Source organism: Chelonia mydas, chromosome 3 (assembly GCF_015237465.2).
Source record: "Chelonia mydas isolate rCheMyd1 chromosome 3, rCheMyd1.pri.v2, whole genome shotgun sequence".
Lineage (NCBI taxonomy): Eukaryota > Metazoa > Chordata > Testudines > Cheloniidae > Chelonia > Chelonia mydas.
In genome coordinates this window covers 76,063,807-76,135,895 of record NC_057851.1, presented here as the reverse complement: position 1 = coordinate 76,135,895, position 72,089 = coordinate 76,063,807, and positions in this window count along the sequence as shown.

The following is a 72,089-nucleotide window of genomic DNA, read 5'->3' as shown; positions in this document are numbered from 1 at the left end:
TAAATTGCAGAAAGGGAGGTTTAGGCTGGACATTAGGAAAAACTTCCTAGCTGTCAAAGTGGTTAAGAAGATTGGGAGAAATTTCCTAGGGAGGTTGTGGAATCTCCATCATTGGATATTTTTAAGGGCGGGTTAGACAAACACCTGTCAGGGATGGTCTAGATAATACTTAGTCCTGCCATGAGTGCAGGAGACTGGACTAGATGACCTCTCAAAGTCTCTTCCAGTCCTGTGATTCTATGATGGGGGGCTGCTGGCATTTTTTTTTTCTGTGGGTGTTCCAGGTATGAGACACATGCAGAAAAAAATGAGAGATAAAATGAGAAGATTTTTTTTAAAGAACTTCATATTCATGAAGGTTTATCAAGGCTTAACTGAAACTAGGCTATCTTAAATAATATACTCCATTTTCGTTGTACATGTTTTTCAGAATTATTTTTATGAAAAATCAAGTCACTGTGTTTGCCTCATCTGTATTCGTGCCCATTATTGTATATTTTTAGCAAATATTTTCATTAAAAAAGTTGAGTGTCAGTAATGCTTGCTGAAACAGGGACATTTAAGCAAATATTTTAGAATAGTCATGGAAAGTACATTTGAAATTATTAATAATGTGTATTCACCTCAGAAATCTGACTCAAAATTTACATGGACCTGACCCTAAAGCAAATTGAAGTTATTGGAAAGACTTCCACTGAACTCAGTGGGTTTTGCATCAGACCCACAATCCGGGAAGAGACATTTGACATTTGACCTACCCTTTAAGTCAAACCAGCAGCTGCAATTCAAAATCAGACCTACCCATTCCAAGCAATTTTCACAGTACATTTGCAGAAAAGGTTGATCAAATAATTTCAGACAAATACACTTGCAGATCATTTGCAATGGACCATTTGCAAATAGGAAAAAATTGCTAAATTTGACCTTACTGTTGTGATAATTTGCCCTACAAATGTATCCTAATTGTGAGTTCAACTGTAAAAAGTGAGTAAAACTTTGTAAGGTATAACAGTAATTTATAACAACAAATGTTGATGGGGAAAAGGTGCAAAAGTTAAACAAACTGAATTAGTCCAAACAAAAAGGCCTACTGACATAATTGAAGGACTGTGTTAAGTAAAGAAGTGTGGGATCAAATATCACTGAAACAAAATTGGTGTGTTGGTAATCAGGTTTAATTGGTAGATGAAATAATGAGGGGATTGTGATGTTGCACTCTATATGATTTTATGAAAATATGCTAATGAATGTGAATATAAAGTAACTGGAATATGCTTCAGGCAAAAGGTCTCTTGTAAGGTATCATTACAAAGCTTATAATCTACTGAGTGTGGTCATCCTATTTGTATAAATGTATCATTCTTATATCCAAAATTAGAAATATGAAATATAACTCTGAGGTCCTATTGTAATTATGCAAAGTGTGGGCCATTAATGGTGGCTTGAAGTCTTGATGGCTCACATTAACCACAACAACTGGTTGTAGATGGCTCTGTTTACTTGTAAGTCTTCCTGTGTGTGCTGGCAAGTGTGTGATGAAGTTTACAGTGACATGTGATCATGTCACTTGAATTTTAACCTGGTGCTTTTCCATTTAGAAGGAGGGGTGGGAACCCAGAGAGGGACAAAGGATTCCCGCCTTGTGCAAAAGCTATATAAGGGGATGGAACAGAACAAAGGGGGCTGCAGTCATGAGAAATCCCCTAGCTACCACTTGAGCTGGAACAAGGTCTGTACCTTGGGGAAAGGATTGTGCCCAGACTAGGAAGGCATCCGGTCTGTGAAAGAAGCTTATTGAAACATCTCTGAGGATGAGATTTTATCTGTGTTCAGTTTTCTTAATGTATTAGGCTTAGACTTGCGTGTTTTATTTTATTTTGCTTGGTAATTCACTTGGTTCTGTCTGTTATTACTTGGAACCACTTAAATCCTACTTTTTGTATTTAATAAACTCACTTTTTACTTGTTAATTACCCAGAGTATGTATTAATACCTGGGGGTGGGGAGGTTCAAACAGCTGTGCATATCTCTCTATCAGTGTTATAGAGGGCGAACAATTTATGAGTTTACACTGTATAAGCTTTATACAGAGTAAAACGGATTTATTCACCATTGGGAGTTGGGCATCTGAGTGCTGGAGACAGGAGCACTTCTTAAGCTGTTTTCAGTTAAGCCTGCATCTTGTGGGGGACGTGGTTCAGACTTGGATCTGTGTGTGCAGCAGGCAAGTGTGTCTGGTTCAAATCAGGCAAGGGACCGAAGCCTGAAGCTGGCAGGGAAAACAGTCTCAGAGGTAGTCCAGGCACATCAGATGGCAGTCCCAAAGGGATTTCTGTGATTCAACCCATCACAGGGGTGCTCTGTTCCACCCATCACTCCATTTTTTGGGGTCCTTAAAGAAAGAGACTTTAAGGAAGAAAAAATAGTACTGGAGGTAGCTTCACCATTATGGTTGCCACTCACCAATCTCCAAGGACTCTGGGTCTTTGTTATGCTGGTCCTAAAAGATGTCCTGACCAGCCCAGCCCAGGGAGAGGCACTCAGATAACATTTCCACCTCTACGGGCTCTGGCTGAATCTCAGACACCAGCTGGGATGTGGGACTTTCCTCAGCCGCTAGTATGTATTTTTTTTCTTCCCTATTTTATTTATTTTTTTACCATCCTTCTCCTTTTGCTTTCTGTTTGATCAGCATCTGGCCGGCCAAGAGTACATATTTCACAACACTGCTTTGACCCTGTGACCAAAGAGGCAGCTAAAAGCAATGCCATAAACAACAACCCGATCTGGGTACAAGTTTGCCAAGTCCCAGAGTTGCTGATAAGACAGCGTGTTGGGCTGTGTTTTTGCAGCAGTGACATCACAGGTGAAAGTCAACACCAGAAATAGAATCTGCAGCACCAATCTTTATTGTTCTTTTCTCAGTCTTTTTTGTCATCTTATGAAACAGGATCAGACTTTAATACCAGCAGCAGTAACAAGAATTTCAGCACATCTCAGCTGTCTTCTTGTTTTCACAGAAAGAATAGCTATTTAAAAGACTATCAGACAAGCTGTTTTTTTTTCTCTCTCTACAGCTAAAGAGAAAGGGAACAAGAATTTTGGTAAAATGAAAGCATTATTCAACACTTTTGTTTCATATGCTTTCACCTCCCCCACCTTCTTTTCTATATCTTTAGTAAAGGATTAAAAAAATCTAACCGTGTGTTTGACATGGTACTAAGTAGGCTGAGGTTTCTGTATACCAAACCGCAAACCTTGTTTAAAAATTCCTTAATGTTGGACTGGATTATGTTAATACCTTTGAGTCTTTGGGCCCATATGTTCCATCTAAACTAATAGTAAATCCATAGTATTAGGAAGAGGAGCTGGTGAGATTTGTGAACTTATTTACGTATTTGTAGTAGTAACATAGGATACCTACTTATACAAGGTGTTCTACTGGTAGACCTTTTACAAGGCCATTATATCCACCATAACTTTCATGACCATCACCACCAGAAGAATACAAATATTCCAATATGTTGAACAATAATCTACTAACGCCCTAAGGAGCCCTAGCTCCATAATATGCAATTTCTCACTCTACATCTCCAATTTGTGAGAGGTGCCACCTTTGTAAATACCTGTCTCATACTGAGACCGTCTTCTTGCTTTAGGGGCAGTCAGGAAGAGTGTAATCTAAATGGAGATTGGAAGGTGAGGCATCCTTGGGTGAAATTGTCAACAATTTAATGTTAGAGTGTTTTTGTTAACTCCTCTTTATTCCTATAATTTGTGAATATCTGCACATAAGAAATATCTCTCAGAGATTCTCTAGATTGATCAGTTAGTCCAAAGTAAAAATATCTAATGGTAGTCCAAGGGACAGAGAAATCGTTTGTGAAGCTATAGGTACAAAATCTAAAGTCACTAATGATTTGCTTCTGCCTGATCCTGAGAGATCATATTAAATACCACTACCCTCCAGGGAGAAGGGCTGGCTTTATAGACATGATTTGAGATGGAATAGAATAACTGGGACTGATTTCCTTGTTAAATTCCACTGCAATCTATAGATTTAACACATGGGACCGCACTGAAGTCAGTGGAATTATTCATGTCAGCAGCTGCCCACTGTGAGCAAGTGGTTAATATGTGGCTCATAATTATCTTGATGGCTACTTTCAGGTAATTAAATTATTACTCTATACGCTTCTAAACCTATACTCTATTACATATTACTCTATAGGATTCTGAACTATATACTTAAGCCAGGGCAAACCTCAGACAACTACGTTAAATCTATAAACAGAAAACACAACTCAATGTCAGTTAAGATCTAATATGCCCTCCATCATATCTGAGAGCAAGTTTGAATTGTTTTGTATTAAGAAAGAAAAACCTGGCTGAGCACAGACAGGTTGATAAATACTATAATAAAACGTAAGACAACATTTAGCATAAAAAGGGAACACACTCATAAAACTGGAGTTTATGAACAACAAAGTCATAATAAGCTATATTCCAGATTTCTGGGCCACTAAAACCACACTGATATCTTACCAGGGAAAAAAATGAAAGACAACAATAACAACAAAAAACCCAGAGTACACCATATCAACAGATCTTACAGGACACAAAACACAGAAGCAACATCATATATTAAAATGCTATGAAGATTATGATGGTGATAAGGAAAAAAGGATAATATTGTCTTCGATTTTTGGAGCCTTTCCACTCACATACACTTTCTGTAAATGTACAAAGAAATGCAAGCATCTGGCATACCAGATGGTTTATATCTGTGACACCTAAAGGGAAAAAAAAGTACAAAGACCAAAAAGACATGCTATTAGCACTACCAGAAGCATAGTATTCAAATAATGATTTTTCCTTTTTGTTTCTACAGTAGATTAATGATACAATTCATCAAAAATAATCTGAAAAAATTACATTCTTTTTGCAGAAAACAGACTGAATGTTAATACGTTGCTGCTCCCAAACACAATGTTTTTTTCCTGTGGGGTGGAGATTAAGGGACACATCTGTTTTATAAGGAAGTAGTGGTAACAGATCATTCTAACATAGGCTGGAAAAGCACAACCATCCTCCATCCTGAGCGAATTCTGCCACACTGTGTAATGAATCACTAGAAGGCCCAAAAAGCATTCAGAACACCACTTGTATAACATATCCTTTTCTTTCCTGGTTGTTGAAAGCTAGGAAAGAACAGCTGAGTTCACTATGACCAGTAATTTAGTATTTGATTCTAAAACCCACTAGAAAATCGTAAGCAACTTCTTGTCCCTCAAATCTACAAGCAGTCAGGCCAAAGCAGGGTAAAAGCGATAAGGCAGAAAATGATAAATAATAACTATATAATAATAGCGGGAAAAAGATGTAGGAAGAACAAGGGTAACTAACCGCTTTCATGTTCTCTCCACAGGTACCATTGCGGAGAGTGGACCAGATGATACGTTTGGGGGGAGAAAGCAGAAGAAGGAGACTCCGCTGGTTGGAAGGCATGAGATGCGATGTCCTGAGGTTGGGGGTTCCACGACCACCACTCCCAAGAGAAGGAGGCGGGTGGTGGTGGTCGGGGACTCTCTCCTCCGGGGGACTGAGTCATCTATCTGCCGCCCTGACCGGGAAAACAGAGAAGTTTGCTGCTTGCCAGGGGCTAAGATTCGCGATGTGACGGAGAGACTGCCGAGACTCATCAAGCCCTCAGATCGCTACCCCTTCCTGCTTCTCCACGTGGGCACCAATGATACTGCCAAGAATGACCTTGAGCGGATCACTGCGGACTACGTGGCTCTGGGAAGAAGGATAAAGGAGTTTGAGGCGCAAGTGGTGTTCTCGTCCATCCTCCCCGTCGAAGGAAAAGGCCTGGGTAGGGACCGTCGAATCGTGGAAGTCAATGAATGGCTACTCAGGTGGTGTCGGAGAGAAGGCTTTGGATTCTTTGACCATGGGATGGTGTTCCATGAAGGAGGAGTGCTGGGCAGAGACGGGCTCCACCTTACGAAGAGAGGGAAGAGCGTCTTTGCAAGCAGGCTGGCTAACCTAGTGAGGAGGGCTTTAAACTAGGTTCACCAGGGGAAGGAGACCAAAGCCCTGAGGTAAGTGGGAAAGCGGGATACCGGGAGGAAACACAGGCAGGAATGTCTGTGAGGGGAGGGCTCCTGCCTCATACTGAGAATGAGGGGCGATCAGCAGGTTATCTCAAGTGTTTATATACGAATGCACAAAGCCTTGGAAACAAGCAGGGAGAACTGGAGGTCCTGGTGATGTCAAGGAATTATGACGTGATTGGAATAACAGAGACTTGGTGGGATAACTCACATGACTGGAGTACTGTCATGGATGGTTATAAACTGTTCAGGAAGGACAGGCAGGGCAGAAAAGGTGGGGGAGTAGCACTGTATGTAAGGGAGCAGTATGAATGCTCAGAGCTCCGGTACGAAACTGCAGAAAAACCTGAGTGTCTATGGATTAAGTTTAGAAGTGTGAGCAACAAGAGTGATGTAGTGGTGGGAGTCTGCTATAGACCACCGGACCAGGGGGATGAGGTGGATGAGGCTTTCTTCCGGCAACTCGCAGAAGCTACTAGATCGCACGCCCTGGTTCTCATGGGTGACTTTAATTTTCCTGATATCTGCTGGGAGAGCAATACAGCGGTGCATAGACAATCCAGGAAGTTTTTGGAAAGCGTAGGGGACAATTTCCTGGTGCAAGAGCTAGAGGAGCCAACTAGGGGGGAAGCTTTTCTTGACCTGCTGCTCACAAACCGGGAAGAATTAGTGGGGGAAGCAAAAGTGGATGGGAATCTGGGGGGCAGTGACCATGAGTTGGTTGAGTTCAGGATCCTGACGCAGGGAAGAAAAGTAAGCAGCAGGATACGGACCCTGGACTTCAGGAAAGCAGACTTCGACTCCCTCAGGGAACGGATGGGTAGGATCCCCTGGGGGACTAACATGAAGGGGAAAGGAGTCCAGGAGAGCTGGCTGTATTTCAAGGAATCCCTGTTGAGGTTACAGGGACAAACCATCCCGATGAGTTGAAAGAATAGTGAATATGGCAGGCGACCAGCTTGGCTTAATGGTGAAATCCTAGCGGATCTTAAACATAAAAAAGAAGCTTACAAGAAGTGGAAGGTTGGACATATGACCAGGGATGAGTATAAAAATATTGCTCGGGCATGTAGGAATGAAATCAGGAGGGCCAAATCGCACCTGGAGCTGCAGCTAGCAAGAGATGTCAAGAGTAACAAGAAGGGTTTCTTCAGGTGTGTTGGCAACAAGAAGAAAGCCAAGGAAAGTGTGGGCCCCTTACTGAATGAGGGAGGCAACCTAGTGACAGAGGATGTGGAAAAAGCTAATGTACTCAATGCTTTTTTTGCCTCTGTCTTCACGAACAAGGTCAGCTCCCAGACTGCTGGGCTGGGCATCACAGCATGGGGAGTAGATGGCCAGCCCTCAGTGGAGAAAGAGGTGGTTAGGGACTATTTAGAAAAGCTGGACGTGCACAAGTCCATGGGGCCGGACGAGTTGCATCCGAGAGTGCTAAAGGAATTGGCGGATGTGATTGCAGAGCCATTGGCCATTATCTTTGAAAACTCGTGGCGAACGGGGGAAGTCCTGGATGACTGGAAAAAGGCTAATGTAGTGCCAATCTTTAAAAAAGGGAAGAAGGAGGATCCTGGGAACTACAGGCCAGTCAGCCTCACCTCAGTCCCCGGAAAAATCATGGAGCAGGTCCTCAAAGAATCAATTCTGAAGCACTTAAATGAGAGGAAAGTGATCAGGAACAGTCAGCATGGATTCACTAAGGGAAGGTCATGCCTGACTAATCTAATCGCCTTCTATGATGAGATTACTGGTTCTGTGGATGAAGGGAAAGCAGTGGATGTATTGTTTCTTGACTTTAGCAAAGCTTTTGACACGGTCTCCCACAGTATTCTTGTCAGCAAGTTAAAGAAGTATGGGATGGATGAATGCACTATAAGGTGGGTAGAAAGTTGGCTAGATTGTCGGGCTCAACGGGTAGTGATCAATGGCTCCATGTCTAGTTGGCAGCCGGTGTCAAGTGGAGTGCCCCAGGGGTCGGTCCTGGGGCTGGTTTTGTTCAATATCTTCATAAATGATCTGGAGGATGGTGTGGATTGCACCCTCAGCAAATTTGCGGATGATACTAAACTAGGAGGAGTGGTAGATATGCTGGAGGGCAGGGATAGGATACAGAGGGACCTAGACAAATTGGAGGATTGGGCCAAAAGAAATCTGATGAGGTTCAATAAGGATAAGTGCAGGGTCTTGCACTTAGGACGGAAGAACCCAATGCACCGCTACAGACTAGGGACCGAATGGCTAGGCAGCAGTTCTGCGGAAAAGGACCTAGGGGTGACAGTGGACGAGAAGCTGGATATGAGTCAGCAGTGTGCCCTTGTTGCCAAGAAGGCCAATGGCATTTTGGGATGTATAAGTAGGGGCATAGCAAGCAGATCGAGGGACGTGATCGTTCCCCTCTATTCGACATTGGTGAGGCCTCATCTGGAGTACTGTGTCCAGTTTTGGGCCCCACACTACAAGAAGGATGTGGATAAATTGGAGAGAGTCCAGCGAAGGGCAACAAAAATGATTAGGGGTCTGGAACACATGACTTATGAGGAGAGGCTGAGGGAACTGGGATTGTTTAGTCTGCGGAAGAGAAGAATGAGGGGGGATTTGATAGCTACTTTCAACTACCTGAGAGGTGGTTCCAGAGAGGATGGTTCTAGACTATTCTCAGTGGTAGAAGAGGACAGGACAAGGAGTAATGGTCTCAAGTTGCAGTGGGGGAGGTTTAGGTTGGATATTAGGAAAAACTTTTTCACCAAGAGGGTGGTGAAACACTGGAATGTGTTACCTAGGGAGGTGGTAGAATCTCCTTGCTTAGAAGTTTTTAAGGTCAGGCTTGACAAAGCCCTGGCTGGGATGATTTAATTGGGGATTGGTCCTGCTTTGAGCGGGGGTTGGGCTAGATGACCTCCTGAGGTCCCTTCCAACCCTGATATTCTATGATTCTATGATTCTGTGTGCGTATGCTGAGTCTGTTGGCAGGCAATCCTAACTATCAAAGCTCTGAGAACTGCAATCCCAAGAAAAACCTGCAGGAGGCTCCTACCCTCTGCCCAGTGGAATTGTTCATTAGTGTTTGCGTGGGAGCATGAATGATCTGTGACTTTACAGTGTCAAATAGACAACAAGGTATGTTTTGGAATAAGTACCTGAAATTTTGCCCATTTATTGGTGTTCAATTCTCTAGCACTGCATTATAATACAATAGGGGAACCCACCATGTTAAAGCAATAGTTAACCATTCACTAGCTTAAAATATTATTTCACAAAAGAGTGAATCAAAAATGCAAAAGGATAAGTTTCAAAAGTCCATTCAAACTAGCACCATGGTAACCCCTTATAAGAAAAACTGGGACTAGAACTAAAAAAACAAAGTAAAGGTGCTATATTGTGTTAACTACTGTACAAGCATGAATTAAAAGAATAAGAGATGAGGATTCCTTCTGGGGCAAAGGAGCCAGATAACAGAAATTTACTACATTCATACCCTGCTATTTAGTTGCTCTTAAGCTTCTAATAGGTAAATGTCTGTCTTTGAAGAATTTTTCTCAGCAGATAAGAGGAAAAAAGAACATTAGCCTGTATGGCATGAATAATGAGAAGACAGTGTGTAGGAAATATTTTAATAAGGATTGGGAGTACCCAGTACTGTAAAGCATCTGTATGTTATGTATAGTATATATGAGCTTTAATGGAATATGTTGGCTCACAACCTAGTTTTGTGTGGCAAGTTTTAGTGGGGAATAGTCTATTACATTTTCCTTGCTATCAATAAGGCTTGGGCTATGTCTATACCTCTCCACTGTTTATACTACAAGAGTGTGAATAGCAGTCTGCATCTGCGCTGTAACTTCCCCATGTGGACACTGGATGTGAACTAAAAGGTTCCAAGTTTGCATTAATGTATAGATCTCTCCCCCTGAGCCTGGTAAGTATTCCCCTCCTGGTTCCAATCCCTTGAGATGTGCTGAACTAGTGGTGTGATCTTATCTTCCTCATTCCTTCAGAAAACTCTTCCTTGTCTAATTCCTTACATGCTATTTTAAAAATGTTCTTACATAACTAAATACAGATCATTAGGTCATTCAAATGCTTTTTAAGCGTTATTTTAAAAAGAATCCTTATTAGGTTGTGACATTTGTTGCTACTGTGTGAAACTGGATGTCGGAGAAGTAGAAGTATTTGCCCATATAATTTTACCATCTTCCATCTCTATTTATCTGTCTAGCTTCTTCTGGAATACTCACCACCACAGTATCTGAGCATGTTACACATTTTAAAAATAGAATGAACTATTCCTCTCTTTCATCCTTGTATCTAGTAATAATCTGGTTGCTTTCATTATAAGGGATTTTAATTTTTGTTTTACTGGCAAAAAAGTTCATATGGGAAAGCTAAATTGAAGAGATGAATTTTTAAATTAGTTTTGAAAATGGAGAGAACTCTTCATGAGGCTGAGAGAAGTTTTTCAAATGATTTTTTTTTGGGGGGGGGGGATTAAGATTTGGTGACACTGACAGATTTCACAAAATCATGTCCATTTTGCCAAATTGTTTCAGTCGGGGTGGAGGACTGGGGGAGGGGACTGAGGGAAGGGGACAGGGAGGAAAAGGCTATATAAAGTTGAAATGTAATTTTGTCATCTTCAAAATGAAACATTTAGCTTTTTTTATTTATAATGACTTTTGATTTCAAAATTGCCTTTAATTTTCGTTTAAAAGCTAGCATTAAAAATAATCAAAATGAAATATTTCACCCAGGATCAACTGAAATGTTTAGTTCTACTGAAATGAAATTATTGTCTACTCTTCCAATTGCAAATTTTGCAAAGAAAAATTGATTTTTGTTCACCTGAATTTTTTTTAATTATTATTTTGGAATTTCAAGCAAACCAAAAAATCCATTATTTGCCCTTCTCCACTCTTCACTTATCTTCTTCCAGTGACTTTTACAGTTTTGGGCTACATCTTAAGAAATTTCTGTCTTCTGAGCTCACAAATTTTTTCCTACTAGTCAACACATTTGTTACTGAAGTGGAACCATAGTCAGTCAAGCCGTTGGAGGAAATGAGACCGACTCCTATTGGACCCATCCCTTTGCCTCTGCTATTTTTTTTCCTACAGTGCCTTCCCCAATGGGGACCCAGTCTTAGTTAGGACCTGTTGGTGCTACAGTAATCCAAATAATAACATACCTGTAACCAAAAATCTCCATTACCACCTTCTTGATAGCTTCTTCTCCATGTCAGAGTCCAATTCCAAATATGCCCACAAACTTTCAAGGTCATCCAGAGCATCCCCCTTACAGTATGTGTGTCTTATTCTCCTGATCATGCCATAGTTTTCAGACTTCTGTCTTCCTTTCTTTTTGTCTGTCTACCTGTCTATGTTTTTATAAGATCCTGTGTGACCCAGGAAAGAGTACAGCAGACAGGGATCTGGGGGTTATAGTAGATCAAAGCTAAATATGAGTAAACAGTGTAAGACTGTAAAAAAAAGGCAAACATCATTCTAGGATGTATTAGCAGGAGATGTAAGCAAGACATGAGAAGTAATTCTTCTGGTCTACTCCGTGCTGATTAGGCCTCAGCTGGACTATTGTGTCCAGTTCTGGGAGCCACATTTCAGGAAAGATGTGGACAAACTGGAGAAAGTCCAAAGGAGAGCAACAAAAATGATTAAAGGTCTAGAAAACATGAGCTACGAGGGATGATTAAAAAAATGGGTTTGTCTAATCTGGAGAAGAGAAGACTGAGAGGGGACATGATAACAGTTCTAAAGTATAAAAAAAAGTTGTTACAAGGAAGGGGGAGAGAAAAAATTATTCTCCTTAATCTCTGAGGATAGAGAAGAAGCAATTGGATTAAATTGCATAAAGAGCAGTTCGGTTGGACATTAGGAAAAACTTCATAACTGTCAGGGTGGGTAAGCACTGGAATAAATTGCCAAGGCTGATTGTGGAATTTTCATCATAAGAGAGTCTTAAGAGCAGGTTAGAGAAACACCTGTCAGGGCTGGCCTATATAATAGCTAGTGCAGGGGACTAGGCTAGATGACCTCTAAACGTCTCTTCCAGTCCTACGATTCTGTGATGCTATGTACTGTAATTCATAGTCTAATTGCAACTGTCATGTATGTAAATATATATAAGCCATGTATAGTTGTGGGCAGTTTTGAGATACTTCTATAAGAAAAATGCAACAAAAATATTTTTATTGAATTTACCCTCTTAGCTGCCTCTTCTGCAATCTCTTTGCATAATAGCTTATAGCGTAAGTTTTGTACATTACCAAAAGTTCCATTCCAAGGACATACGCACTCTCTCAGTAGCTGGGATGAGATTTATTCACATAATCAACCTTTTAATCTTGTGGCTTCTTCTGATGCTTTTAATTGGGCTTGGATTTCTTTCTAGTTTCCTTCCTGTTGTTTTCTCTGCAATATTTTCAGATCCAATCTGCTATGTGAATTTCTAGCTTTCAGTGTTGATGCTCACTCTGGTATTTGTTTTTTTTGCCACCTTCTTGTTAGCTTCCACATTCAATCAGAGCAACAGAGACCTGTCTAGAAATCTATCAGGCTCATCCATGATAATGAAATGAATTTATTTTACTATTCTGTGGCAAAAGTCTTACCAAGATCAACTAAATGTATCCTGAATGCTACATGAAATATGATACTTTTATAAACATCCCAGTATCTCTTATTTAATAATTAGTTAATCTGGCAAGATTTGCTGCAGTAGAAATAGGATAGTAACTTGAATTCAGTGGGCATTTTTAACCTAATATTCAGTAGCAGTGAATAAAGAAGATTGTTGTAGAGCAAATAAAGAACTTTTATTTTAACAGAAATTATGAGAGCTTTATTTTCTTCCACATCAGATATGTATATTTGTTTATCTGCTCAACTCACAATAGAGGGACTGTTCTGCAAAGCAGTCTGGTTCAGAGAAAAAAACAGTTACAATAATAGCTTGTTTAGCTAAAGAATCTGAGCTATTTGCAGTATTATGTTTGAACAATTAAGACTTATGTTTATTTCAGAATAGAAATTCAATTATCTGTACTGCATTACCTATGAGAATATTTTGCTTCTTCGGTAGTAAAGGAAAACATATAAATTAAAATTAAAAAATACAGTGGGGGAATAAACCGATAAACTGGCAATGACATAATTCCTAATAAAGCAAAGCACATGATAAAGACTGGCATATTCATAAAAGTATAAATATGCAGAGAATCTGGCTCACAGTAATAATGACAAACTGTTGTTGCCATTTTACAACTGTTTGGCTCTGTGTGAAATATTTTGGCAATCTCATGCAATGCCAGGTGCCACTTATTCAATGCACGATACCCAATCCCAGTCAATCCACCTCCTCCACCACTGGTCCTTTCTACACCACCTACTTCTGCTCTTCCTGCCACTCATACTCGCTGTCCTTACATACATACCTCTCTTTTCCAGCTGCTCCTTCACATACACATAATACACACACAAGTCCTCACATCCAATATCTCCCTTCCCAGCCAATGCCACAACCTGCTCCATTTCCCAACACACGCACACATGTACAGTCTCACTATGGGCTGCCTATCCATTCTTTCTTTTCCCATCGTGCTCCTGTTCATGAACTATCCCAGCTGGTCAACATGCAGTTCTACTGTAACAATAGAAAACACTTGTTGCAGGAGTGAGAGAGAGGCAACCACTCAATGAAGTAAGTAGGTAACATTTATATCTGTTCTGTAGGTGGGAAATTCCAAGGCAAATAAAGAATAATGAGATTGCCTCAGGTCACACCACTAGTGGAGCCATGTTTTGTAACTAATGGGTAGCAGAAGAGGTGATAAGTCTTTGGTGTCCATTTTCAAATATACAGTACTTGAAAAGGTGCTATACATACACCTAAAGGGCACTGGGAAGGCAACCTCCTTCTCTACCCTCTATTGGCTCTGCCACTGGATTACACAGGACATTAGGGACAGAGCAAGCATTAGAATGCAAAAGTTCCTACATAAGTCTTTTGCTTCAGACAACACTGTCCCTTTATCGTCTGCTATCTCTGCACACCTTGGTGGTAAGACAGGGATATAGTTTCAGTTCTAACTCTAAAATTTCTTTCTTCTATATGTTTGTCAGGCCCTTAACAAATTACTTTAGTGTAGTTTTTGTCATTTAATAATTTAAAAGCCCAGACAGTTTAAATGACTCCTTGAGTTATTATACCAGCCAGACAGCTTTCAGATATGGAAAATTGGCCAAAATTTCTAGACAGCATAATGAAGTGGAGAGACTCAGAAAAAGGAGAAGAAGGACGAAAAGATGAGGAAATATTATTTAGCTCACAGAGAGGGCTGATTTGTTACTTGTAGGTTAGAATAAATCATTAAAGTCCTGAATCATATGCTCAATGTCAGTCATATTTTTAAAATTGACCTTTTATATTTCTCTCACCATGCATGGGAAACTCCACACTTGTGACAGTGACTTTAATTTTTGTAACCTTTATTTGGTCTATTTCAAATCTACATTTGGAAGGGTTGGGTGACTTCTGTGAACATTTTAATATTTGTTCCATATCTCCCCAAAATTTTCCAAGGTCGCTTAAAAATTAGCATGAAGATTGCAATGTATATTTAGAGCTCAGTCACATTGTCCCTTTCTATTGTATCCTGTTGGAATTCTTGCTGGATTGGAGTGACGTGGGAGTACAAAAGCATGAGTAGTTGTCTGAGCACAAAGCTGAGACACAAGAACTACTGGGTTTCAAATTGCAGGTATAATACTACGTGGCTTTGGGAAAGTCAGGTAGGGCCAGATATTCACATAGGTGCCTAGTGGGATTTTCAAATGTGTCTAAGCAGTTTAGATGCCTGATTCCTATTGATTTCAGTTGGAGATTGATGCCTAATCTTCCTATGTGCTTTTGTGAATTCCATTAGGTATGTATCTGCATCTTTAGGTGCCTAAACATCTTTGAGAATCTGGCCCTTAGTCCAAAACATCCAAATTAAGGTGTTTAAAGGTACTCATATTAAAGTACCAGTCAAGGTTCCTCCCCCACTCTGAACGCTAGGGTACAGATGTGGGGACCTGCATGAAAACCTTCTAAGCTTATCTTTACCAGCTTAGGTCAAAAACTTCCCCAAGGTACAAAATATTCCACCCTTTGTCCTTGGATTGGCCGCTACCACCAGCAAACAAATACTGGTTACTGGGGAAGAGCTGTTTGGAAACGTCTTTCCCCCCAAAATACTTCCCAAAACCTTGCACCCCACTTCCTGGACAAGGTTTGGTACAAAGCCTCACCAATTTGCCTAGGTGACTACAGACCCAAACCCTTGGATCTTAAGAACAATGAACAATCCTCCCAACACTTGCACACCCCCCTTTCCTGGGAAATGTTGGATAAAAAGCCTCACCAATTTGCATAGGTGACCACAGACCCAAACCCTTGGATCTGAGAACAATGAAAAAGCATTCAGTTTTCTTACAAGACTTTTAATAGAAATAGGAGTAAATAGAAGTAAAGAAATCCCCTCTGTAAAATCAGGATGGTAGATACCTTACAGGGTAATTAGATTCAAAACATAGAGAATCCCTCTAGGCAAAACCTTAAGTTACAAAAAAGATACACAGACAGAAATAGTTATTCTATTCAGCACAATTCTTTTCTCAGCCATTTAAAGAAATCATAATCTAACACATACCTAGCTAGATTACTTACTAAAAGTTCTAAGACTCCATTGCTGGTCTATCCCCAGCAAAAGCAGCATAAAGACAGATAGAGACCCTTTGTTTCTCTCCCTCCTCCCAGCTTTTGAAAGTATCTTGTCTCCTCATTGGTCATTTTGGTCAGGTGCCAGCGAGGTTACCTTTAGCTTCTTAACACTTTACAGGTGAGAGGAGTTTTCCTCTGGCCAGGAGGGATTTTAAAGGGGTTTACCCTTCCCTTTATATTTATGACAGTACCTATGCTAACTTAATTAGGAACTGCAAGTACTCAGCACCTCTGAAAATAATCATACCACTCTTACATAGGTGCCTAAGTGTGAAATTGGGTGCCAGTATGAAACATACAAATTTGAAAACTCTAACCTTAACTATCATGCCTCACTTTCCCTAGGTGTAAAAAGGTCCCTAACTCACAGGGATGTTATGAGGGCCAATTCGTGTTTTAAAAGTGCTTTGAGATTACGTGTTTTTTTAAAAATATATATAAAAAGCACCTTTCCATATGTATTATGTACATATAAAAAACCCTATAAAACTACATCTAAACAAAAACCCTAACTAAATTATGTAAAGTCAAAGTGTATTCATTCATTTGAATACAGGAATAAATAACTACTTACACTCATGCATACTTTCAAGCATTAAGATATAAATTAAAAAGGATCAGGATTACATAGGAACAAGGCTATTTTGAAGAACTTTTGTAGGAGCAATAATGTGTACCCAATATACAATCAAACCCTCTACTCCATAAAAAAAACTATTGTACAAGCTTTATTTTCATGTGTGAGGTTTAGCTGAAATTCCACCACCATTTGAATAAAATTGAGTTGGGATGGACTATGCTGTTACTGAAATATGATGATTTATGAATTATTGTACCAAAAGCAAGTGACAGTACTTTACAATGAATAAGTCTTAACTCTTTTGTTGTTCATTTTGTTAAGCTTAATTTTGGATGAAACTTTACATGAATTCTATGTAAAAGTCACTATAATTTTGCAAGCAATAATTCCAAGTTAGTGCTGCAAAAGATATTCTTTCAGTCATAAAATAGGTATATTTTATTGGTCATGTAAGAAAATTAGGTTCAGAAGTAACATGGAGATACTCAAGCGAGTAATTCTTTAAAACATTAAGGAGGTGATATGGTCATGCTTTCAGGTGGTGAAGCTTTCCCATTGGCTTCAATGTGCACAGGACGAAGCCTTATGGGTTTAGCCCAAAGGCTATTGAAGTCAGTGGGAAGACTTCCAATGACGTTAGTAGAATTTAGATCTGCCCTTATGACCAGAGCCAAGGTAGCATGATAATAGTTTAGTTTCTCGTACATGTGAAACAAAGGAAATAGTCCCAGATTGAAACCCAATCTAAGTCTGCCATCTGAAGCGGCCATTAGATTACAGACTGGAGCAGAAGGGGAGAATGCAGCCTGAATGCTTCACAAGACACAGTGACAAAAGAGAAAGTTGAAATTTAGATTGTACTATTCTATCTCAACATGTCTGAAAGCAACCATCCTCTTTGTAATACTGAAATGAAATATAATTAGAACAAATTGTTAAATTCACTGGAGATGAATGAATGGCTGTCCCAATTAAGAACTAAGAAGTTATTATGGAATTAATTCCCGGTTTTATTTAATTTAAAAATTCACACATTAATTCATGCACAATTTCAGTTCTAGTAACTTCGAGTCATAAACATATCAGACACATTTGTTTACTGTTTCTCTTCCTCCTACAGTACTTCTTACCTAAACATTCATAAATCACATTATTCCAGCTTTTGTAATCTGCTGTATTTGTAATTGTTGCACATTCTTTCTTCTGGCCATCAGAAATATTATCATCATGCAAGAATATCGTTTTCTGATGATAACATTGTCATATGGCATATGGTATGGCATCCTTGGAAGTTAATGTTTAAAAAAAATACTGTGCCTCTGAACTTTCCCAATCATTCAGGTCGTGGGATTTCCATCTATATATCTCTTCTTACACAAGCTACATGACTTACTAAGTCTTCCCTACTGAAACCCTAACATTGTTTAGCCACAGAGACAAGACCATGCTGACAGCTGAAGAGGAGTTGTGTTAGGCCATTCTTAGCAAATAATGTGATTCATCTTCTATACAAGTCACACACTTTTCAAGTCCATGTCTGCTTGACTGTTTGGGCCCATATGAGGCTGCCTGAATCTGAAAGGGATACTATAGGCTGCATGGTTTTTGTGTAGTCTCCAGGACTTGTCTTAGAATGAGATCTCCTATGCTTTGGGGTCTTTATATCAAACAAGCTCCTGACTGTCCACTTTTTGTCTGTAATGGATTGATTCTCGCTGGCTAAAGTACCTTTGAGAGGATGCTGCAAAAGTTACTCATAACTATACAATGTATTTATAAGGGAAAATCATATAACAGAAAATATGGAAAAAATGGAATGCAAAAATGCAATAATAAAACCTATCTAGTCAATGTGTGCATGCAATTGGAAAGCATTTTGAGAAGCGCAGTTAAAGATAGATATGACACTTCCAAGCACCCATTCTGAATAACCATGGTGTGAAGGACCTAACAATACATTCTGAAGATGTGTCAGAGATAAGGATGATCCATTCACAAATTTTTCATTTGGTCTTAGATTTATTTCTCTCCTCTGCTCTGCTCAGGTTCTTATTCCACTCCCCTTGATGAGGGGCATTTTTAGCAAACAGGTGCGCAAGCCACTGCCAATTTTTCAATGATCAATTGACTATCAATTATTTTGCTTATTGTCAGAAGTAGATCCTGTAAGGCCTTTGTACTAACCTTAGCATCACTAAGGCAAAGCTAAAAAGGGGGACAATTACAAGGAGTGGGCCTGACTATGTCCACTCTGATATGCTGGGGTAAGAGTCTGTGAAAAACAGGATGTCTGTCTGTATTAGACGTGTGTGTCGGGGCCCATGGGACTGCAGACTGCAAAAACACATCTGTATAACTAACTGCTTAAAAAGTGCGTACTTAATGGTTTTTTCTTTGATTGACATGTTGTTGACATAATTGTAGCAGCTACTAACAAAAATGCAGTAGACAGGTCTGAGGAATTTGGATTTGATCTTCTGGACATCTCCTGGAATCCCCGGTGACAGACAGACAGCTGGCAGCTTGAAACTTGTTTGACCACTCAAAACGATAGGTAACTATTTGGGTTTCTCTATAACCTATTGTGTTTGTGCATGCTTAAGACTAAATAAAGCAGAGAATTTGAATAAAGGCATTCTGATGAGAGTGCTGGACACTAATAAAGAGGCTTCAAGTGAAAGAACTTGGTTTTGATTTGTTTGTGTCAGCCATATAGCAGACAGAAGTGTTGTGTCTCCTTTGGTTTGTCCTGACACCACCTTACAGAGAGTAAAGTTACCGAAAGCTTTGGGTTTGTGGAACCCTGGGTAACACCATCAGCATGATATCCAGAGGACATATGATTGGCTTAATCTCTGCCCAGCTATCCTGATTGGTATAATCAAAGATACTATATTCTTTTGGGGAATATCAGTTGATCCTATCTACTCCAAATATATTTCTGAAATAAAGACATCTAATTCTATCAAACAGATTATTTTCCTACTCCTATTGTATTTTTCCTTCCCCCATTACGCCTCTGATCTGGATGCTTCAGATCTATTCAGCACACAGTTATGTTCACCAGGTTTACAATAAAGATAGGGTTGAACAACTAAGACCTTCAGTGGAGTGGGTGTTTGGCACCCTCAACAGTTGAATTCACCATGATGTTTCCTATTTTAAATGTAAGGAATACCGAAAAAGTAACACACTGCAGTATGTTAAATGTCCATTTCCTAATGACACCGATTGTACAGTCTTCTACCTCTTTAGTTCAAAGCTGTTTTGCAGTTGTTGCTGAACCCAATTAAAACCACTTGAATTCAAAAGAGCCTAATGAGTCATGCAGAAAACCTTTTTTCCTCTTGAGCAGTTATCTGAAAAAGATCGACACTCTCACCTTCGGATTTTAAGAAACTTCAGTCTTTCATTCTGAAATGGAAAACTAAATATTAAGCCTTTTTTAAACAAACAAAGGAAAGTAATAAAAATAACAAACATGTAGCACTTTTTATCCATAGAGGCCAAAAAGCTTTACAAACATGGGTCAATTATTTCCCCCATTTTACAGCTGAGGAAAATGAGACTTATTGACATAGAAGCTTAGCTTGTTGTGCTCTTGGGAAAGCCACTAACAGCTAGGGATAATTGCAGCTAATTAATTAGTCCACATTCTAACCTATAGAATGTAGCTGACAACATCATAATACAGATGAAAGGCTCCAGGATCTAGAAGTCCCGAAAAATCTTGAATTTCATGGTCTTGCAATAGTATGGGAATCAAGCTTAGGTTTTGCTGAAGATCTGTTGTGTTCATAAATAAGAGAATATTTTTAAAAAGGCATTTGTGCACATCTGCCATTAAAGCCTGTAGAAATTGAAGGTCTAAAACTCCTGACCATGTTTTGAAACTTCATCCTTTATAAATTTGACATACTGCTAGAGGGCAGTACTGCAGTAGGGAAAAGGCCCTCTTCTTGAGAAGACCTTCTAGTCTGGGAGACTACACTCTATTGAGGGGATCTGGAGAAAGAAGCTGTATGGTGCTAGTTGGAGTATAAACAGGTGTCTCTCTGACAATTTATACATCCCACCAATGCTGTAGCTGTGACTGTGGACCATCAGCCACAACTAAAAACCTTGAGAAATCCTGAATATCAAAGGGAAGTGTTTCTGTGAGGTTTGCTCAAGGGGGAAACCCAAGTGATAAGAGTTTGGAGCCCAGTCTCAGAACACCTGCATGTCTTCATGTTATAAATGTAAGTTACTCTACATCTAATCGTTTGTTGAAATTCAGAGGTTAGATCTTGTGGGAAGGGTAAATGCATAGTGTTATTTATATTGGGTTTATGTATATATTTTTATTTCATTTGCTCTGCATCATACTTTGATCTCTGTTCACTTGTGGTAGTTGCCATTTGATAGACTTTTTTTTTAATGCCAAGTTTTCATAGATTCATACATTCTGAGGCCAGAAGGGACCATTGTGATCATCTAATCTGACCTAACACGGGCCTCAGATCCTCCCCCAAATAGTTCCTAGAGAATATATTTTAGAAAAAAATCCAATCACAATTGCCAATGATGACGAATATACCACAACCCTCAGTAAATTGTTCCAATGGTTAATTATTCTGTGTTAAAAATTTACTCCATATTTCCAGTGTGAATTTCTCTAGCTTCAACTTCTAGGTATTAATTTATGTTATATCTTTCTCTGCTAGATCGAAGAGCCCTTGATCAAACATTTGTTGTCCGTATCGGTACTTATAGATTGTAATCTAGTCATCCCTTAACCTTCCCTTTGTTAAGCTAAACAGATCAATCTCTTTGAGTCTCTCACTATAAGGCATGTTTTCTAATCCTTTAACCATTCTCAAGTCTATTCTTGGAAACCTCTCTGATTTATCAACGTCCTTCTTGAATTGTGGGCATCAGAACTGGACACAGTACTCTAGCAGTGGTTGTATCCCTGCCAAATACAGATGTAAAGTAACCTCTCTACTCCTGCTCAAGATTTCCCTGTTTATACCTCAAAGGATCGTATTAGCTCCTTTGGCCACCGCATCACACAGGGAGTTCATGTTCAGCTGATTATCCACAACAACCCCCAAATCTTTTTCAGAGTCACTGCTTCCCAGAATAGAGTCCCCCATCCTATAAGTATGGTTTATATGCTTTATTCCTAGATGTATACATTTAGCCATATTAAAATGCATATTGTTTGCTTGCCCCATGTTTACCAAACAATTCAGATTGCTCTGTATCAGTGACCTGTCCTTTTTATTATGTATCACTCTGCCAATTTTTGCATCATCTGCAAATTATATGAGTGACAATTTTATGTTTTCTTCCAGGTCATTAACAAAAATGTTAAATAGCACATGGCCAAGCCCGATCTCTGTAGGTCTCCATTACAAACATATCTTTTGATGATGATTCCCGATTTACAGTTACAATTGAGACCTATCAGTTATCCGGTTGTTAATCCATTTAAATGTGTGCCAGGTTAATTTTATATCTTTATCTATATTTGATCACCAAGAGTGCCTTGCTTTTTTTTCAACCAGCTCTGCATTATTAGATAATTTGGGTGAAACCCTGGCAAATGGATGAGAATTTTGCAATTGACTACAATGGAGGCAGGATTTCACCCTTTTTATTTATATCCTGGAAATTTCCAGGTGGAGGCATCAGACCCTGAATTAGGTTAAATTAAAGGATCATATATTTCAAGATCACAGCTTTAGCCCATACATTATAATAGCTGGGGTATACTAGCTACTTCAAATATTCTCCCAGATCCCAATTTTTCTTTAAAAATTAGCGACCATTCCCTCAAATATTTTCTAGAAAAACTCATTGGAAGAAAATACAATATTTCCTTGTACTCCTGTCAATGTGCATTTGCTAGTCAGAATAATAGTAAAACAAAACAAAGCAAAACATTTGAGAATATGTCTGTTAGGTATTCATAGCAATGTGTCATAACGTGTAGGAATACAGTTTCACAGACTTCTGTAGCTCCAGTAGGAATTACCATTTGTCTTCCCTGCAAAGTCAAAGGGTTCATTTAAATACTGTCCTATTTACAGGTTTCAGAGTAACAGCCATGTTAGTCTGTATTTGCAAAAAGAAAAGGAGTACTTGTGGCACCTTAGAGACTAACCAATTTATTTGAGCATAAGCTTTCATGGGCTACAGCTCACTTCATCGGATGCATACTGTGGAAAGTGTAGAAGATCTTTTATACACACAAAGCATGAAAAAATACCTTCCCCCACCCCACTCTCCTGCTGGCAATAGCTTATCTAAGTGATCACTTTCCTTACAATGTGTATGATAATCAAGTTGGGCCATTTCCAGCACAAATCCAGGTTTTCTCACCCCCGCCCCCCCACACACACACACACAAACACACTCTCCTGCTGGTAATAGCTTATCTAAAGTGACCACTCTCCTTACAATGTGTATGATAATCAAGGTGGGCCATTTCCAGGACAAATCCAGGGTTTAACAAGAACGTCTGAGGGGGGGGGAGGGGGTTAGGAAAAAACAAGGGGAAATAGGTTACCTTGCATAATGACCAGCAGAAGCAGCTGTCCTATCTCGGGGCCTCTCCTTCTGCCCCTCCACCCCCACGAACATGATACAGTTCTGTGGTGACCTAGAATCCTATTTTCGACGTCTCCGACTCAAGGAATATTTCCAACATACCTCTGAACAACATACTAATCCACAGAGACCTCCCTACCAACACTACAAAAAGAAGGATTCTAGGTGGACTCTTCCTGAAGGTCGAAACAGCAGACTGGACTTCCACATAGAGTGCTTCCGCCGACGTGCACGGGCTGAAATTGTGGAAAAGCAGCATCACTTGCCCCATAACCTCAGCCGTGCGGAACACAATGCCATCCACAGCCTCAGAAACAACTCTGACATCATAATCAAAAAGGCTGACAAAGGAGGTGCTGTTGTCATCATGAATAGGTCAGAATATGAACAAGAGGCTGCTCGGCAGCTCTCCAACACCACTTTCTACAAGCCATTACCCTCTGATCCCACTGAGAGTTACCAAAAGAAACTACAGCATTTGCTCAAGAAACTCCCTGAAAAAGCACAAGATCAAATCGGCACAGACACACCCCTGGAACCCCGACCTGGGATATTCTATCTACTACCCAAGATCCATAAACCTGGAAATCCTGGGCGCCCCATCATCTCAGGCATTGGCACCCTGACAGCAGGATTGTCTGGCTATGTAGACTCCCTCCTCAGGCCCTACGCTACCAGCACTCCCAGCTACCTTCGAGACACCACTGACTTCCTGAGGAAACTACAATCCATCGGTGATCTTCCTGATAACACCATCCTGGCCACTATGGATGTAGAAGCCCTCTACACCAACATTCCACACAAAGGTGGACTACAAGCCGTCAAGAACACTATCCCCGATAATGTCACGGCTAATCTGGTGGCTGAACTTTGTGACTTTGTCCTTACCCATAACTATTTTACATTTGGGGACAATGTATACCTTCAGATCAGCGGCACTGCTATGGGTACCCTCATGGCCCCACAGTATGCCAACATTTTTATGGCTGACTTAGAACAACGCTTCCTCAGCTCTCGTCCCCTAATGCCCCTACTCTACTTGCGCTATATTGATGACATCTTCATCATCTGGACCCATGGAAAAGAAGCCCTTGAGGAATTCCACCATGATTTCAACAATTTCCATCCCACCATCAACCTCAGCCTGGTCCAGTCCACACAAGAGATCCACTTCCTGGACACTACAGTGCTAATAAACGATGGTCACATAAACACCACCCTATACCGGAAACCTACTGACCGCTATTCCTACCTACATGCCTCCAGCTTTCACCCTGACCACACACACGATCCATCGTCTACAGCCCAGCTCTGCAATACAACCACATTTGCTCCAACCCGTCAGACAGAGACAAACACCTACAAGATCTCTATCAAGCATTCTTACAACTACAATACCCACCTGCGGAAGTGAAGAAACAGATTGATAGAGCCAGAAGAGTTCCCAGAAGTCACCTACTACAGGACAGGCCTAACAAAGAAAATAACAGAACGCCACTAGCCGTCACCTTCAGCCCCCAACTAAAACCCCTCCAACGCATTATTAAGGATCTACAACCTATCCTGAAGGATGACCCAACACTCTCACAAATCCTGGGAGACAGGCCAGTCCTTGCCTACAGACAGCCCCCCAACCTGAAGCAAATACTCACCAGCAACCACATACCACACAACAGAACCACTAACCCAGGAACCTATCCTTGCAACAAAGCCCGTTGCCAACTGTGCTTACATATCTATTCAGGGGACACCATCACAGGGCCTAATAAAATCAGCCACACTATCAGAGGCTCGTTCACCTGCACATCCACCAGTGTGATATATGCCATCATGTGCCAGCAATGCCCCTCTGCCATGTACATTGGTCAAACTGGACAGTCTCTACGTAAAAGAATAAGTGGACACAAATCAGATGTCAAGAATTATAACATTCATAAACCAGTCGGAGAACACTTCAATCTCTCTGGTCACGCGATTACAGACATGAAAGTTGCGATATTACAACAAAAAAACTCCAAATCCAGGCTCCAGTGAGAAACTGTTGAATTGGAATTCATTTGCAAATTGGATACAATTAACTTAGGCTTGAATAGAGACTGGGAGTGGCTAAGTCATTATGCAAGGTAACCTATTTCCCCTTGTTTTTTCCTAAACCCCCTCCCCCCCCGACGTTCTTGTTAAACCCTGGATTTGTGCTGGAAATGGCCCACCTTGATTATCATACACATTGTAAGGAGAGTGGTCACTTTAGATAAGCTATTGCCAGCAGGAGAGTGGGGTGGGGGGAGGTATTTTTTCATGCTTTGTGCGTATAAAAGATCTTCTACACTTTCCACAGTATGCATCCGATGAAGTGAGCTGTAGCTCACGAAAGCTTATGCTCAAATAAATTGGTTAGTCTCTAAGGTGCCACAAGTACTCCTTTTCTTTTTGTCCTATTTACAACAGTGATGCAAGAAACAACAACATTCCCAAAGCCTTCTGATTGGAGCTGTGGTTTTGGCTTTAATTGTGATGGCAATGAAAAAGCACCTCTTTGGAAAGCCAGTGAAAGGTTACTAGAGTCCTTCTGAATTAATCCAAGGCCAGGGGTGAGAAGGAGTAAAAAACTGAGGAGAAGCAACCCTGAACTTTGGGCATTGACCAGTGGAAATCCAGGGCAATGACTGTCCCATCCAGAACTATTGAATCATCCTTTACTAGCTGCAATCAAAGAAGTGTTGCCCAGGAGATCCTGCTGTTTACACAAGGTATCCTAGATTCTTTTAAACTGTCAGTGAGGACCTCTGGGAAAACTCCAGGACAGGGATGAGAATGTGATATGAAAGGACAAGAGATGTGTATCAGGACAGAGAAGCTGTCTGATCCTGTCCTGCTCAGCAATATTTAGGTCCCTTCCTCAGCTGGCAGGAAGGACATTGTGAGTTATCTGGGTACCACTGACAACAATTTAATTAGAAGAGGCTGCACAGGCTTCACTGTGCATAGAAACACCATGATTCCTGAGGGATCCCCAGGTTATGGCTGCTAATCTCCTAATCAATGATTGGAGTCCCTTATCCAAGACAATGGTGCCACTGTCTATGAGCCAGCCAACATATGTGCACTTGTGAGTTTTTGCCACTTAGAACTCAGTAGGAATTGGTAACCTATAATGTGTTCCTGGAGTTTGCCCAACTATAGTATAGGTCTGGATCCAGACTTCACCAAAGAATGTAAAATTGGGGATTTTGGATTAGGTTTATTGCTATAGAGAGTAGCAATACATAACTAACAAGTATCTATAAATTTTCATACTCATGAACTGTGACTCGTCATGTAGAATTCTGTACCTACTCTTTAAAAAGTTGATGAGCCCTAAAGGACTTCATTCAGGAAGGCTACACAAATGTGATTCTGAAACATCCATCTAGACAGCAAAAGTATGTTTGCAGGGGAATTGTTTGTGCATCAGGAGAAGATGAGGGACCTGGGCTGTGTGAACTGACAGTTCAAGTCAGCACACATTCTTGGACATAGGCAATACTTTGGCTAAAACTTGAGTGTATCCTAATGGTGGGTCAGTTATGGGTTCCAGGTGATTTTTTCCTGACAGTCCTAATCAAGATTACAATACATAATTAGTTAGCATAATGAGCAACAAATTATTTTACTTTCCATAAAACAACAGTAACATATTATTGTGTGAACATTTTACATTCCTAATACTTTTAAAAAGTGAAATACTCATTTCACTTCAATGGGCTACAATTTACATAATAAATCTCTTTCTCTGAGAAGCTGAACATATAATTACTTAAAAAGAAAAGGAGTACTTGTGGCACCTTAGAGACTGACAAATTTATTTGAGCATAAGCTTTCGTGAGCTACAGCTCACTTCATCGGATGCATTCTAAGGTGCCACAAGTACTCCTTTTCTTTTTGCGAATACAGACTAACACGGCTGCTACTCTGAAACATATAATTACTTGTAACTCCTTATTTTACTACTAGGGAGTTTTAAATCTGGCCTCATACAATTTGCATTTCTATTAACTTTCTAGTCAGCCTCTCCTTTCATTCTGTGATGCAAGTAAACACCCAACAGAGATATTTCACTAAAGAATGTCTGTTAGTTTTGATTCTTTCCTCTGACCTAGTAACTATCGCGGGCACCAGTAGTCAACAGCTGTAGAACTGGCCACAGGATGTGCTTTCAATTGCTTTTCCTTTTGATCTGTAAGTTGAAAAGGCTTCTGTCTTGTGACCCCCTAGGGCTCTTCTCTGTAATTAGAAAGTTTCATCAAGGACCAGTTGATATTAAAAGTTCAGTAGGGCCTCACAGTTTTCCTCCATCTGCTGTGTTATAATAACCCCCTCATGTGAAAGTGTTGTATGAGTGGAGATAATTCTTTTGCAGAGAAGGTGCACAATTTTAATGAGCCTGTAACTCCCTTCTTAAGTAGGAACTCTTGAATAGTGCTAAATAGTAAAAACAGTCAAGTACCAGCACATTCTTTACATATTGATCCAAATCATGCATTGTTGACTAGTGTCACTGAGGACTTTGAATCCATACCACAATACCAGTAAAGACATTATGCTAATGTACCATAAGTAGGTTATATGTTCAGCTTTGGGCCAATCTCTCAGTGGTTATTTGTAAATAAAAAAGATTGTAAAGTATTATGAAGGAGTTAATTATGTTCATTCTCCAGTGTTTGTCCTCTGCTGTCTTTGAAGTTTGAATATAAATGTCACTGTCACATTTTCTTTTTCCTGTGGCAAATTTTGCTTTATTTCTACTTGTATTCTCAAGGAATTAAAATAAACTTTTGTGGAGTTCATAGAAAGAGATATTGAAATAACTTCAGTACAGGTCTTAAATATATTAAAGGTGTAAGACAAGGCACTAGTAAGGATTTAATATAATTATAGAGCAAGAGTGATTTATACACAGTATAGTGAAAGTGTGCACATGTACATAAATTTGGGCCTGATCCTCAGCTGACGTACATAGCTCTATTGTGTTTATGAAACTACACTGATGTACACCAGCTGTACATCTGTGTACACTATACCCAGCAGTTCATTCCAAAGTTGCAATAAGACATCAAACAGATTACCAGTGTGAATGCTGAATTCAAAAAAGTGATAAATAGTAAACAAAATAATGTTCATTTTTGTTCCTCAGCATCATGGCCAATGCTCCTCAAATAATATTTGTTAGCTGCAGTAAATTACTAAACTTACTAAAGATAATTAAGATCCAGACAGACTGTGAAGAGCTACAAAAGGATCTCTCAAATCTAGGTGACTGGGCAACAAAATGGCAGATGAAATTTAATGTTGATAAATGCAAAGTAATGCACATTGGAAAGCATAATCCCAACTATACATATAAAATGATGGGGTCTAAATTAGCTGTTACCACTCAAGAAAGAGATCTTGGAGTCATTGTGGATAGTTCTCTGAAAACATCCACTCAATGGGCAGCGGAGGTCAAAAAGTGAACAGAATCTGGGAATAATTAAGAAAGGGATAAATAATAGGACACAAAGATCATGTTGCCTCTATATAAATCCATGGTATGCCCACATCTTGAATACTGTGTGCAGATGTGATCGCCCTATCTCAAAAAAGATATATTGGAATTGGAAAAGGTTCAGAAAAGGACAAGAAAAATTAGGAGAGATTAATAAAACCAGGACTTTTCAGCTTGGAAAAGAGACAGCTAAGGGGACATATGATTGAGGTCTATAAAATCATGACTGGTGTAGAGGAAGTAGATAAGGAAGCGTTGTTTACTACTTCTCATAACACAAAAACTAGGGGTCACCAAATGAAATTAATAGGCAGCAGGTTTAAAACAAATAAAAGGAAGTATTTCTTCACACAATGCACAGTCAGCCTGTGGAACTCCTTGCCAGAGGATGTTGTGAAGGACAAGACCATAACAGGGTTCAGAAAAGAACTAGATATGTTTCATGAAGGATAGGTCCATCAATGGCCATGTTTGCCAGGAGCTGGGAATGAGCTACAGGGGATGGATCACTTGATGATTACATGTTCTGGTCATTCTTTCTGGGGCACCTGGTACTGGCCACTGTCAGAAGACAGAATACTGGGCTATATGGACCTTTGGTCTGACCCAGTAGGGCCATTCGTATGTTCTTATGTTAAAGTCAGATGCAAAACGTTTAAAGGAACTCAGAGATCCTATGGAATTTTAAATGAATAAACCAAAGGTACCCAGCTTCTCTTCTCTCTGCATTGTAGGAACTATAGTCAGAGAGAGGCTTTTGTTGGTTGACCACAACCTTGTGACTAATAATGTTCCTTTTCTTTGAACCCAAAGCGTGAAACTTTGCTTTGGGTCCATAGCATTCAAAGAGTCTGGTTGGAGCATGTTTATGCAATCCCTGTGTCTAGCTGAAATCTAGGATGTGGGGAGGACTGAGTGGAAAGGAAAAGAAAGAAAATTGACAGATTTTTATATGTAACAGATTTACAATACAGAGCTGACTTCCAAATGTGTTCACGAGGCAGAATACATTTAACAATTGGATGGCTTTTTTCGTATTTTCAAACTTCTGGATAATCTGGAAATAATCCAGTCAAATGGCTTTGAATGACAGCTCTCAAAACCAAATATTAGAGGAGCTTTCAGATGATCAGTTAGTCTACTTTAATATTATTTTCAATATTTTATACTGAGTGCTTCCTAACAGTCCATCATTTAATGTCCACCTTTTAGGAATAACTATTTTTTAATTACTGTAGATATTGGAACGTAATTGACCAGCAAAAGGGAGTGAGCAATGAGGTGCCAAATTTTGCTGACAAGAATTATTTTGGGTAGTCAAGGCTAGAGAAACATGACCAGCCTCAGAGGAACCGAACAATACTAGGTGAGACAGCACATCAATTTAGTAAGACAGTTTCAGGTATAAAATTCAAAAGCTGTAAGCACTGGATAAACAATGACAAAGGAAAACCAACAGTGTATTATATGAATAAATAAGTTAATATATAAATGTGGGGGAAAGTTTAAATTAAATACTAGGATTAATAAATATAAGGTGATATATAAGGAGATTGACTCCAAACCTGTTGTAAGTGGGCATTTGCTATGGTGTATAGTACTGCATTAATGTGTACATGGGAACCTGGGGCTAAGTCCTGATCTCATAGAAGTCAATGGTAAAATCCCGATTGACTTCAACAGGACCTAGATTTGATCCATTTTGCCCAGATCTGACATTTCATCCATCCCACACTGATTTTTCTTGGCTGTTTGGTTCTAATCTGTATTTATAGCCTTTTCCCGCCTATACTGACTATTTCTGGCTCCCTGCCTCCTCCTTGCTTGTTTTTTCTTTTCAGCCTGCCAGTCTTCTTGTGATGCCTCCTATGTTACCGGTGGTTTCCTTAGCATGCTCTACCCATTCTGGTCATCCGTTAAGAGTCTCATGCTATCTGTGGCTCCTCCATCTGTTCCTGGCAGATGAGTGCAATCCTGCAGGCTTTACTTTATCTGCTCCTGGCACCCCCTGCTGGCTGTTGTCCTCATCAGGCAGGTCTTCAGTGGCTCAGCCTCCGGCTAAGTCACTCTTAGTCGAAAATGGATAAACCCCTTAAAGTGTTACAGAGGTCCAACAAGGATTATCACTGTGCTATTGTTGGTCTCTGCAGCCCTGTCTCTGGTCTCAGTTCTCAGCTCCTTATAGCTTTAAGTCTGCCTCTGGCCTGTTATGGAGTACTGCCCTCTCCCGCCCAGGGCTCTTTGTACTCAGTGGTTCTCTGGTGTCTCAGCTCTCCAGCCAGGTCACTCCTTAAGTTCAGTCCCCTTCCTGGGGGTGGTAACCAAGGCTTCACCATATGGTCTATCTGTCCTTACCAGGGTCTTCAGCCACATCCCTGAGCCCTTTAAATTCCAGCCCTTTAAATTCTGAACAAGCCTTTTCCCCTTCTTGGGGTTTAGGCCACTTCCCTGGTGGCCACTGAGAGGATCTGGGCCCACCCACTACTCCCGGTGCCAAACCAGAGGCCCTATGAACAGCAGACACATACCACGGCCACTAGTTCACTGCTGCTATTTCCTGGGCCTTTCCCACATAGACCTTTCTCTTCACCCTTCCCTCAAGACTTAAGTTCTCAACTCCTATTCTTCCTCACTGAATGCCAGTGCCACCAGAACCCATCTTCTGGTTCACCCTTGAGCACCAGCAAGAAGCACCCTTCCTGGCTCCTCTGGTCCCAGCCATGCACTGAACTGCTCAGGCCCTGCAGCTGCTTTTAATGGAGCCTGCTGCGCTCTGATAGGCTTCAGGGAAGCAGCCATTCTAGGCAGGCCACAAAGACCCACCTTCACTGTTCCTTTTCCAGGGCAAGTTGTGGTAGGACCATGAGGCCTGCAGCAGGAGATCTCAAGGGCCTGGTACACCCCATCACAGGTTGTAAATTGGAAAGTTTTAAAAATTTCAAACATGAATTTGATGAAGCAGTAAATCTCAGAGGAGTTGTTATTTGCATAGTCCCAACACTGTGAAGTTAAGTATAAAGACAAGGTCCTTGACATGAGTAATTAACAATCTAGACAAATATTCTGTTCTGTTCATGTTATTACACCATATCCACCACTGTGGTATCGAGTGCCTTCCAGTAGTGCATTAAGGGACGCAATTAATTTGTCAAATGTAGTTCTGTTTTTCTGCCCAGGAAGAAAGTGAGATTAAGACTGACACATATGAACATACATGCACACACACTATCTGTCCAGCAGTAAAATGTAGGGCTTTTAATTGCATATTAGATTTTTTATTAGATTATATTGTTGTTATTCTAAAGAAGGAAAGCTTTAATTCAAGTGAGATCATTTGTCTGAGGAGAATACTAAGGAGGAAAAGCCTCTTGAGAGAAATGAGTTTCCGCAGAAGATGTGGAGGGAGAGTAAAGAGCAAGCAAAAATATGAAACATATATGTTTGGATTTCCATCTCTGGAGAAAGCAAGATAATTTAGAGTTGAATAATCTGAATCATGAGTGAAATCCCTAGCTGGCAGCTCACCACAGGAATGAGGTGAGGCCAAGGATTTTTACACTAAATAGAAGTCCCACAGCTGTTGCTCCTAACTTCTTTCACTGCCTGAGGGGACTGCCTGGCTGTAGCCCATAGGTTGAACAGAGAATTCAGGGAGGGAGCCTGGAGTTTCAAAAGTAAATTTGGTCTTATTTATTTATTTTTATGGACCAGTTTTCTGACGAAAAATGCAGTTTCATCAAAATGAAAACATTTCATGGAAACATGTTGATTTCAATGACATTTTCAATTGGAAACAGTTGAAATTTTCATTTTGACTTTTGTTATATTAACTTCCATATTATGATATTGTTTATACTTAATATAATATCAAATAACTTAATCAAAATGACAAGTGAAACAAAATATGTAGATGCTGTTGAAATGAAATGTTTTGACTGTCCTGAAGGGTGGAGGTTTTTTTTGTTTTGTTTTGTTTTGTTTTGTTTGTTGTTTTTTTGTTTGTTTTGTTTTTGTTTTTTTAAGATATTTGTTTCATAGGACATTTTTTAAATTTTGGCTTTTCATTCCAATTTGGAATGAAAGACCAATTTTGAAATGTTAGAATTTTCAGCTGAATGGAGATTCCTGTTCCTAATCAGCTCTGTTTAACACCCAATAACCACCTATTTTCCCAGTCCTTTCCCCCGTCGTCTCCAGACACATGGCAACCTATGTACCACCACTGATACTGGAAGAGGAGGCCACAGGACATCTGCTTGACACCAGAGGGACATTACCTACAGCAATCTTCTTGAAGTTTTGGGAGCCAGAAGCACAATGGTCTGAGAGATGTGGGTTGTAGGATTGATGGATTGAGCATGAGATAGACATGAAATGTAATGGATTTTGTGTGTTCACTCACACAACCGATATTTATTTTATCTAGAGAATGTCATATGTGTCATTGACAAAGATGGAAAGTTCCTGAGGAATCCTTATATTAAAATTTTGGCAGGACATCACTGCTGAAACTTCATGCAGTATTACACTTACGCTTGTGAAAAAGCCAACTTTAGTCACCACTGAACTCTTGATTTCAGACTATTTCAAATGTAACCTGTTTATCTTTCGCATAGTTACAGTCTTTCATATTCATCTGAGTGTCTAAATAAAAGTGGCCTGATTTTCTTGCTGCTTAATTTTAGGCACCTATATTTGGAAATCTTGACTTATATTTCAAAATAAGGCAACTTTGACTATGTAATGGAGAGATGATGGCATTCCTATACTTAGAATTTATGTGGAATGGAAAATAATGTGAATATAGTGAATTTCAGAGTAACAGTAGAACAAAATTAATGCAAATGGTACATTTTCAATTGTGACTAATATTTATACACCTGATTATATTATTACTTTCTTTGGAAATTGTTTTGTCCAGGTGGGCATCAACTTTCTGAAGAGAGAATCTTTTTGGACAATATCTACAACTGAAAAAAATATTGCAATGTGATTTTTCATTATATGTAACCTAATTCTTCTTTTCTTCACTACATGCCACTACTTCCTTTCATACTGTTCTGTAGTATGTCATAATTCCTTTACCGTCTTCATCTTTCACAATTCATATTTTTGTAGATGATCATTATGTCCTGTAGCCTCTTTAGTCACTGAATAAGTTGGTCCCTGTATCCCATTAATCATTTTTGTTGCTTTTCTCTGAACTTACTCTGTAATACACAGTGACCTTCACTCATCATCTATGAGTCAAAAAATGTGTAAAATGTTATTTATGAATTACTGTAACTACAGAACGGCCATAGGCTCTTGTAATGACAATTTCAATGCCACATTTGATGCAGTTCTACTACAGTTAGCCGCAAGGGAATGAACAAACAAATTATTCACCTCTCTCAAAGATAACATCAACCATTTGTCGCTTTCATTAGACATTGATATTCAAAATACAGCCATAGATTTTTTTTTTTAAATTGGACATTAGATCTAATTATTTCTCTGCAATTGAGCAATGAGTTAGAGACTTTTATGTTTAATGGGTCAGAAAGAAAATGTCAGATGTTAGTTATGCAGCCTGGTCAAAATTGCTAAAACTGACTTTTAAAATCCTGAACCTTAATAGAGGTTCAATTTGAATTCTCTGGGAATTACAGTGATGTGGCCAATAGATATTCCTGTACATAAATTGTAACTGGAATTGCTAGCATAAGCCTCACTTTCAGCATCTTTTGCATGGCTCAAGAAACTGTATTAATTGTTTGTTTTATTTATAAACATAATTAAACACCCATTGGAAAGTTCACTTTCCCATGAACATTGCCCATTAAGAAACAATGTTAAACATTGAAGCTGGTTGCTTTAAAATTAGACCTAGATGTTGAAAGACATTTGCCAGAGCATGGAATAAATTAGCTTTGGGGCATCCAAGTCAAATTTCAATTTTCTGCACAAGGATGTAGATTAACAAAGAATTCTTCAAAACCACAAGCCAGTTCTGGGAATGCAGTGTGGATGCTTTGCACTGTGCTGATGTTGGAATCTGTCCATAAAGTCAGATTAACCATTGATTTCTGAATGCCAGGAGATCCACCTTGGATATAGAGCCATCACAGAAGCTCCTAGCCCTGTCACCCATAGATGGGCATAATTGTGAAAAGCTGAAGTGAGTGATGCTTCTCTCTATCCCACTAATCGTTAGCTGTCATTTCAATTAGAGCAGGGCAAGAGCTGGTTTGCCCACCTGATGACAACTTTTGAGATTTTAAAAAATGTGTCCATCCTGAATCGGAACAAAAAGTCAAGATCTCAACAAAACAACAAGAACAAAAAATTGTGAACCAAAAATCTGAAGATTGTATGAGGTTGAGGTTTTGCAATTTGTTTTGTGTTTTGTTTTTAATCAGGTTGATTGAAATCTGTCATTTAAATATTTTTGAAAAAAATCATTTTAGCACCTCAATGGCATGTCTCCAGCCTTGAGAGACTGAGCTCCATACTAAGTAACATCTTCCTCACTAACACAACTGTCTGAACCCAGACAGGGAGGCTCATTCCCAGATGCACTGCAGACATACTCTAATGGACCCAACACCCATGGAAGGAAGCCAATTTCAGACTGGATTCCAAGTCTCCACTCCTAACATTTCCACTCCTGCCCCAATATGTTCAGAAGTGCGAGGTGCAGGTGAATAGACAACAGGCAGCATCCAAAGTATAAAGTTCCTCTGTGACAGGGGAATTCTCTGCTGGTCAGTTACAGCCATTTTCCTGACCCTTTGCGCCTCCTAAAGGTGGAAAGGAATCAAATCAGATTACAGAATCCAGCACGAGTATGTTGATTTATGGTTTACTTGGGGTTAATTACTCACAAAGTACCTTCTCAATCCATTGAAAAACACTGCATAAAACATCAAGGAGGATTTTTAAAAAATCCAATAACCTCTGTAAGTATAGTGGAATTAAGAGCTAAGATTTATATAAGGTATGAAGTGTTGCTGTAGCTGTGTTGGTTCCAGGATATTAGAGAAACAAGGTGGGTGAAATCTGAAATCTATGATGAATCTTTTGAAAAAGATATTCTTAAAATAATTTCACATAAAAAAAGTAACTAAGGTAAGATCCTGGCCCTACTGAAGTCAATGGGACTTCAGTGGAGCCTAGATTTCAGTGGAGAAAGAGAGATGGAGGAAGAGTTGTTGTTGTGCATACTCTTGGAAAAATGTCCACGAAGATCTTACTGTAAGTGTAAAAGCTTTATTATTTTATTTTGGAAGGACATGGTCCTGCCTCAGCACAGGGGCTGGAATAGATGACCTCTTGAGGTCTCTTCCAGCCCTAGATTTCTGTGAGTCTATGTTTTAAACAGAAATGCTTGGAGAATGCTTAGAATTCATATCTGGTAGTAGCCTAGTATTGTGTCCATCAGTTAGCAAAAACTCTGTTACCCACCTGCTGAAGTGAAGAACCAGATTGACAGAGCCAGAAGAGTAGCCAGAAGTCACCTACTGCAGGACAAAGAAAATAACAGAACGCCACTAGCCATCACCTTCAGCCCCCAACTAAAACCTCTCCAATGCATCATCAAGGATCTACAACCTATCCTGAAGGATGACCCATCACTCTCACAGATCTTGGGAGACAGGCCAGTCCTTGCCTACAGACAGCCCCCCAACCTGAAGCAAATCCTCACCAGCAACCACACACCACAAAACAGAACCAATAACCCAGGAACCTATCCTTGCAACAAAGCCCGTTGCCAACTGTGTCCACATATCTATTCAGGGGACACCATCATAGGGCCTAATTACATCAGCCACACTATCAGAGGCTCATTCACCTGCACATCTACCAACGTGATATTTGCCAGCAATGCCCCTCTGCCATGTACATTGGTCAAACTGGACAGTCTCTACATAAAAGAATAAATGGACACAAATCAGATGTCAAGAATTATAACATTCATAAACCAGTTGGAGAACACTTCAATCTCTTTGGCCACTCGATTACAGACCTAAAAGTGGCAATTCATCAACAAAAAAACCTTCAAAAACAGACTCCAACGAGAGACTGCTGAATTGGAATTACTTTGCAAACTGGATACAATTAACTTAGGCTTGAATAAAGACTGGGAGTGGATGGGTCATTACACAAAGTAAAACTATTTCTCCATGTTTATTCCCCCACCCCACCCCCCCACTGTTCCTCAGATGTTCTTGTCAACTGCTGGAAGTGGCCCACCTTAATTATCACTACAAAAGGTTTCCTCCCAGCCCCCCGCTCTCCTGCTGGTAATAGCTCACCTTAAGTGATCACTCTCATTACAGTGTGTATGGTAACACCCATTGTTTCATGTTCTCTATGTATATAAATCTCCCCACTGTATTTTCCACTGAATGCATCCGATGAAGTGAGCTGTAGCTTATGAAAGCTTATGCTCAAATAAATCTGTTAGTCTCTAAGGTGCCACAAGTCCTCCTTTTCTTTTTCTGTTATCTTTGTTTATATAGCACTGATAGTTTTGGCAGCATCAGTTCTTGTAATGCTGCTGCCTTACAACTATTGATAAAGTCCTGGCATCTAGACAATCTCCTTCTATGATATTTCACCTTCCACTACCATGTAAGGATACTCTTTTTTCCTCCCCTTGTTCTGCCAGACCCCAGATTTGTTAAACTTTGGCATGTGTTAAAGGTCCTGTTTTTTTTAGGGAGGAGTGGGGCAGGGAGATATATGGGAGACAGTGGATTAAGGGTATTAGGGCCTGACAGACGGTTTTGTTTGCATGATATTAGTTTTTGCAGCTTTTATTCTGATGGTAACAGTTCCCTCTGCAATTGGATGGGAGGTCTATTATAAACTGGAATAAATATGCAGAGAGGGCGTAGGCTGCTCAGTATACATATAATCTAGGCTTTCACAGTTTAAGACCTGATTTCTGTTTTTATTTGAGGTCAAACGAAAAGTGAGTTTGGTAGTTTCATCCTTGTCTTCAGCCACATCAGAAACCTATCCTTAGTTTAACGTGTTTGGCAGTCCAGGCTCAGGAAAGGTTTTGAACTAGGGTCGGGATCCAAAGTCAATGGGCCCAAACTAAGGTAGGTTGATACTGTTTGCATGGAGATTCCTGCGTTAGCTACTGCTATTGTAAATCTACCCGTCCCAACGCATCCATGCACACTTTACACACAGTCTGTCACCATTCACAATATTTTCTGAGTATAGAAAAAAAACAGAATGATGGAGGGAGAAATGGAAAACAGATGTTCATAGTTTCTTCTGCAGAAAACATTTCTATCTCATCAAGCTAATCCTTTACTTTTATGTGATTTAAAAGAACATATACATATTCAAGATGAAGGAAAATGCATTTGAACAACTGAGTGATCTTTTTCATGTTACATGCACAGTTCAGTTCTAAAGCTATAAGCTTAATAATGTAATCTTTTTTCCTCTCTAATCAGTAGTGAGTGAGTTCTTAAATGTTGATTTCACACTAATCTGGAAACTTTTGGGGAGAAAAATCAAAGGGTTTCCAAGACCATTGAAATGTATTCTGTTCTTTTTTCACAGTAGGAGAAAGGCAGTTTTCTAAGGCTAAAGAGCTTGAAAAGATTCCCCCAGAAGCTGATCAAACTTTGTGTAACATTTTTTAAAAATGTTTTTATTACCTCCATTTCTCAGTTACAGTTTCCCCTATTAGCTGTGCACTGGAACTAAACCTGTGTTCAATTGTATTCTACCTTTTGGCATTGTAACAACGGGCCACAGTGGTGTTCTGCTTGGGAGCAAGGGCCCCAATTTGCAGTATTGTGGATTTGTACAAAAGGTGTGGCTTTGGATAATTGGTCTCATACTAAAATAATCATCAACATATTAGGGAGAAATTTTCCAGTTAATGTTTTGGAGCTGTGTTTGTTGCCACTTAACCATCAATCCAGCTATATGTCTTTAAAAACCATCAGTATTTCCACTCATGATTACAAAATGGCACCATCTTTGTTGTGCAGCTAACATTTACCAATTACTAATCCCATTTGAAGGTATTATGGGAAAAAATGTTCACATTTTATAACGTCTTTAAGTAACATGAAAAAAATCTAAATAATGGGAGGGATGTGAATGACTAGAGGCAAGTTAAGAAGTTGTTTCTATCAAAGAACCACTAGATTTGGGGACAGACTCTGAAAGCCTTCTGCATGAAGAGTGACCGGCTGAAGTCAATGGAAGCTCCTTTGCAATTGATTTGACAGGATTCATTATCAAGTCCTAGATGAGGAATCTAGAGTATTTATCCTGTCAGGAATTGAAACTTTATTTCTTTTCCACGCTCCTAATCTCCCAAACATAAACATTAGTTTTCATAAATGTTTTGTTTAGGGGACAATATGTAGAAAAGATGTAAGGAAAGTCGTGTTCAACTTAATCTCATTAATTTATTGGAAAGGCAAATTAGATTAAACGTGCATGATATTTTGTACTGTTGTAGAGTATGGTATGAACAAGAGAACAAACTTTATTTGATCTCTGAAGTAAATATAATCAATTTTCATTAGTTCTTTATTTTTACATTCTCTGTGTTTATATTCCACTTACAGAGCAATAGGGGAGCCCTCCTGTAGCTAACTTAATACCTCTAAATTCCCATAAAGTATATTGATAGCTTACTGGATAATGTGCCTGCTGTATATTGTGAAATGGATTTGTTCATATTATGGTCCTGTTGTTCCTTTATTAAACGTCCATTAGGGGTTTTTTTCATCAAAGCAATTATAGACTGATTAATTTTCTTACCACTTCTATAAAGAACCAAACAGAAAAATCAGACTGGTAGAAAATGATGGGAACATTGAGCCTTGGGGTGTCTCTGGGAGATCAGATTGTTGCTTTGGTGGGTGTGCATGAAAACTCTGTGGGCATGGGGGAGGCAGTTACACCTTGTGTAAAATTAATATGGCTAATATAATGTTATGGAGGTTAAACTATGGAAGGAATGTGCATTTTCCCAGGACGTGTGCAGTGTATTTTGGAGAAGGGGTAAAAGAAATGCAAACAAAACATGGTACTTAATTAAAATCCTATTAGGGCTCCGAAAGGAGCCACAATAGGTTGTGCTTTCTTTTTAAGATCTCTGTGTGTTTTGGAGCAGGAGATGAAAGTGGAAAGTAATCAGAACTCTAGTGGAAGTAAAATGTTTCCCTTTTAAGACAGTCTCTGAGCTGCTAACAGCTTTGGATCCAAAAGCAAGCTAGTAAGCCCCTGCTAGTAAGCAAATTACCTAGCTGATGGGCACAAAGGAGCTGCAAATAATGAATACATCTGGTCAGCAAACAAGCTACTAGAAGACTCAGATTATGGCCCTCCAGGAAAGGGAGGTGAAAAAACAAGTCAAGCCTGAAAATAAGGGGGACAGGTTAACCTTAAGGGATGTGTGTGGGTGGGAAATGGGAACATGGAATGGGGGTGGGGAAACTGGAATCATTTTTGCTAAAGGGGGAAATAGGAACGGAATGGGGGTGGGGAAATTGGAATCATGTTTTGCTAAAGGGGGAAATGGGAACAGGGAATGGGGGTGGGGAAATTGGAATCATGTTTGGCTAAGGGCAGGAATGGGAACAGAGACACAGGTGTAAGGCTCTGTGGTGTCAGAGCTGGGAAGGGGGGCACTAAGGAAGGAAACTGGAATCATGCTTGCTGGAAGTTCACCCCAATAAACATCAAATTGTTTGCACCTTTGGACTTCGGGTATTGTTGCTCTCTGTTCATGCGAGAAGGTCCAGGGAAGTAAGTGGGTGAAGGAATAAGCCCCCTAACAGAAAACATAAGAAATTAAGGAGGGAACATAACAAAGGGAAAAGAAAGAGGAGGAAAGGGGGAGACAGAGAGAAAGAGAAGTAACTATTATGATATGTTATAGAAAAATAGATTGAGGGGAAAAAGAAAATGTGGAAAGAAGAAAGGAAGCGAAAGAATAACAAACACTAAGCTATTTTTAAAAATTGATTTTTAGAAAGCTCACTGCTAAAATATTACAATAAGTTAGAAAGTAACACACTTGGTTTTAGTGGGGGCAAAAGTGGCTTTTTGTAGAAAAATAGTTTACTTGCTTCTGCCATAGTTTCCTCACTCTCAGGTAGTGGAACTATTCTGAGCCACAGATGACTTTGTTTATCAGAGTAGCTGCTTCCGGTGGCAGAGTTGACTGTTTCTGCTGAGAGGAATTTTCACATTACCTTGTGGGTCATTTTGCTCATTTTGGACAGAGTTGCTATCCTGAGAGGTTTTCTACTCCCAATAGGCTGCAGCTGGAATTCTTCTTTCCTCTTGCTCCCACAGCATTAACAGGTTCTGCTTAGGATTCAAGACTGTATGACCTGAGGGGATGTCCCACAAGGCTTTGGGAGGATGATAGATGTCACACCCACACCCAATGGTCATATCCATTACCTAAGTTTGGGACAGCACTTACTCATTCAGGTCCAAACATGCTTAACTTTAGGCTCATGTTGTCATGAATAAGGATGTATTCCTGAACAGGCAACCATCCCCAACCCACAGAGTAACCTCTGTGGAACCAGTCACAGGTGGAGCCCATACTGTGGAGGCAGTTGCCAAACCAGAGCCATACACTCATACCAATTGCATGGCTGGGGAAAGATCTCTACACCAAGGATCCTCTATGTGCATGGATCTAAAGGGTGTGATTTGAACTGGAAGCAAACAATGTAATATTGTTTCAAAAGGAAAAACAAATAAGCTAGGTTATCCTAGGATATTGCAGAATGAAAACAATCTGCTGCAAATATTTTGCATTTATTTTCATCTGGGAAAACTATGATAGGCATGAACCCCAGCTACAATAAATGGATACTAATTGTATTGTCAGTAGGAATAGAGATTCTCATTATTTAGATAAATGCACTTCTGTGTTGTATGTGTAATTCAATGATGTCGTGAACCTAAAACGATGAAAAGGTGGAACCCCTTCAAAACTGTAAAAGTATCATAAAACACATACAGCGCTTCTACCTGAGGAGTCCACTAATGGCTTCTAGATGAAATGGGAACAAATTGGCTATGCAAAATCTGGGTTAAAAGTCTAGAAATTCATAAACTTGCAAATGAGGACAGCACTGTGAATTAATAGAGAAAAATGAACAGCCTATTCTAATTATTACCTCTCTATTCTAATCCTTTCTGGCTGCTTCATTTTAATCACTCCGCATTTTAAAAATGTATCTTTTGATCATCTAAGTAATGCTTTTGCCCTCTGATTAGTTCTTTCTTCTCCACCTCCTTTGCATGTAATCTGAGCATTTCAACAACTAGGACCCTATTTTTTTTTAATTCATGTATTATCTGTATTATCTTTTTAACACCCCCCCCCCCTTGCATTTCTTTCTCTGTATTGGCTCTTCATTTTCTCCCTTCTCCAGCTAACACTTCTTCTATTTCTTCCCTAGCTGGAGGCAAGCCTCATAGTCAAAATGTCACCTCTAATCTGCTTTTTCTGTCTCTTGCTCTTATTTGATTAGTCAACTTATTTTTATTTTGCAGTCTATATACTGGCAAAGCACACATGTTTTTAGTTTCAGCCTTACCACCTTCAAATCTGAACACTGCTGAAATACTGCTAGTACAATGTACAATCATGAACAAAGCAGAAATGCAATGAAATAAGACTGTTTCTTCCATAAGACAGGCTGTGCATAATAATCCTTTTCTATATGGTGTATACATCTAACATCATAACCCATCTCCAGAGTTCAATTGGTAATGCTAAGATTTAAGGATAGAAGTAGAGGTATCTCCGGATACGTCTTCACAGCAATTAAACACCTGCAGCTTCCCTTGGTCAACTAATTCAGGCTCAAGAGGCTCTGGGTATGGGGCTGTAAAACTGCTGTGTAGATGTTTGGGCTAGGACTGGAATCCGAACTCTGAGACCCTGAAAGGGGAGAGGGTCCCGGAGCCCAGGCTCCACCCTGAGCCAAACATCTACATAGCAATTTTTAGCCCTTCAGTTCAAACCCCACAAATATGAGTCAGCTGACCTAGGCCAGTTCTGGCCTTGCCATGGATCTTTTAGTCCAGTGTAGATGTATCCAATGTTACCAATCGCCCATGTTAAAATGAAACAGTGCCCTTAAATAGCTGCCTTTATTGGCCATCTGCACATAAAAGGAACAAGAAAGGCAACCCTTCAAGCAGGGGAGGTAGGATGACTAGGCCCAATGGAAATGCCACAGAACACCCTTAACAAAGGCACCCACGTAGCTTTGCCAGCACAACCTGAGTCTGCTTCTAGTAGCAGGCCATAATGATCCCCTTCGCGTGCACAAAGCAGTCTACTTTTCATAGCATGACTAAGGAAAAAGCGGGCCATCAGGGGCTGTAGGAGCCCCTTTTGAGTATATGGTGAAGGGAAAAGTGGCTGCTACTTCTGATTATTATTAATTTGTATTACAGAAGTAGCCAGAGGCCCTCATAAGGGTAAGAGGGACCTATAGTGCTGGATGCTGTACAAACATAATATAGAATGCAGTCCTTTTCCCCTACTGTAAAATATCTAACAAGAAATTATTTGTAACACACAATAAAAGAACAAAAAGGAGGTGGAAAGAAACTATGAAAATATTTGAAACTCAAACATGTAAATCTTAATTTTTTATAAATTCCCTTATTCTTTCATTAATTGTATGGCGTCTTTCTAAAGGAAAAACCTCTTTTTTACATTCCCTTAAATGCCATCAAATGTTTTTTTGGGTGTTTGTGTGTGTGTGTGGGTGAGTCAGTTTTTGATAGTCACTTCTAGCTCCCAGGGTCTACTGTTAAAGGTTGACTCTGTTTCCTTTTTAAGACCAAATAAGGAAAACACATAAAAAGTTGAGGGGCGAGGGGAGAGAAAAGACAAAGAAAATGCTGCTTCTCTCATGCAGTTTTGTTTCTGGAAAAGCACAGGCAAAGAACACAATATTGCTCTTTTAACTTGCCAAATTTGCAACATCAGTGGTCCAGTGTCAGATTTGTCTGGACTGGCTAAGCCAGGCTTTTATTAGACAAAAAGTGAATAAAAAAAGAAGATAGGTAGGAGGAATAAATTGGTGATGGAAATTGACATAGCAGGTAGGGAAGAGCAAGAAACGTAACTTCGCATCTCAGAAGTTGCTCAGATATTGCTATGGAGATGGTATTGTTGTTTGGTTTCCTTTCCCCATGTTCTTCCTTCATCTGATCAGGACACCTTTCAAGATCAAAGAGAAAGAAGGCCCAATGGTATGTTGGCAAATACTCGGATCTCAGAACAAACAGCTAGACATTCTGGTCTGTAGTTAAAACAGTGTCATAATATAATCTTCCCCAAAGTCTTCTGGGGATTCTGGAGGTTGTTGGAACTACTGGCTGATGAGACTGAGTTTGGAAGATCAGTCATGGGAATAGAGGTCTGTACTGACTTTGTGTCTGATCATCAGCAAGCCTTTTAACATCTCTGCACCTCAATTTCCCCATTTGTAAACCAGAGGAAATGAGACCCATCTTCTGTCAGAGGCTGTGAGATATGTGTGAAACATACAGAATATGGTATGATGATTTACATCCCAATGCAAACAGACAAAATGATAAGCTGTTTAATATAATAAAAGAAAAAGAAGGGGAAAAGTTAAGTGATCAGACCTGGTAAAAAGTCTGGGTCACACTCACCCCTCCTTCAGCCCATTTAAAAGGGTTAGAATTATATAAAGGGGACCTAAAGTCCCCACATTCAGTCTGGAAGGATTCCTCAGTGCAGGAACAGCAGAAAGCAGCCATAAGGACCCTCCCAAGGACTTAAGCTCAAGCCCTGGCACAGGGGACAAGTGGTGGTATGCCACGTGTGGGATGGCAGGGATATATATTAGGAGAAGGGCTACAGCACACAGTGCTGCAGTGATTCCGGTCATAGGGTAGCCTAGGGAGGCTGCTGTAACTTAGACAGGTCCCCAGGGTTGCATAAATTATACCAGGGGCCTCTCTAACCCTGGAACAGCCCTCAGTGGGGGGGGGGGGGGTACAAAGTTATTTTATAGGTACTCTTAGAGGCACAGGACAGAATCTCACCCTATATCTCTTTTGCACTGACTTATGTGAAGACTGCAGTTGAAGCAACAGAAATCTGCCCCTAATGAAGAAATAAAACTGCTACAGGGTTAAACTTACAGCCAAGCTATGGGTTTAAGATGTCCCAATTATCAAGCTAAATATCTACACTACGAATTTTGAGTTTGTTGCAAGAAAACATGCAAAACTCTCATGCTTCCCCTGACAAATGAACTGATCTATATAACTCTCTGGCATTATTATTCATAGGACAGCTCTGGAGATAATGCATTACTTGCTTTAAAAAAAAGAAAAGAAAAGATATCCATGTAGCAGTCAGCTGTGGTGTAAAGCAAAATCCCCTTTATTTTTTTCCCTGAAATATAATATTACATGTGATTTATGAAATTATAATCACACAGAAGAAATATTCATCTTGAAACATCCAAGCTTCTTTTTTCTGCTGCGGCTGAAGAAAGACTAATGTTTTAACTGCAAAGAAATAATCCATCTATAATTCATTCTTGCACTGAATTTCTGTGCTTTTGCCGTTATTCTTACTCAAGCGTGGAGATAATTAGAGATGGGCCAAATTGTTCAAAAATAATTTGAATGCAGATTAACAGAGGATGCTGGCAAAGTCATTTTTTTAATTTTTAATTTGACATATCATGTCACATTAGGAGGTGACGAAATATAATGCACTTTTTTCCCCTTCCCTCTTCAGATCAAGCAGTTACAGTTAATTCAGAGAGAGGCTGAAGTGACCTGAATTACTGTGTTCAAAACAATCTCCAACCCAATGATTCTGCTTACCTGCTCTCTTTCTTGGCATGTACAAAATGAAAGGGGAAGACAGTATATCAATTTGTTTTCTTTGGAATCCAATTACACCCTTTTATTTAAATCAGATATAGGCCATTACAGGAATGACCAATAATATTAATAAATGATGCTAAATTAAGTCCTGGTATAAATAAGTACAACTATAAGCTCAGCAGAAGCCATTTACACCAAGGCAGTATTTTGCCCCTTAATTTTGTGTAATTATTTTGATTTCAAATAATCCCAAAGTGATTTGCAAACCAAACTAATAGGAATAGCATCATTTCTACTTAAGTGCAACGACTTGAAACATGCCAATGATTTTGGCAGTGTAGGAGAGGATTTGAAGACTAACACTATCCAACTGAAACAGGAAAGGAAATTAAATTACCCAATCAGTTTGGGAATTTAGGCAGGACAATGGAATTAACAACCCTACACAAGGAAACAGTACCACAAGATCTTTAATTATTGCAACTGGTCTGAACGCTAGTTTTTCACCTGATAGAAAGGTAGCAGTTCCAGAGGCAGAGTGGCTAGTCCTAATACCCAGATGAGAGTGTTGGTTCGTTCCTGACTCAGAAGAAAGAGTGCCACTTATTGAAACCCAAATGCATCTTCCATGGATTTATTATTAACTTCAACCTGTGGTCACACAAAGAAAGAAGAAAGTGAAAATGTCTAATCTGTCCTTAAATAATTTTTGTCTAATTAGGGGCAAGAAATACTGCCATGCCCTAATATTAATTGTATGTTTATTATAGCATGGAAGCACTACCTGGAAGTTCATTTTGTTTGAATGCCTTAATTGTGCATTTCCCTACATTCATATATTTGAATTTCTTCTAAATTTAACATGAAATCTGAATTTTCTATGTTTGTAATGCTTGTGATTTTTGCTTGTTTGAGATAACTGCAGTATAGCCCTGTAATATTTTTAACTTTAAATTACTTATATGTACTCAGTCTTCACTCCAATTTACCATAGCGTTATCTGGGAAGAATTAAACAGCTTAGTTTCCTGGCAGTATCTGCGATACATATATTTGCTTGGAACAAAAGGAAAAGTATGCCTGATGTTGAAATAAAAATTGTCTGACTCGTACTTGGAGATATAGCTTATCCTCACACACAGACAGCCTCCATATTGCTGCCTAGAATGTTGTCAGTGTCAGCTTGTCAGATGCCTAGAGCAGTGTCAGGTTGGGTTATCTGCTGTGTACTTGCTGTTCGTCGAAACCAAAGGCCTTGGGATATCTGTTTTAATAATGTAGGCAGTGGGCTCAGAAGTGAAAATCTGTGGCATCAAGAATTAAAGCTGCCTTCTAACATTGAACATGGTTAATTTTGTCTAAACTTCTCAGGATTTTTCCCTGTTTTGGCTTTAAATAGTGTAATAGAAATAACAGTGGAGTGGATTAATTCATATCAAATGTTTGAATTAGAGCAAAGGAATTTGAAAGCCTACAATTACACTGGATGTTTTGTACTGACCTGCCTCTGGATACCTTTTGATATTGTTACACTTGTTTAATTAATAATATGGGTAAATATCTAATATGTTTGACTAATGGTAACTGTGAGAGATTCTTTGTTGCCAGATTTGACTGACCTAGCCCATGGAGTAGCAGATAGGAATTCATGGAGTATGTATTGAAAGAATGATTGTTGCCCACAAATGACTTGCTTTAGAAATTTACTTTTACTGAAATTATAACTGCTGGGATACATTAATATTACAGCACACTGGGACATCTTTGATGCACTGGTGAACTTAAAGTGCTAATTCTTCTCTTTTATTCACACTAAAGCCAACTTTACTTTAAACCCAGCTGGCCATATTCTCAGCTGGCTTTAATTGGCATAGCTCTATTGAAATCATTTTACACCACCTGAGGATCTGGACCATTACTTTTATTTTTTTTATATTTTCTTAAAGAATGTCAATATTTTTACTTCCACATTAGAGGTCTTTGGGGGGAAATAGAGAACAATTTTAACTCACATTTTATGAAAATGTTCCTATCAAAAGTTGGCTTCATTGGTAAATTTCTTGCTGCCCCCTTTCTTGGGTGTATTGAGGGACACATTCTAGGCTAAATTTCATCCTGTGTTGCCCTGAACAGAATTCTAGTCTAACCTGCTCTCCTACATCTACAACATATCTTTCTTGCTCTGCCTTTGGCACTTCTGTTGCTTCAGACTTTAGCTCTATGTTTTAGGCATTGTCCTCAGTATTATTTCAACTCTTTGAGATCACAATTGTTGTTTTTCACTTTATTGATTCAGGCAACTTCAATTAAACATGTTTACTTCATGCAAGAACACCCTCAAGGAAATCCTGTCAAGGAGTAAATTGTCTCTTTCCAACTGTCTCTAATGAGAATATCAGCTCCTCTGGCTTATTGGAAGTGTTGTGCGGTGGTTGTTGTGGGTTTTTTAAGATATTTTCAGTTTAACCACTCTTGATTTTGTGTGTTTTTACTATAGGGCTTTTGAGTTAACCCTTATTGCCAAACACATTAATTTTGCCTATTATTCTTTTTTAGCTTGGTGGAGTTTCAACACTACACTAATTATTGCCTTTCAAGGATGGGCAGACAAAAGGAACATTTCTGCGCACACTTAATAATTATACCTATGAAACAACTGAGAATAATCAATTTGTGTGCACAAAAGATACATAGTAAATGCAGTTGATGTGTGTATTGCATGAAATTACAAAAGCACCTACAGTAAGACAAACTTGCTAAATAATCTACAGAAAGACGTTGCTGATGTTCTCAGTGAAATGCAGAGATGTGAACTGATTCTACCAAATTATGGACCCACATAGATATTGTGGGGCTCAAACACTTTTGAGATTCTTCTGCTCAGGTTCCTGCTGGATGCCCTTGGGCAAGTCCCTTCAACTCTGTGCCTCTGTTCCCCACGCACTTTGTCCATTTCGTCTATTTAGACTCTAAGCTCTTCAGAGCACAATCTGTCTTAATGATGTTTGTACAGGGCCTAGCACAACAGAGCTTCGATTTCAGTTGGAGTCCTATACAAATAAGTCATAATAATGTTCTGTTTAGGGCTGACAAACATGCCAGTTCTGAGGTGCTGCCTACTGGGACAAATCTAGGGAACAGGGAAACTCCCATTCAGGTTAATACTGCCTCTTCTGCATTTTGAAAAGCCAATTCTTCTTTTTACTCCATTAAAAACATATAGAATCATAGAAATGTAGAACTGGAAGGGACCTCGATAGGCCATCTAGTCCAGTCCCCTGCACTGAAGCAGAAGTAAGCTTTAGCTAGACCATTCCTGATAGGTGTTTGTCTAGCCTGTTCTTTAAAACCTCCAGTGATGGGGATATCCACAACTTCCCTAGGTAATTTGTTCCAGTACTTAGCTACTATTATGATTAGGAAGCTTTTCCTGGTGTCTAACCGAAATTTTCCTTGCTGCAATTTAAGCTCATTACTTCTTGTCTGTCCTAAGTGGTTAAGAAGAGCAATGTCTCACTGTCCTCTTTCTGCCAACCTTTTACAAACTTGGACTGTTACCGTATTCTCCATCAGTCTTTTCTTCTCCAGTCTAAACAAACTCAATTTTTTCACTCTTTCCTCACAGGTCATATTTTCTAGACCTTTAATAGTTTTTGTCGCTCTCCTCTGGACTTTCTCCAATTTGTCCACATATTTCCCAAAGTGTGGTGCCCAGAACAGGATACAATACTCCAGTTTAGGCTTTATTAGTGCTGAGTAGAGTGGAAGAATTACTTCTTGTCTCTTGCTTACAACACTCTTGCTAATACATCCCAGAATGATATTCACATTTTTTGCAACAGTACTACACTGTGAACTTATATTTAGTTTGTGATCTATTATAACCCCCAGACACTTTTGTGCAGTATTCCTTCCTAGGAAGTCACTTCCTGTTTTGTATTTGTGCAATTGTTTATTCTTTCCTGAGTGTAGTACTTTGCATTTATCCTTATTCAATTTCATCTTGTTTATTTCAGACTGTTTCTCCAGTTTGTCAAAATCATTTTGAATTCTAATCTTATCCACCAAAGTGCTTGCAATACCTCCCAGCCTGGTATCGTCTGAAAAAATTATGAAATACATCCTAGAATACTCGGGGAACAGGCTGAAAAGATTTCTGAGCCATTAGCAATTATCTTTCAGAATTCGTGGAAGATGGGAATGATACCAGAGGACTAGAAAAGGGCAAATATAGAACTATCTATAAAAGGGGGAATAAGGACAATGCAGGGAAATAGAGACCAATCAGCTTAACTTTGGTACCCAGAAAGATAATGGAGCTAATAATAAAACAATTAATTTGTTGATTGGTTGAATCAAACAATCTAGAAGAAAATAAAGTGATATGTAAGAGTCAGCATGGATTCGTCAAGAGCAAATCATGTCAAACCAATTTAATATCCTTCTCTGACAGGGTAACAAGCCTGTGGATGAGATGAAGTAGTAGATGTGCTATATGTCAATTTAGTAAGGTTTTTGATACTATCTGACATGATCTTTTCATAAACAAATGAGAGAAATATAGCCTAGACCAGTGGTAATCAACATATTACACATTGTGGGCCACATATGCAGCCCACAATGTGTAACCTGAGCTGCAGGGGCTGGGTGGCAGGGAAGTGGACCCTGACCCTGACCTTGGAACCCACAGCTGGCTGCCCCGACCCCAGAACCCTTGCCACTCAGGGCAGGCTGGCTATTTGCCCCTGTACCCCGCTGTGCGGCTGCCCCAGATCTTGCGGGGCCAGGCGGCTACCCCAGACCATGTGGGACAGACCAGCTGCCCCACACCTGGGGGCCTCACATCCCAGGACACTGTGGGGCCAGCCATCTGCCCCGACCCTGGGACCCCTGCCGGGTGGGGCAGGCTGGGTTGGGCCAGCTGCCAACCAGGGTCCCCCACTGTGCGGCTGCCCTGGACCACAAACCCTGCGGGGCTGGCTGGCTGCCCCAACTCCAGTACCCCTGCCACTCAGAGTAGACTGGCTGCCCGCGCCCGTCCCCTGCCGTGTGGCTGCCCCACACCCCGGAGCTCTTGGGACCAGCTAGCTGCCCTGGACTCTGGAGCTCAAGGGGTGGGGTGGCTGCTTCAGATCTTGGAACTGGGTGGCTACCCCAGACCCCGAAGCTCACGACCCCCTGGGGGTCAGCGGGGAGCCCTGGACCTCCAACCCCACAGGGCCAGCCAGGAGCCTGTCCCCCTTCACTAGGCAGTGGGGCATCCTGGACCCCTCCCCCCAAGCACCTGCCTCAGACCCCAGAGCTCATGGGGCCAGCCAGCTGTCCTGGACCTCAGAGCTTGTAGGGTGGGCTGCTGCCCCAGACCTTGAAGCCGGGTGGCTACCCTGGACTCTGGAGCTCACAATCCCCCAAGGGCCAGTGGGGAGCCCTGGACCTCCGACCCCCCAGGGCTGGCCAGGAGCTCAACCCCCCCCATACTAGGCATTGGGGCAGCCTGGACCCTTCCCTCTGAGCAGCTGTCCCAGACCCCAGAGCTCACGATGCTGGATGGCTACCCTGAACTCTGGGTAGCAGCCATCTGTACCCATGAGCTCCAGGGTCCAGAGCAGCCAGTTGGCCCCACAGGGTCCCGGGCAGCTGCATGGTGCGGGGTGAGAGATGGGGGGGCAGCTGCCTCCCCCCCCAAGTGGCAGAGGTCGAGTGGGAACAGCCGCCTGGCCTTGCAGGGTCTGGGATAGCCACCTGGTCCCATGAGTTTGGGGCAGCTGCCCGGGAGGAGGAGTCCAGGGGTCCATTTCTAATTTCCCCTGAATGATGTTGGTGGCATATGTTCAAACCCACATAGCTCTGATTAGGCTGAACTGGTCAAGCAGACCTATCTTAAACAAAGGAAATTGTGTTTACCTCAATTTACATATAAGTAATAGACAAGGTCCTTGAAATAGCAAGAGGGAGATGAGGCAACTCTGCATTTTAGCAAACAACATCATGACACTTATCTCACAACAGACCCCATGTTTCCATCCTCACAGCTGGAAGGGATTTTATCTTGAGGTAACCCTTAGGAAAATTCATTTAAAAGGGAGACTGACCTATAAAAGTGTCAAAAGCACCCCCAAATTCTCTCTCCCCTTCTCCATCTCTTCCACCTAAGAAGACAAAAGAAACATCCTTTGGGCTTTGGGAGCAGATCCTGGCCTGAGAATTTGGTCAATAATGTTACTGGGACCCTTCGGTAAGAATTTCACCTTGAATTAAGACTAGTTTGTTAAGTTTAGAAAATGTTTTATCTTTATTTCTCTTGTAACCATTTCTGATTCTAAACCCTTCTAACTCTAAACCTTTGTACTCACTTAAAACCAGTCTCTTTGTAGTTAAATAAACTTGTTTTATTCTTTTATTAATACTGATCCAGTATTCTCTTTCAATTGAATTGTTTAGGTAACTCCATTTAAGGTAGCAGACTGTTTTATATTGATCCCCTTAGAGGGGCAATGGACCTAATATATCTGAACTGTCCAGCAGAGGGCTGGGCAGTGTAGAACACATATTTTTGGGTGGAAATCCAGAACCGGGAGTGTGTTGGGTTTACCCTGGAAGTAGTAGCCAAGGCTGCTGGAAGCCAGAATGTGGCTGGTGTTTGCTCACAGGCTACTGGGATTAGAATTGCTAGACCAGGGCTGTGGCTAGGCATGATGTCTGTCTGTTTGTTAGGAGCCCAGGTTGGTAGCTACAGCAGCAAAGCATTGTGAGTCACCCTAGGTTGCAGGGCAGGGATGATGCAGCCCCTCACTGGTCTCGATTACACTCTGATTACACTCTGGAATGTCATACTGTGTAACTCGTTTCTTCAAATCCCTCCACTGGGACCTTCTACCTTAGTGTGGTTGGCCTGTGTTACACAGGAGATCAGACTAGATTATCATAATGATTCCTTCTGGCCTTACAATACAGTAAAGTCCATACTTATTGTCTCTTCATTTAAGATTCTGCCCAACTCCACTCCAGGGTACATTCTGGGTCCAGTAGTTTTTTACTGTTCTCCCTCTACCACTGCACCCTGTGTGTCACCTTTATATTCTTCTCCAAATCTGACCTTTCTTCCATGTTGCTCCCAGGAATGGAAGAGCCTCCCAGTCTCATTTACCTGGCCTCCTCTGTCATCTAATTCAAATCCCCGCTAAGGACACACTTTTTCTCCAGTGCCTTCAAATAATAACACTCATCAGTCAAATACCTTCTCCACCCCAGTAAGGAGGGAAGTAATAAGTGAGGCATTTAAAAATGAATACAAAAGAGTAATACCATTGTTAACCTAAATAATAGAGTAATCTTATTGTTTTAACTTTCCTGTATGAGAGTCCATCCCACAGTTCTTGCCATGAACAGGAAGAGACAGTTTTCTGGTACAGAAGAAAAACTCTTGAGACAGAAGCCACCCCAAAGTGATGTTTCTTCAAAGGCTCTCAGTTCCTCAGGCTCCTTATTCAAAATTAAGATCATAATGCAAAATGAGGAAAAACATTTTGGGAGTGAAGAGTGCTTTTCTCCACAAAGCAGCAGCCATCTTCTTGGGAGACTGCCTTCTTGATTGGTACTTTTGAAAATTGGGTGCAGCTGTCCTGCCTTCTGCTCTTGAGTGCTCCTTGGAACTCTTCTGCCTCTGAGTTTCCGACCACTTGGACTAATGTTGCCTTCCTTCATTTAGGAAGCTGAGATGTGGGGGAACCACAACTACAAGGATTCCTGTAATGGTCATGAATGCTGTCTGCCACCCATCACATCTTGTCTTCCCTTTTGCTGCCTCCCTGCCATCCTTTCTGTTTGCTTGTATCCATTATGTCTACAATTAGATTCTAAGCTCTTTTTTGCTCTCCCCCGCTCTTCCCCGCTCCATCTTTTTTTTTTTTTTTGTTCTCTGAAGTGACTTCAGCTGTAGTATCAATAACTCTGCTAATCAGATATGGTGCATCTAAAACATAAATAATCAAATTCTGATCTGGATATTAGTACAGTAGGATACTAATGCAAAGCTATAACATTTTTTATGCCTACAGGACATAGGATTTCTTTTTGATTGGGGGCATGACATGCACCCTGAATCATTTAGGTAAGGAGGATGGTATTACTTAAGTGAATAGACCCATTGATTCCTGAGGTATTACTTGTGTAAGAAAAGCAAGTAGAGTATGATTATTAGAGTATTAATAGTTAATGTTTCAGGTTTGCTCTGTTCTCCAGCCTGCTTGTGAATCAAACTTTTGCTTTCAAAGAGAGCTTAATTTCCCCAATGTTTATAAATGTTAGGAAAGAAAAAAAGTGAAGCCCTTTCAACTTCCATGATGAGGCAGCCTTTAGAATACAATGAGGTAGGCGAGGACTTCATTTTTACACCAGTGTCTGTGTGTCTATCAGCATGTCACATACAGTCATGGTTTAATCAGTCATGCCATCACCTTCACTAAAACTCTAATCAATACTCAGCCCTGCATCAACTGTTTTTCCTGCAGTGCAATCCTTAGGTGTGCAGTGAAACTGCAGTTAAATAAAATGGTTTGGCTCAGAGTTCCTGTGAAGATAGGCTAAGAACAAGGGTGGGAATTCCCAGGAATAGAAGCAGATTCTTATATAACTGAAAAGATGATTTAATCAGAACTAATAAAAGATTCTCAAAGGGATTATGGTGCAAGAGTTTTTCAAACTTAAAAATGTTAGAACTTTTTGAGTTTTCACATGCTTGCTTTGAACGTTCATACATGCTGATCATCTCCTCCTTATAACAAGGGAAAAGCCTGGAGGAGAAAGAAGTTGAATAAAGTTAGAAGTTAGGCATTAACCCTTATAATATCAAGAGAAAAGAGAAATAGTGAAGCAATTACAAACCATATAAAAAAGATGAACATCAGAGTTAATCTTTAATCTTTATTAATGTTAACTTTTCTCCCTTCCCCCTACATGAACCCTCGGTTTCCTTACAAATTCAGTAGGATAATAAAATCTATTTTATAAATCTGCACAATAAATAAGGTCACCAATCAATAAGCACAAACATAGAGATGAAAATGTTCAGTAGGCAGTGTTTTCAAAAAACACCTCTCAGAGGTTTCTAATCATTTTCTACAATACTGCCTCACCTATCGTGGGAGCTAAGCTAAGCCAATATTTCTAAATAAAAATGCTCCGCATCTCTGAAGACCAAGCTGCTTTTAGTTAGATGCCTAAATATTTGAAAACTTGTAATATTTGAAAACTTGGAAATAAGTTTAAAGGTGCAAGATCCACAGCAGTGGAAATGTTATGTTTTAAATCTGCAAAATGTATCTGGTACAGAATGGCAGTGTAGTAATGTAAACTTTTGCTTATTATCCTGAGTTTGCCCAGGTAAAAATGTTTTTCTGAAGTGAAGGAGTAATAACCACATATGTAACATCTGTTGCATACCATAAAGTGATCAAATGCGATTTGCATATCTTTACAAGAGCTGGGATGCAACAGAAATGACTGGTAAGTTGTTGCCTTTGCAGTACTTTCCAAATCTTTTTCTCTGAAACAGATGATTAACGGAAAGCAGAAGGGACACCAACCGTCAACACCGGTATTCACAGAAGACTGTCTTATGAAAAACAGTGCTGCCAGAAAAGACCACATAATGCAATCCAACCAGAATTTAATACAACTTAAGAATATTCCTGACAGAGCTGCTTTGGGGAAAAATTAACTGAGGCCAACGTTTTTTAAATATGTTTGTGCATGCAGCCCCAACTTGCTGATATTTTGTGTGTTTTCAAATCAAATGTTTCAAACACTTGAAACTCGGGTAATTCATCTATAGCTTTTAGCACTTTGATAAAAATGGCCATTGTCCAATAAAAATATGAGAAATATATTGATTGTTGACAAGAGTATTTTTCCCCTCACTATCCATTTCACAGTGGCTTGTCTCTCCTCTGTCAGTCTCCGCTCAGTTCTTACAGAAGCAACAACACCTTTGTCAATGACAAACAGATCTGGAGATACATCATTTTTGTTTCTTTTTTCAGTCACTCTTTCATTAACATTGAATGTATCAGTGAATACCATTAATATTTGAGGAGGACCTTTTATTTGTGTTTGACCATTAGTATGGACAAATGTATGAACATATTCATGGTGCATATATTAGGCATATCCATGTGCCCAATAGATAGATATCTCTTTAAGAGCCCCATCATTGGGAAGTAGGAGTGAGTTGTGTCTGGGTCACTCTTGCTAGTCACATGCACAATTCTGGAATTGGGTATGGTAGTTTTGGGTATGCTCCAGTAGGTTCATTGTTGATGGGGTCAGACTCCATGAGGGCAAGCAGTCAGGGCAACCGATTTACTAAAGGCACTGTGTGAGTTGGGAGAAGCTAAGCCCAGGACCAGAAAGCCAGCTGTTGTCCCTAACTCTGAAGCATTTTGCTGCAGGTTAGTGATATTGTTAACTCTCCAACAGGGAAGCATGGGCAATGCTAATTATAGAAAGGACAAATTTCTTCAATTTTAATTGTATACTTTGAATGTTGTTTGATTTTAGCCAAACTGTTTTAGTTAAATTGTCTAAACTAGTATGATTGACCAACTTTTCTTTAAATATAGTAATGCGGAAAGAATCAATTATACTTTGCTATTCTCCATTCTTGTATGTTCTTGTAACAGGTGTTTTTTTAAAAATCTATATACTTAACCGAGTGGTTGGTTAGTCAGTTAGCTGGCTGGCTAACAGTGATTTCAGCAGAGGAAGAGTCTGCATGAATTCCAGCTGAAGATTCCTACAAGCAAGTGTAGGGAAGGTGTTGCTTTTGACTCAGAAGACCAGATAGATTTGGAGATGAAAGACTCTAACTGAGACTCAGATGAACTCAACTCCTAAGCTTTTGGGAACTCTGAGTTTCTTCTCACTGTGTTTCTGTGGGGACTGACCTGTTCAGAGTTAATTTGTTTTCTTTATTTATGTATAACTGTAAAGATAATGTATGTGGATTATCAAATAGCCATGTTATGTTGTAGAATTTAAATTAGTATCATTTATTATGTTTCTTTATCATAAGATTTTATTAAGTTGTTAAATTCATTTCTTTTGGGACTTGAATGTGGGGGAGGCTGACCCTGTCCAATCCTTAGACACTGAATTCTGCTTCTCCAGTTGCTTTTATAAGGGAGTTAGAAGGGGTTTCTTGGGGCACTGGAGAAGGGAAATTTAGCAAACTCTAGGCCACCCAAAGCTTACACAATTGCTAACCAACGAACCTCTACCGACAAACTCAAATGGAATTTTAAAAGGAAAAAAAACTAAACACATTGCAAGACAGCCAATAAATGTGACTTATAGCTTTCTCTCTCCCTCACCAGGAAGGAATCCAACTGTTTTTGAATCTGGGTCCAGGAATGTAGCCAAATATTATTTTCTTTCTCGTACGGAAGAGGACAGAAACAGATTTTTATGTCCTAAAATGCCCCTGCTCTGCTTATCTACTGTCAGTTTCTCTCTCTCTCTCTCTCTTATCTTAAAATGTTCCACAGATTCTCTATAAGGGATTCAACATCCCACATAATTTCTTCAAACACTAATCCTGCATGTGCAGATTAGGGTCACATGACTTTAGGAGAACAAATCACACAGTTTGAACACTGAATTCTGAGTACTGAGTACATACTGAGTAGATCACTCAGTATGAATAAAGAACAGGAATACTTGTGGCACCTTAGAGACTAACAAATTTATTTGAGCATAAGCTTTCATGGGCTACAGCCCACTTCATCAGATGCATAGAATGGAACATATAGTAAGAAGATATATATATATACATACAGAGAACATGAAAAGGTGGAAGTTGCCGTACCAACTCTAAGAGGCTAAGTAATTAAGATGAGCTATTGTCAGCAGGAGGAAAAAAAACTTTTGTAGTGATAATTAAGATGGCCCATTTCAGACAGTTGACAAGAAGGTGTGAGGATACTTAACACGCGGAAATAGATTCAATTTGTGTAATGACCGAGCCACAAGGTGCCACAAGTACTCCTGTTCTTTTTGGGGATACAGACTAACACAGCTGCTACTCTGAAACCTGTCAGTATGAATAGTTCATGAAACTCCCAGGCTGAGTAGATTTGTAAAAATCGTTTGACAATTTATTAATAACATGCATAAAATAAAACGCATAAAAAGCATGATCAGTTTGCATACATTTTGCAAAGACAAGATAGGGCAAACTGTCAAATAGTTTATCCAACACTGTTTTCACATAGCCATAGGCCTCCAGTATCAGCCCGCAGATGTTCAAAGGTATTGAAGCAAAGCTGTACCTTTCTGTTCGAGCTCCAGATTACACATTTTACACTATTTAGCAGTATAAAAATAATTACATCGATTTGTTTTAATCTCAGATTTAATAAGAAGTAAAGAGCAATGGTCTCAGTCAGTGTTGTCACCCGCCTCTGAAAGATCAAGAGCCACAAGAAGAAGCCATATTAAGAGAAGATAAAAAGAGTTCCTAGCAATGGAGAGAGTTTAAAAGATTAAAAGCTAAACAGCAGCAGATAGCCAGATAAAAAGAAAAACTAAAAAGAGACATCAGAACTATGACAGCAATAATACAGAGGAAGACATAGGCAGAGATTACATGAAAGTTTTTTACAGTAAAGGGGAGGGAGAACAAAAGTAAAAAGAAAAATGTCAACAAAGAAAAAAAGAGAAGGATCAAAGGAAATTATATTAAGTATACAAGACATAAAAGAGAAAAGCTACATCTCAAAACCAATCAAAACAGGAACCTCAGATGCAGGTGAATATATTGGGTTATATATGTATGTTATCAAACAAGCACAAAACTCTCTCCAACTTGGAAAGCATACTGGAAAAATAGTCTATTTTTCATGGAATTTGTAGTGCAAATTACTGATACCACAACAGATGTTATGTAAGTGATGCTGATAATTTGTATTGTCAATTGCTAGACCATACTTTGGTTTATTATGAAATATGCTTAATAGACCAAATAACCATGTTAGTCAGATTTGTTACTTTAAGCAAATAAGAATATAGTACAGGAAAAAGGGTTCTGTAAGATACCAGTTTCTGGGAAGCCAACTCATATAATGAAGTTACATTCACTTTACACAGAAGGTGTACTCCCAAAGTTACATATTTTATATGGTATTATTTATATGTTGATTTCACAAGTTAAACGTTTCTTTACACGTCACTAAAATGCAATCTATCAGTTTCTCCCATTTCCCTAACTTGTTTTTCTGTTCCTTCCTTATCTTGGTTTTGGATAATAGCATTCTGGGTACTGGGCCATGAAAGTGCTTCTCTAGCTTGTACTAAGACCCAGAACAAATGTATCTTGATTTTTGACAAGTTTCCTATCTGCTTATGCCAAAGCTTACTTAAGCTACTACAAGGTGTTATGGGACACTTAGCATAAGAGAACAGGATTATAGTAAAGATATAGGCCAATTTAGCCTACATAACTGTATACTATTTGTGCTTGATGCATATCATGTATACATGGTGTGGATAATACATATTATTAATATTACATGCTAGCCAGCATATATTGGTCAACAGTGAAATGCACTGTAAGCATTTCAAGAATTAAAAATCTGAGATCTCTTAAAATTATGATTTGCTGGACAAAGTAATAAGCCTACACAGGTCAGCATCAAACTATTTTTTATTAAAAGAAGAGTTAATGATGAAACTTAACACACTTTTATGAAACTTTCTATATTTACGAACAGCAGATATGCTAGGGTATGCATAAGAGAAAGAGAGGGACCCACCTTACAATAACCAATAGCCCAGGAGTTAGGGAAATCACTTTAGATACTGGAGATTCAAGTCCCTGCTTTTTCTGAATTGTAGCGAAGAAGTGAACTTGAATCTCTGACATCTCAAGTGCATGCCCAAAACAAAAGACTGTTGATTATTCCAAAGGGCTTTTCAGATCTTGCCTAATTGTTAATACAGTGCATATACTATTAGGTTAAAAACTAAGTACACGATAAGGGGTGTTTTCATGCTGCTTACTCTAGCAACACATTTTCTAGTTAATTCCTGCAAAATATTATATTTGTTAGGCTAAGGCCCAGTGTATACTAGAAAATAAATCAATTTAACTATGTTGGTCAGGGCTGTGAAAAATCCACACCCTTGAGTGGCATTGTTAACCCAAACTAAGCCCCCATGTAGACAACGCTAGGTCGACGGAAGATGGGACAACCCCTCCTGTCGGTGTAGGTAATGTCTACATTGAAGCTGTGTCATTGTTGCATTTTAAGGGTAGACAAGCCCTACATGATATTAACTGGACTTTAAAGTCAGGTAGCAGTAGCTCATACCTGACCTTGATTTTGCCTGTAGTTAGTTGCTTGACTCATTTGCGGGGAGTGGGTAATAATATCAGAGATGTTTGAATCTTTGAGACTTGATTTGGCTAACCTAAAGCAAAACAGATCATACATCCAAACCTACTCCCATTGAAGTCAATTGGGCTTCAGTGGGAGTGGAAGCAAGCCCAATGGTAGTAGCTGCATTGTTAAATATGTCCTCTTGTGAAATTCCTCTAAAGCAGTAGTATGAGATATTTGAAATAGGTAGATTCTAGAGATTTTTCCTCAAGAAATTTTCCTATCATTCTTTGAATTTTTCCTTTGTTTATCAAATTATGATCAACAACATAGTTTAAAAACATGAATAACCAAACATCTCTGTATAAACTTGAAGGAAGAAAGGACCTGTTCAGGTTCTGCTAGTTTAAAGAGGTAGGAATTCATTCTTTTCTGTTTATCAACTTAATTTTCTGGGTATTTATTGCACAAAGGAAAAAGGAGTAGATGCTTTCCTCCTTGTGCAGAAGTCTTTGCTTGTCTATATTTATCAGAAATGCTCGAAACCAGCATGTAAAAGTATGATTTTCTCCATAGACACAGCTTTAATATATTGCAACAGGAAATTTGAAACTATATTATTTTCCAGTCAAGCTTTAATTAAATCATTATTAGCTTTTATAAGTGTTGTGGTAGAAGATGCCAAACAGCAAAAAATTAGATGTTTCTACACTAATGTGAGGTGCCTAGGTAACAAAATGGAGGAACTAGAGCTACTAGTGCAGGAAGTGAAACCAGATATTATAGGGATAACAGAAACATGGTGGAATAGTAGTCATGACTGGTCTACAGGTATTGAAGGGTATGTGCTGTTTAGGAAAGACAGAAATAAAGGTAAAGGTGGTGGAGTAGCATTGTATATCAATGATGAGGTAGAATGTAAAGAAATAAGAAGCGATGGAATGGATAAGACAGAGTCCTTCTGGGCAAAAATCACACTGGGGAAAAAAACTACTAGAGCCTCCCCTGGGATAGTGCTTGGGGTGTGCTATAGACCGCCAATATCTAATCTGGATATGGATAGAGCCCTTTTTAATGTTTTGAATGAAGTAAATACTAATGGAAACTGCGTGATCATGGGAGACTTTAACTTCCCAGATATAGACTGGAGGACGAGTGCTAGTAATAATAATAGGGCTCAGATTTTCCTAGATGCGATAGCTGGTGGATTCCTTCAGCAGGTAGTTGCTGAACCGACTAGAGGGGATGCCATTTTAGATTTGGTTTTGGTGAGTAGTGAGGACCTCATAGAAGAAATGGTTGTAGGGGACATGAGCTAATTCAGTTCCAACTAAATGGAAGGATAAACAAAAAAGATCTGTGACTAGGGTTTTTGATTTCAAAGGAGCTAACTTTAAAAAATTAAGGAAATTAGTTAGGGAAGTGGATTGGACTGAAGAACTTGTGGATCTAAAGGTGGAGGAGGCCTGGAATTATTTTAAATCAAAGTTGCAGAAACTATCAGAAGCCTGCATCCCAAGAAAGGGGGAAAAATTCATAGGCAGGAGTTGTAGTTCAAGTTGGATGAGCAAGCACTTTAGAGAGGTGATTAAAAAAAAGCAGAAAGCCTACAAGGAGTGGAAGATGGGAGGGATTAGGAAGGAAATCTACCTTATTGAGGTCAGAACATGTAGGGATAAAGTGAGAAAGGCCAAAAGCCATTTAGAGTTGGACCATGGAAAGGGAATTAAAACCAATAGTAAAAGGTTCTATAGCCATATAAATAAGAAGAAAACAAAGAAAGAAGAAGTGGGACCGCTAAACACTGAGGATGGAATGGAGGTTAAGGATAATCTAGGCATGGCCCAATATCTAAACAAATACTTTGCCTCAGTCTTTAATGAGGCTAATGAGGAGTTTAGGGATAATGGTAGGACAACAAATGGGAAGGAGGATATGGAGGTAGATATTGCCACATCTGAGGTAGAAGCGAAACTTGAACAGCTTAGTGGGACTAAATCGGGGGGTCCAGATAATCTTCATTTTAAAGAATATTAAGGGAACTGGCACATGAAATTGCAAGTCCATTAGCAAAAATTTTTAATGAATCTGTAACCTCAGGGGTTGTACTTTATAATTGGAGAATTGCTAACATAGTTCCTATTTTTAAGAAAGGGGGAAAAAAGTGATCCGAGTAACTACAGGCCTGTTAGTTTGACATCTGTGGTCTGCAAGGTCTTGGAAAAAATTTTGAAGGAGAAAGTAGTTAAGGACATTGAGGTCAATGGTTATTGGGACAAAATACAACATGGTTTTACAAAAGGTAGATCATGTAAATCCAACCTGATTTCCTTCTATGAGAAGGTAACAGATTTTTTCGACAAAGGAAATGCAGTGGATCTAATTTACCTCAATTTCAGTAAGGCATTTAATATGGTTCCACATGAGGAATTATTAGCTACCTTGGAAAAGATGGGGATCAATATGAAAATTGAAAGGTGGATAAGGAACTGGTTAAAGGGGAGACTTCAATAGGTCACACTGAAAGGTGAACTGTCAGGCTGGAAGGAGGTTACTAGTGGAGTTCCTCAGGGATCAGTTTTGGGACCAATCTTATTTAATCTTTTTATTACTGACCTCGGCACAAAAAGCGGGAGTGTGCTAATAAAGTTTGCGGATGACACAAAGCTGGGAGGTATTGCCAATACAGAGAAGGACTGGATATCATACGGGAGGATCTGGGTGACCTTGTAAATTGGAGTAATAGTAATAGGATGAAATTTAATAGTGGAAAGTGCAAGGTTATGCATTGAGGGATTAATAACAAGAATTTTTGTTATAAACTGGGGGCACATCTCTTGGAAGTAACAGAGGAGGAGAAGGACCTCAGAGTATTGGTTGATCACAGGATGACTGTGAGCATCAATGTGACATAGCTGTGAAAAAAGCTAATGCGGTCTTGGGATGCATCAGGCGAGGTATTTCCAGTAGAGATAAGGAGGTGTTAGCACTGTTATACAAGGAACTGGTGAGACCTCATCCAGAATACTGTGTGCAGTTCTGGTCTCCCATGTTTAAGAAAGATGAATTCAAACTGGAACAGGTACAGAGAAGGGCTACTAGGATGATCCGAGGAATGGGAAACCTGTCTTATGAAAGGAGACTCAAAGAGCTTGGCTTGTTTAGCCTAACAAAAAGAAGGCTGAGGGGAGATATAATTGCTCTCTATAAATATATCAGAAGGATAAATAACACAAGGGAGAAGAATTATTTAAGCTCAGTACCCTCAGTGGTGAACTACAAGAACAAATGGATATAAACTGGCCATCAGGAAGTTTAGACTTCAAATTAGACGAAAGTTTCAAGAAAAATAGCCTTCCAAGGGAAGCAGTGGGGGCAAAAGACATATCTGGCTTCAAGACTAAGCTTGATAAGTTTATGGAAGGGATAATATGATGGGATAGCCTAATTTTGGCAATTAATTGATCTTCAACTATTAGTGGTAGATATGCCCAATGGCCTGTGATGGGATGTTAGATGGGGTGGGATCTGAGTTACTATAGAGAATTCTTTCCTGGGTGTCTTGACCACATGCTCAGGGTTTAGCTGATTGCCATATCTGGGGAAGGAAGGAATTTTCCTCCAGGGCAGATTGGCAGAGGCCCTGGGGTTTTTTCGCCTTCCTCTGCAGCGTGGGGCACGGGTCACTGGCTGGAGGATTCTCTGCACCTCCAAGTCTTTAAACCACGATTTGAGGATTTCAGTAGCTCAAACATAGGTTAGAGGTTTGTTACAGGAGTGGGTGGGTGACATTCTGTGGCCTGCGTTGTGCAGGAGGTCAGACTAGACAATCATAATGGTCCCTTCTGATCTTAAAGTCTATGATTCCATGAGTCTATCCAGTCAGAGTCAGGAAACCATGTGTGAAGCACCGTACAAAAACATAGTAAGACATAGTCCCAGCCCCAAAGAGTTTAAGGCAAGTGTGGAGAAAGGACTATGTTAACTTTAAATTGTTTGATACAAAATGTAGTTTTAAGTGTTAAGCAAAACTGCATGATCGGTCATGTTGTGGGACAAAGACCAAAAGAACCATGTGTCCCTGGATGCACAGAAATGAACAGGATTCCTGGACAGAAGCTCACCCAGACTGCTCATTTGGAACATCGGGAGTCTTTGGTTGGCTCCTTAGGAGGATGGGACAGGGTCACAGAGATGGCTGGGGAGCTGGACTGTGATCAGGGAAGGAAGCACTGGCAGGACCCTGTAAGATTAGGCTTTCCTTCCAGGAGTAAGAAAGAGAAGTGTTACTGAAAGCTATTGTTATGCTTCTGTTATGTTTTATGTGGTTAAATAAAAGTTGACTGTTTTTTTAAAACCCAGAAGTTTGAGACATAGTGAGTTGTAGGGATTTGAAGGGATCAGCTGGGCTCTTGAATTAGAGCAGGGATCAGCAAGCTTTGGCACGCGGCCCACCAGGGTAAGCCCCCTAGCGAGCCAGGCTGGTTTGTTTACCTGCTGCATCTGCAGGTTCAGCGGATCGCAGTTCCCACTAGCCACAGTTTGCTGCTCCAGGCCAATGGAGGCTGCAGGAAGTGGCTGTGTAGTGGGGTAACTACCCCGCTCATGCCCTGAAGGGGGTAAAGAAGCCCGAGAGAGGGCTGTGAGTGGAAAAAGCAGGCTGATTGGGAAAGCAGTCACAGCTGTGGCCAGCTTAATCAGGGTCCAGCTGGCCCTTATGAGAGGGCTGTGGGCCAGAAGTGGCAAGACACTCTCTCTAGCTTCCTTGAGAGAGAAGGACCTGGCTCCTTGGGAGCTGAGAAGGGTACCTGAGGTGGAGCAGTGCTGCGGTAGGGCAGAGAGAGCTGGGGAGCTCCAGCTTAGCAAAACCCCAGGCTGCAGGCATATTTAAGGGTACACAAAGGGTACTAGCAGGGTACCTAGGGTAGAGCAGTGCTGGGGAAGGATTGGGGAGCTGAGGAGCTCCAGCCCAACAAAACCCCAGGCTGCAGGCCTAATTAAAGACCTACAAAAGGTACTAGGGCTGCAGAGGGTTAGCCCAGAGATAAGCAGAGGCAGCTGGGCTGACCCCCTTGCCAATGATGAGTGGTTTACCGACTGTAGTCTGCCACAATGAGCGGGGGCTAGATGGTGATTGGCAGTAGCCACTGAGGCAAGGTTGGGATAGAGGATTGGGGGTTCCCCTGGGTGGGGAGACCCCAACTGAGGGTGGTTTCTGGGGGTAGAACCCAGATATAGAGCGGGCAGCGGGGTCTGGGAGGGACACGGAGGCCAGCTGCGCGTGAGACATCTGGCCTGCAGAGGGTGTTCCTGGCCGGAAGAGCTAATTCCCAGGACGACCGACAGGAGGTGCCGCACCAGTGAGTCGTCGCGCTGCGAAAGGCGACCAGCACGTACCTTGGCCTGTGCCGCTTCCCACAGCCCCCTTTGGTCTGGAGCGGTGAACTGCGGACACGGCAGATAAACAAACAAACTGCAGACACGACAGGTAAACAAACTGGCCTGGCCCGCCAGGGGCTTACCCTGAAGGGCCGCATGCCAAAGCTTGCCGTTCCCTGAACTAGAGTGAGGAAAAGCAAGCAGTGTTGCTGGATATTTAAAGGCAAGTGCCCTGAAAGGAAGCTTAGAGAAGGGTAAAAGAGCTGTAGTAGTGACCCAGAGGCACCGTGTAGAGCAAGGGGCAGGTCATGATAACAGGATACAACCAGTTAGTGTAACAAACAATAGAAGGATGAGGAGTGAACAACACCCTGTGTAATGACAGGTTCTTAGTGCTATCATTGTGCAAAATGTGACCCTTACAAATGATATAAAAATGTATATAGTGATCTCAAGTTTAGCTGGCTGGGAATTTTTTAGTGAAACATATTTTCATTGAAACCAAAACTGTTCATGGAAGTGTCTGTTTTGACTAAACTTTCACTGGGAAAGGTGAAGGTTCTGACCATTGGAGCTTTGATCAGACCTGCTGTTTGACATCTCTGAATGGTTAATTTTCCCTGTGGTGAGAGGCAAGGCTGAGCTGAGTTAAGCAGGGAGACTTGGTATAAAAAGTCACTTGCTAGGCAAACTCAAGAGCTGCAAACCAGGGAAGCTAACAGGAGAGTTTCAGAGGGAGTTTGAGAGTCCGTGTAAGAGGCTTTCCTTCCAGGTTCAGCTCTCCGTGTGATTTCAGTATGACCCGTGGTGGAACAATGGTGGTAACCTTCAATGGATTTGTCGTGGGTTCTTTCCTGACTGAAGCCAGAAGGTATTTCTGTGGACAAAGTGCAAATTGGTGGCTGTTTTGCAAGAAAATATTGGATTGGAGGGGCAATTAGAGACACTACTGAGAATCAGAGAAGTTGAGGAGTTCCTAGGCAGCCATGTTTGGAAAATACCCATACCCCAGGTTCAACAAAGAAAGAAGATAGCCAATAAGGAGTCAGAGAGGAAGCCTTGCAGTTTGTAACCACCAGAGGCAAGGGATCACATCAGCATTCTCTAGAGCTGGAAACAGACAAGGATGGGCTGGCTGTGGCCACCAGAGCAAATAGGTCCAGGGGGAATTCCACACAGCTAGAAATTCTCAGTCAATACCTGGTCCTCAGCATGGAAACTGTGGAAGATATTTCTCAAATCCAGATGGTCAAAGGGAATGGAGAAAACTGTAGATGGCTGCTTGGCACAACCTGTAAGAATAGCAAGGTTGCCCATAAAGAGTTCTCCACCTGTCCTAGGATACTTGTTGGGAATTCAGTACTCAGAAGAACAGAGAGAATATTCTGCAAGGGACAAACAGATAACAGGATGGTGTGCTATCTCCCAGAGCCAAGACATGCAACATCACTCTAAGACTGGGTAGGCTTCTGAAGTCAATGGGCAGGGATCTATTGGTGATGGTTCCTATCAGCATTAGTGACATTGAATTGTGGAATATCTCACAGATAACAGGTGACATCAGAAAACGTGGAAAGATGCTGAAGATGAATGTCTAAGTAATCTTTCCAGAAAAGCATTCCTATACTGTGAGAAGGAAGGCAGAAGCTTCTAGAAGTGAGCCACCGGCTAGGTAGGTGGTAGAGGTTTTGTTTTTTTGGAGCTTTGGTCCTCCACATTTTGGTAGAGAGGGCTGTATAATTTGGATACCTTCACTTCACTAGAAGGAGAAACAATCTTCTCGGGACAGGCTGGCTACAGTAGTCAGGCGGGTGTTAAATTAATTACAAAAGGGGAGAGTGAAAAGAGGGAAGATATGAGCACTCATTTAGCACATAATCAAGATTTTTGAGATCAAAATTAATCAAGGAGCCAAAGGACATGATGGGAAGAAATTACTGAATTGCCTATACACCAAAGCTAGGAGCCTGGGTAACAAACAAGAGGAACTGGAATTGCTCATTTTTGAGCATAAATTTGACCTAGCTGGTAGGATGATTCATATGATTGGAATGTTAAAATCAATGGCTATAAACTATTTTAAAAGTACTGAGTGGGCAAAAGGGAAGGGAGAGTGGCACTCTGTCAAAAATGTCATTGTCTGTTTCCAAGTCACTTTTGATAACTCAAAAAAATGATGAATGCTTATGGATCTATGATAAAGCACAAATGTAAGAATGTTTTCAGGATCATCAACAGGACCACACATTACCTTATGAACCTGGCAAAGCAGACAACCACTGCTTGTTGTAGCAAAAAAACCACTGCAAACTCCAGAGTTCAGATCCAAGGAAAAGATTTATTTCAGCATAGGTACAAAGTGCCACACCCCAGTGATCAGTTAAGGGTGACCGGCCAGTGATCTGGTTGAGAATATGCAAACAAGTCTGTACACAAACAAGGGCAGAGACTTAAGTCTCAGTACCATCTTTTGTACCTAAAATGACATCATACTTTTATCAAAACCCCTCTCTTCTGATTTGTCATGTAATAACAATTATAAGATTCCACATTACACACTAAGTTACATAACTTATCTAATTATTAACCATAACAAAACTGTCCATCTTTATATTGACAGGGACTTTCCTTGTTTATTCTGACTCTATTTGGCTTGGTCATCGTGACCTTTCATTGTACCTTCATCCCTCTTCTGTACCCAAACATCAGGGGCACTTCAAGAGTTGAATAACAGCATGCACAGTAAGCCAAATATTATTTAGCAAAATGGCTCTGTTTTTGTACTCCTTCCTGAAAGGGTTACTCACAGGCCACCCTTTGTATTAGTTATTTTGGTTATGTTCTTGGTGATATATCACTAATAAATACATGTTATATTAATATATTTGATCCATTAAATAAATGATTAGATGCATTTAGGCCCTTACCATTTTACATGAGGTAAATTCACCTAATTACTGTCTTATTTCTTTACACTCCCCCACTTGAGACCTTGTTGGTCCCTAAGGGACAAAATAATGCTTTAGTTTTGCATTATTGATTCTGTCTGTCTTTGAATTACAATTCTCATCTGGCAATACATTATCAACAATGCTATTACAATTACAAGCTTAAATGCTTAACATATAACAAACCTATGGCTGTGTTCTTATGATGTTAAATATATTTACAAATTTGTCCCATATGTTAGGTACACTGAAATCAACTATGTCTTGTTATATTTCCTTACTGTCCTCCCACAAATTAGTTTCCCCACTTTCCTTTCTTTGAAGTACTGTAGTTAGATTAAGGCTTAACGGAAGAAAAGGCACCATAAATTGTGGGTGAATGTTATCCCAAAATGCCTCCTCATTGTCCGTATTTAAATTCAATGTCGGTTTAGGTATATGTCTGAATGGTACCTCTGTTTGTTAATTTCAAATACTTTATCTCCTTCTACACACCATGCCATAATAGGGGTTCTGAAACTGAGACAATTTGAACCATAAGTTGTATTCTGACATTTGGTATGATTATGAACATGAAACATGTTGATAGATCTTGACTGCCAACTTGACATGTAGACTGAGCAATTTGTGCTCCCTACCACTGCACAAGGTGCTTCACCATTATTCACAGAATCACAAGTGCAAAGAAAAGTAGATTTTTTTTTTCCTTCTGGCAACATTCCAAATGGGTTTGACCCATGAATCATATTGCATCACCATTTGCACCTGTAGTAGGTATTGCTTTATTCTCATGGTATCATCAACCTCCTGTAATTGCTCGAATGAGAGAATTTGACTTAACACAAATTTATAGTTTGAAGAGGTTGATAATGGAACTTTTAACGTCATTAGAATCAAATTAGGATTCTTTTCTGAACACACATGTGAGGTTACCATTGCAGAAGCATACTTACATTCCTCACAATTTGTCTGTGTATTGTTTGTGTCCATAATTTGATTAAAATAAGAATAATTGATGAATTGTGGGATAACTCTCTGCTGAAGTTCAATTAATCTTAGCTCCCAAATGAGACAGAAAATATCGTGCTTGCCACACACACATCATAGCAGTTGAGACATTTGTAAAACCACCTCCTTTTGCATCAATTATTTCATTAACTTCACCTAAGGTTAACATTACTGTCTGGACCAAAACTTTCATCATAGGCACATCTGTATTGTCTTCCTTTGCCTTTTTTTTCTTTCTTTTTTTTTAAAATATATTAAGCCAATACTTATCGGGATTTGTTTCAGGGCTTGTTTGGTCCATGTTTGATCTTCCCACAGAGATTCAGTGTTGTATGTGTTAACAGTAGAATCAGCTGATGCTAACAATCCACTGAGGTCCCTTTTCTATCCTACAGGTTCTTGTTTTTCCTGATCTCATGTATCATTTCTATTCCCCCTAATTTTTTTGATAAAGAAAGATAATTCCTTATTTTAACATGTTCATCCAGTTTCAGTACAGCTCAGGACATCATGAAGACAAAGCGTAAGTAGAAAAACCCAACACTAATGGAATATGAATGAAATTGACATTATTAAACAACATCTGTCAGGTTTGTCTAATAATAATAACACTATCAGTAACTAGAGACCAATCTGTAACATTAGGACAAATTGCCCAGTATGGTAGATTAACACGTTATTCAACAACTTCAAGGTATTCTGTTATTACAACAATTCAGATTTGGGTATTATTGGATAATCTTTGCATTCTCCTTGTCCACATGAGATACAAATAACTAGAATGATTCCCAATAAAAATGTCCAGTTCCTCAGCTCTAGTGTTGTTAGTTCCATATTTTGGACTAATCACCATTTTTTTTTCTAAGAATCAAAAGCCAATTGCCATTCTACATTTGTAAGGGCATTTTTTGGGGGGTGCTATGTGAATAGTTGGCAGTCACTACACATGGAGGTATTTTTATATAATATGGCAGGGTGTATGAGCATGTTAGCTTCATTACTATTTTGAGTTACATTACTCTCATTTCCATTACCTTTAAGAAGTACTCCCTTTTTTCCACTGTGGAAACTGGGTAGAATTTCTGCAAGTAGAAGAATTCTTTGGAATTCTTTGTATTCCAAGATATGACCACTCTTAAAGCACACAGAATATAACATTATAAACATTTCTTTCTTTTGGACCATTTTTGACCATTGAATTTCAGGCCTCATTATACTGCTCTGGGTGCATTACCCATATTTTACTATTTGCAGAATAGTCTTCACAGATTTGGGTCTTCCTGTATTCATATAGGAACCATAAATATGGTAAAAAGGAGGAACATGATTACAAAGACAATAGTATTCTTTACTTTTCAGTCTATGAGTTGGTGACAAATACTATTAGTCCATGCTGTGAACAATATATTATTCCAAGTCTTAGTTATTAATTGCCCCTGTTTTTGTTGACACCTCCATTAGAATAAAACATCATCCGATGGGCAGTCATGTTCTCAATCTCATCTCACTTGTTCTTGGGCCCAAATCAATATTATTGAGTTAGGAGTCTTCATATGCAAATCTGAATTTGGTTCCAACATAATATTATTAGTTCTGATTGTCTTTGTTTCTTTTGTCACTGGAACAGTTTCTTATTGCTCAGCTTGGAAGTAGTAGAGAAATGATCCTTTTCGCTATCCCCAACATGTGGATGATAAGGGAATATTTAATTACAATTCAATTACAATATTAACTGAGGATGCACCACAAAATTCCATTAAACAAGACATTTCCATCAATTCAGTATAAGTGCAGAATCTATTGTGCAGAATGTGGCCCTTTTGCAACAACTTTAATGAATTATCATTAGTTGAATCAACGTACAATTAATAAGCCCAGATGCCTTAGCATATCAACTACAGGCTGATTTAAGGTAGATCTTTCAAGATCAGGTACAGGGTGCGTAGCCTGTTGTCCCCCTTTGTTGGGTTGATAATTTTGATAATTAACCCAAATAAAAAATTAAAAATCAGGTCCCTGTTATGTAACATGGTTTTCGGGTAATTTGATTGTTTAACAATTTATAACACAGATAATCAAAAAAATATATTTTACACTGCAAAACATTGCAGCTACCATATAGCTACATCAATATTGCAATATTTTTCTTTTTTTTTTAAAATGAACTTGCAAATTTTAACCTGAGTTCTGACAAACAACTGGTCACATTATTTAACAAATCCCTCCTTGCAACAGGATGGGCTATTAGTTGGCATTTGCTACAGACCATCAAATCACACCCAGGAAGAGGATGACCAGCTCCTTATGTACCTATCTTAAGGGGGAAAAAAAGCTATAAGATCCTGAGGGACTTCAATCTGACCGGCATCATGCTGCCAGTAAAAAAATATGCTTGGAATTTCTAAAGATTATCGATGACTATTTCCTAACTCAACCAAACAAGGAGGAATGGGGTTGGGGGGTTCTATATTACTCAACATATCAATAAATACAGAAGAACTGATCACACAACTAAAAGTTAATGGTAGCCTAGGTACAAGTAATCATGATGTGCAAACATAATGAAGTTTGAACTCGTAATGTATACATGGTGTTTTAATAAGGCCGATTTCACAAAGCTGAAACCACTGAGACAAATCAGCTGAAATAAATAATTTAAATGTAAATGATAATTGAAGAACACATTTAGAGGTGCCCAGAAAGCCACAGTCTCACAATAAAGTAAGAAGGCTGTATTGTTTAAAAAAACAACCTAGTTTAGAGGGGAAGTAAAGGCAGCTATTAAAAAAAATCTATATCCAAGAAATGGAAGAAGGTAAAGTTGATAATAGCTGGGAATTGTAGAAAATGGATAAGGATATCTTGGTCAGATATCTGAGAGCTAAATACCAAAAACTACAGA